Here is a 72089-nt window from a genome sequence, read left to right as displayed (position 1 = left end):
TTCCAAACCTCATAACGCCCTTCATAGGCGAAACCCGGAGCAAGACTCGCTCTCCAACCATGAATGCCACATCGATGTGCGAAGTCTATCCTAAATCACCTTCACTTTTTCCAAGACATCCTGAACCAAGTCCGTACCCAATAATCTGGCCTCACCGGGTTCGAACCAACCCACTAAGGACCGACACCGCCTACCGTACAAAGCCTTATACGGTGCCATCTGAATGCTGGACTGGCAACTGTTATTTTAAGCAAACTCCGCAAGTGGTAAGAACTGGTCCCAAGCACCCCCAAAATCTATCACACACACACAGAGCATATCCTCTGATATCTGAATAATGCGCTTGGACTACCCGTACGTCTGAGGGTAAACTGTTGTGCTCAACTCAACCCTAGTACCCAGCTCATGTTGTAAAGCTCTCCAGAACCGTGATGTAAACTGCGTACCCCGGTCAGAGATAATAGATACCGGTATGCCATGAAGCCTGACGATCTCACAGATATAGATTCGAGCTAGCTGCTCGGAAGAATAGGTAGTCATCACAAGAATGAAATGAGCCGACTTGGTCAACCTATCCACAATCACCCAAACTGCATCAAACCTCTGCTGAGTCCGTGGGAGTCTAACAATGAAATCCATAGTGATTCGTTCCCATTTCCACTCTGGAATCTCTAACTTCTGAAGCAATCCACCTGGACGTTGATGCTCATATTTTACCTGCTGGAAATTTAGACATCGAGCCACATACTCTACTATGTTCTTCTTCATTCTCCTCCACCAGTAATGCTATTTCAAGTCCTGATACATCTTTGCGATACCCGGATGAATAGAGTACCGCGAATTGTGAGCCCTGGAGAATTAACTCATGCAAACCATCCATATTGGGCACACATGGCCTGCCCTGCATCCTCAATGCACCATCATCTCCAATAGTGACATCCTTAGCATCACCGTGTTGGACCGTGTCCTTAAGGACAAGCAGATGGGGGTTATTATACTGATGCTCCCTGATACGATCATAAAGAGAAGACCGAGAGACCACACAAGTCAATACTCGATTCGGCTCAGAAATATCCAATCTCACACACTGGCTGGCTAAGGCCTGAACATCCAATGCCAATGGCCTCTCTCCTGCTGGTAGATATGCTAAACTCCCAAACTCTCTGCCCGGCGACTCAAAGCATCGGCCACCACATTGGCAGTCCCACGGTGGTACAAAATAGTGATATCATAATCCTTAAGTAGCTCCAACCACCTCCGCTGACGTAAGTTAAGATCTTTCTGCTTAAACAGATGCTACAAGATCGGTGTAAATATCACAAGGAACACCGTACAAATAATGCCGCCATATCTTCAAGGCATGAACAATAGCTGCCAACTCAAGGGCGTGGACAGGATAGTTCTTTTCGTGCACCTTTAGCTATCTGGACGCGTAGGCAATCACCCTACCGTCGTGCTTCAACACTGCGTCGAGACCAATCTGCAATGCATCACAATATACAGTATAAGACCTCGAACCTATAGGTAATACCAATATTGGGGCTGTAGTCAAAGCTGTCTTGAGCTTCTGAAAGCTCTCCTCACATTCCTCTGTCCACCTGAACGGAGCACCCTTCTGGGTCAGCCTGGTCATAGGTGCTGCAATAGATGAGAATCCCTCTACAAAGTGACGGTAATACCCTGCCAAACCAAGAAAACTCTGGATCTCTATAGCTGAGGACGGTCTGGGCCAACTCTGCATTGCTTCAATCTTCTTTGGATCCACCTGGATCCCCTCACTCGATACTATATGACCAAAAATGCCATTGAGTCTAGCCAAAACTCACACTTTGAAAATTTTGCATATAACTTCTTTTCTCTCAAGGCGTGAAGTGCAGTCCTCAGGTGCTGCTCATGATCCTCCTATCTCCGGGAGTATACCAGAATGTCGTCAATAAACAGAATGACGAATGAGTCAAGATAGGGCCGGAACACACTGTGCATCAAGTGCATAAAAGCTATTGGGGCATTGGTCAGCCCAAAAGACATCACAAGAAACTCATAGTGACCATATCTGGTCCTGAAAGTAGTCTTCGGGATATCCGACTCCCGAATCTTCAACTGATGATAACCTGAACGTAAGTCAATCTTGGAATACACTCTGGCACCCTGTAACTGATCAAATAAGTCATCAATACGAGGCAATGGATACCTGTTCTTCACTGTGACTTTGTTCAACTGGCGGTAATCAATACACATCTGCATAGAACTACCCTTCTTCTTCACAAATAAGACAGGAGCACCCCAAGGTGACACACTGGGCCGAATGAAGCCTTTATCAAGCAATTCTTGTAACTGCTCTTTCAAATTCTTCAATTCAGGAGGAGCCATACGATATGGAGGAATAGAGATGGGCTGACTGCCCGACAACAAATCAATGCCAAAATCAATATCTCTGTCGGGCGGCATGCCCAGAAGATCAGCTGGAAACACATCTGGAAAGTCCTTCACTACTGGAACTGACTCAACTGTAGGGGTATCAATACTGACATCTCTCACATAAGCTAGATACGTGTCACGCCCCTTCTCAACCATTCGTTGAGCTTTAAGAAAAGAAATAACTCTGCTAGGAGTATACTTTAAGGTACCTCTCCACTCTAATCGTGGTAAACCTGACATAGCCAGCGTCACAATTTTAGCGTGACAATCAAGAATAGCATCATGGGGCGACAACCATTCCATGCCCAAAATAATATCAAAGTCCACCATGCTGAGCAACAGTAAATCGGATCTGGTCTCAAAACCACTAAGAGTAATCAAATACGGCCGATATACACGGTCCACAATAAGAGAATCTCCCACAGGAGTAGATACATAAATAGGAAAACTCAAAGAATCCCGAGATATGCCCAAATACGGAGCAAAATAAGAGGACACATAAAACTATGTAGAGCCTGGGTCAAATAATACCGACGCATCTCTATGACAGACCGGAACAATACCTGTAATAATAAAATCAGAAGCAACTGCCTCTGTACGAGCAGGAAGTGCATAATATCTGGCCTGGCCTCCCCCTCTAGGGCGACCTCTACCTCTCCGACCTCCACCTCGAGCTGGTTGAGCAGGTGGGGTGGCAGCTGGTGCTGTAATCAGAGCCTGAGAACCCGGTGGAGCACGCTGTGGCTGAAAAGTCTGTGTAGGTGCACCCCTCCTAATCCTGGCGTAATCCCTCACCATGTGGTGAGTGTCGCCACAGTCAAAACAAGCTCCGGGAGGACGTGGCTGTTGTGACTGGCTCGGGCCAGGTCTGCTGGACTGGCCGCTAGGAACACCTCGTGCAGGAGGTACACTAGATACTGGCGGTGCATAATAAGGCTCCTGGGGTCTAGAAGGAGCTGGAACACTACTGGAGGCTGGAAGAGCTGAATGAACGGGGTGACTCACATAACCCCTACCATGGCGAGCTATTGGGGAACGAGCTCCAGAATAATAACCAGTCTCTCGAGATCTCTTGGCCTCCCTCTCCTCTCTATCCCGGGCAAACATGCCCTCTAATCTCCTGGAAATACCCATAACCTGCTGATAAGAAATATCCATCTCCAATTCCCTGGCCATACTACTCCGGATGCTAGTATGGAGACCCTCAATAAATCGTCGAACCCTCTCTCGAACTGTGGCAACTAAGGTCGCTGCATGTCGGGCCAAATCACTGAAGCGAACTACATACTTTGACACAGTCACAGCACCCTGGCGCAGCTGCTCAAACTCAGCGCGCCATGAGTCCCTGAGGCTCTGAGGGACATACTCTCTCAAAAACATGTCCGAGAACTGAGTCCCTGTAAGTGAAGCTGCCTCAGCCGGACTACTCAACTCATAAGCACGCCACCACTGATAGGCTGCTCCTCTAAGCTGGAATATGGTAAAAGAAACCCCGCTCGTCTCTGCTATGCCTATAGTACGAAGAATACGATGATACTCCTCCAAAAAACCCTGAGCATCATCTGTAGCCAATCCGCTGAAAGTAGGTGGGTGGTACTTCTTGTACCTCTTAAGTCTAAGCTGCTCCGCCTCAGAAGCTGCTGCCCTAACCTAGGGCTGAGCTGGAGGTACCGGCTGCATTGGTACAATATCTGGAACCTGGTCGAACTGAACCCGCTGCTCTGGAGTACCGGCAACGGGAGTCTGTGCTCCTCCCCCGGCCTGAAATATGGCAGGAGCAAGTGGAATCAATCCATCCTGAGCTAAGGTGCTGAACATGCTCAGAAACTGGGCTAGAGTCTCCTGGAGGGCTGGTGCAGCAACAGGTATCTCAGGTGTCTGCCCTCCAGCTTGAGCTACTGGGGGCTCCTCTGTAGCAGCTTGTGCGGGTGCTCTGGCTGCACCACGTGGACGTCCTCAGCCTCTACCCCGGCCCCGGCCTCTCGCGGCTCTAGCAGGGGGCGCGGGTGCCTGTTCATCAGATCCGCTTGTACGTGTCCTCACCATCTGTGAGAGAATAGAATACAGAAATTTAGAATCTTTGAAGTCAACAATTTTTCGCACGACAAGGAATCAAAGTAGTGAAATTTTTCTAACAGTTCCATAGTCTCTCGAAGATAAGTACAGACATCTCCGTACCGATCCGCGAGACTCTAATAAACCAGCTTGTGACTCAAGACACCTATGAACCTAGAGCTCTGAGACCAACTTATCACGACCTAATTTCCCCTCCGTGTGACGTCGTGATGGCACCTAGTCTCTACAACTAGGTAAGCCTAATATTTTTGCGAAAATATGAAATAAAAATATAAATTTAACCAACTATTCAAAAATACACAACAAATTCCAAAACCCAGAACATCGTGAATCACAAACTACAGAAGGAAAAATCTAGTGTCTCTATACATCAGAGTCTAACAAGAAAAAATACATAAGATAATTGACATGGGAAAGAGTAGAAGGCGACTCCGAGGTCTGCGGACGCAGCAGATATACCTTGAAGTCTCCAAAACGGTCCAGGCTCACTGATAGTGCGGCTGATAAGGTGCACCTAGATATGCACACGAAAAACATGTGCAGAGAGTACATGAGTACACCATAATCGGTACCCAGTAAGTACCAAGCCTAACCTCGGTCGAGTAGTGACGAAGTCGGGTCAGGACCCTACTGGTAAATATAAAATAAAATAATATAGAGTGTAATACCGCAATAAAATAAAGGCTGAAATTTAACAACAATAAAATCATAAAAAATAATAACTCAGTATACAGAAACACAACAAGGGATCTCCCGAGATACCGTCTTGTAGTCCCAAACGTAAATGAGCAGGGGGATCTACCGGAATACCGTTCCGTAGTCCCAAAGTAAATGTGCAGGGAAATCTCCCGGAATACCGTTCCGTAGTCCCAAAGTAAATATGCAAGACAGAGGGATCTCCCGGAATACCGTTCCGTAGTCCCAAAGTAATTATTCAGTACAGGGGGATCTCCCGGAATACCGTTCCGTAGTCTCAAAGTAAATATGCAGCGCGAATGGTAGAAATAAAACTACATCACAAAATTATTACAATTTAGACTAAGTACCGGTCAGGGAAGAAGCATGAAATTCACTAAGCATGCTGCACATAATTCACATAAACAATTAAGACACGCAGACATGTTTTATTAGACTAAATATGATAGCTACACATATTGGTATAACTCAATTAAGAATGAAAATAGATTTGTACTCGTTAAAATGATATAACTCAAAATAACTGGAAAATATGTTGCTGCTCGGTAAGAAAATATGATTTTACCACAACTAGCCCGTGTACGTACTCGTCACCTCACGTACACGGCGATCACATATCACAATAGTTCTAAAATCTTAAGAGAATTTCCCCCACACAAAGTTAGGCAAGCCACTTACCTCGAGTCAAGCTCAATTAATCGGTCACAATGCCTTTCCCACGAATATCTGGCTCTGAATGGCCCAAATCTAACCAAAAGAAATTACGTATCTTAAATACAACAATAATAAACTCATCTAATTTACGAAAACAACATTTAACGAAAATTCCGAAATTTAACTCAAAAATCGCGGTGGGGCCAACTTCTCGAAATTGGGTAAAAGTCATAAAATACGAAAGCTCATTCACTCACGAGTTTAACCATATCAAATTTACTAAAATCCATCACCAAAATCTCGGTCAAAACCACAAAATTTGGCCTAAGAACTTTTCTCAATTTTTCACCCCAAATCCGAATTTAAACGATGAATTCAAGCATAGATTAGTGGAATATAACCATAAGGGAGTTAAGAGTCATTACCCAAATATATTCTCCGAAAATCTCTCCAAATCCCTCCTTCTACCGAGCTCTCAATCAAATTTGTAAAGTGAACTTCAAACCCTCGAATCTGCCCCTTTTCTGCCCAGTTATTCCGCATCTACGGACCTTGGGTCGCTGCGGAATTTCCTTCACAGGTGCGGAAACGACTTAAGAGGGCTGGGTCCGCTTCTGCGGAAAAAGGGCCGAACCTGCGAGTGCGCGCCTGCAGACTATTGTCCGCTTCTGCGATCTCCTCCACGCCTGCGGGTCCTTTAGCGCATCGCAGATGCGGCATTTTCCTTCGCACCTGCGACCCTTGACCACACATCCCAATTCTGCTTCTACGCTTGCCTCTGCGCACGTGCGATCACGCACCTGCGGTCTCTCCACCACAAGTGCGAAAATGACAGATGCTTGAAGACTTCAGCAGTAACACAAATCCAACTTTTGATCCGTTAAGCACTCGAAACTCACCCGAGGCCCCCGAGACCTCAACCAAACCTACCAATCAATCCTATAACACCATACGGACTTAGTCGAACTCTCAAATCATATCAAACAACGCTAAAATCACGAATCACCCTCCGATTCAAACTTAAAGAATTTGAAACTTCAAAATTCTACAATCGATGCTGAAACCTATCAAATCACGTCTGATTGACCTTAAATTTTGCGCACAAGTCATAATCAATATTACGGACCTACTCCAACTTTCGAAATCGGAAAATGACCTCGATATCAAAAATTTCACTATCGGCCCAAAACTCCAAAAATTCGACTTTCGCCATTTCAAGCCTAAATGAGCTACGGACCTCCAAAACACAATCTGGATACGCCCCTAAACTCAAAATTACCTAACGGAGCTAACGGAACCGACGGAATTCCATTCCGGAGTCTTCTTCATACAGTTTCGACTACGGTCCAAATCTTAAGGCTTAAGCTCTCATTTAGGGACTAAGTGTCCCAAAACACTCCGAAACTCAAAATCAATCATCCCGGCAAGTCACTATAACAGAAATAGATATGGAAAAAGCAGTTAATAGGGGTTCAAGGCTCTAACTCTCAAAACGACCGGTCGGGTCGTTACATTGTCATTTAAAAGGGGCTTGATTCTCGGACCTTGTTCCCTAGATGCAACTATAAATAGTGAGCTCAACAACCATTGTAAGGATACAAATTTTCTCACAAACTTATTTTATAAACTATTCAAAGCTTATTAATATTTTATCTTCTTGTTTATTAATATTGGTACTGCTGCCTTCTAAAGCTCTGCTTCTAGAAACAGGATTTCAGATATCTTATCTTGATTTCAACGCTAAGTCTTATATTCTTGTTTGATTTATTTATCATTTTTGGGATCAAATAGATTCACTTGTCTATAAATCACGTATAAATTCAATTGTACTATTTTATGGGTAAACAGTTGTACTATAGGGATGTTAATACTTCGGTTTGAACGGTTATTTCATAAAATTTATATCATATTAATTTTTCGGTTACTGTATTTTGTATAACTAAAATTAAACTTTTCAAAACCGTCACAATCATCTCTGATTTTCTTCGGTATGGGTACGGTTCGATTGTGGCTTGCTATTCAAGATTGTTGGAATAACTTGTGACTTGCTACTCAAGATCACTAGAATATTTTATACCTTGCTACTGCTAGAATTAATTCAGTTTCAACGAAAATAGCAAACTAAAGTATATGAAAAATTCAACCACGTAATCCGTATCGTACTCCTTTTATCGTAAAACAAATCATAACCACCGCCAAACTAAATAAAAATGAGGATATATTAATTATCATAGTTAAACTATAAAATTTATATGAAGATTAAAATATATGTCATTACAATTATTGATTTAATGTAAACACCAAATGTCATTACCTTTTTTGTTTTTTTGTGAAATGATAGTTTCTTCGAATTTTGAAGCCTGTCCGAACTTATTTTAGACAAAGTGGGTCAATACTTATCTAGTACGGCTCTTAAGTCACTGTCGTTTTGGGCCTTTTTATGAAAATTTATAATTCAAAAAGTATCATTAGTAGCTATATTTAAATTTTATAATAAATTTATAAAATAGGAGTTTAATTATTTTAAACTTAAACATCAAACAAGAGACCAACAATCTCTTGCAGCGCAATTGGTTAGAGTACTTAATTAGCTAGTGGAGATCTTGAGTTCGACTCTCAATATGAACATTTTATTTTTCTGCATTTCTATATTTCACCTTAATTGTATTCGTTGCACGAACGAATACATTTGATACATGCTATATTCGTTGAGTGTTTGAATACAAGTGATATACTTTGATATTCCAACGATTGAATATACACTAAGAGTCGTTTGGTTTAATGTATTATTAAAATAATAATTATATTAAAGTTTAGCTATTATTCCCTATGTTAGGTACACTACAATTGGCATTATAATAAATATACTAGCAATAAGACATGTATTATTAATAGTGCTTTCAAAAGCGTTTTCAGAGCGAACCCTGGGCGAAGTACACCAAAAATGTCACGAGACGATAGTGGGGAGCGAAAGTCTCAAAAGGCGTATGTCCAACAATTCCGGGCGTTGAGGCGAGTTTTTGTAGTGAGACTTAAGCCCAAGAGACTTCCTCAAATCAAAATAAAATTTGTTGAATAAGTCCTTAATATAATGCCAAACTTCTCAAAAGTCAGTTTGTAATTACTCAAAAGTTTTATAAAGGAACTGAAACATTAAATTTAGAAGTCAAAAAACCTTTTTTATTGCTAGAAGCCATAATTTATGATATTTCTCAATTTTGTTATCTTGTCCATTAGTCTCCTACTATCTTCCAAAAACAACGAACAATTATTTTTTTTGCAAATACAAAGAAAACTTCATTCTTCTCCATGACAACATGTTCAGAGTTCAAATTGTAGGTTAATTATCCTTTTTGTTGCTCCATATAGAAAATTTTATCCTTTTGTATAATGGATTGCTTTGACTAGTTTTTTGTTGGGACGGAGCACATCTATATATTTTTTTACTTATTTATAGATTTTTCTTTCTAAATTTTATATAATTTTTCCTATTTAAAAGTATTTACTATAATTATATTATTTTATAAAATACTATAAATTAAATACCCATGAGGCTTACGCCTTGCTGGTGCATATTTAAAACGGCTCGTCTTACGCTCACGCCTTTTAAAACACAGATTATTAGATCATGTAAATAAAAAATACTCGTACATTGCAATTGGCATTACAGTATAACCGAATCCAATGTAGAACAATAATAAATATATTAGCAAATAAGACATGTATTATTAGATCATGTAAATAAAAAATACTCATACATTGCATTTGGCGTTATAGTATACCGAATCCAATGTAGAAAATAATAAATATATTAGCAATCGTAATATTAGATCATGTAAGTAAAAAAAATACTCTTTAAACGATATTTATGTACTTAGGTAATTGTCATCCCATATGTATTATTTCTAAGTTGTTTCTAGTGATGTTTATAGTTTTAAATTAAAAGTTATAAAAATGATGTATGTCCACATGATATTGAAGATGCTACGACAAACTAAGGATTAAATCTCGACAATATTGTTAGGTCATGGGCAAACATTACAAAAAAAGAGTAATTTTTTAAAGATATTAGACTAATCTCATGATATAATATAACATAATATAGAAGTATTTCATGACTGCTTGGCATTTTAAGGCAGAATACATCGACAACCCCTTACAGTTGTCCACACTTTTTACTTAGACACTCCATCTTAAGTCCGTTTCATTTGAACACTTTAACCGGACATTAACTGTGTCATTTAGACACAATTTGATGATGTGGCATAGTGCGTGTATTGCACCATTTTTAACGTGAGAGATTTATTTTTCTTTTTGAAATTTTTTTTCTCTTTTTTTTCCCTCCAATTCTTTCACACACCATGATATGCTTTATTTTTTATTGCCGGAATAAGTTTGTCGGACAGATTTCACACATTTATTCTTCTCTGTTTCTCTCCTCTTTTCTCAACTCAAATTCATTTTGCGGGTTGTTCGTGATTTCCACACAATTTTGACCCTTCTCCTTTCAAATATGTACGAGGTCAATATCTGCATAAATCTTTTTGAACAGCTTCTTCGGATCTGAAACACGTAGGTTCTGGCACCGACGAGCATGCTGGATTAGTGCTTTTACTCTGGGGCATAACTAAAATCATCATTACAAATCCAATCTGGAAGTTCCAGATTTGACCATTGGAAACAAATTAAACCACTAATGTTCGTTGCTGGTGGATTTATTTTCCAGCAATTTGAGATTAATCTTTCATGACAAAGATATTGTTACTAGTTAATTTCTGTGGTTTATGCGTGTTCTTAATGTCGTAGAGGGTTGGGGTGGAGATTACGAGGAAGAAGAATGATGGCAGGAGTGAATCTATGGAGAACACAACTTGGGTTGTCTTCGTTCTTTTCCTTTTTGGTAGAAGAAAACAGAAGGGAGGGGGTCATGAGGAAGAAGAGAAGGGAGGGGGTATAAATGACATAATTAATGCTCAGTTAAAGTGTTCAAATGAAACGGACTTAAAATGGAGTGTCCAAGTAAAAAATGAGGACAATTTTAAGGGAATGTCGATGTATTCTACCGCTTTTTAATAACGAAATTATTGGGATTGCAGTAATCAGACAATTGACCAACTCCAAATAATGTCAAAACTAATGACGAATATATTCTCATGATCTAAAACAAACGTTAGTACTGCAGAGGTTTCTAATAATCAAACAAGTAGTGGACACAGTTATACAAATTAAATAATGATAAAATTGGAATCTAAAGCATATAATATCGACAGTAGCGGATGAAGCTGCCAACCGCTTGGCTTCTTTCGTAATATAGGAGTAATTAATTATCTATTTGTCTTTAAATCAACTGCATATTATTACTGCGTGGGAATCTAATAATCAGACAAGGTATTAATTAATAATAATAGAACTTAATTGGAACCCAAAGCAGATGGACAATAGAGTAGTGTATAAAGCCGCCAGGCATATGGCCTTTTAATTTTGTTCTCTACTTACTTTCTTAAATAACTCTAGCCTTGTCAGTTCGTAGACCTGCGAATTCACTTGCTATTTTATACTCTATATGGCTAAACATTAATAGCCGACCTAAAAAGTGGCTATGTACCAATTTTTCCCGTATTTAGCACCCTTATTTGAAGAATAGCCGGAAGTTTATAAATTTCACAAAGCTTAATCGCCTCAGAGTCAATTTTATACTCGTGAGAATGAAGTTAAAAATAGTGGATCTAAAGATTCAAACTTTAAATATATAAGTCTGAAGTATGGGACTGCCAAGGTTACTTGATAACTAACTGTCTAAAGTTGACATAGGTCTAAAATTAGGCTCGACGGTCTCCAACTTCATATTAGTATTGCCTAAAGTTAAGAACTAACCAAACTCTCTTTCTAATTTGGGCTTCAAACTCATCACATCAGTTGTTAGATGTTGTACTTTAAACTTTTCATTGAGTTTTTATTTATTTTCTGCAACAACCTATAAGACTATTCGTTTTTTTAAATAAACAACATTCTTGCATAGGGTATCTTGTAATCAGACAATAATAAACTGAATCTAATGCACTTGGACAATACAATATTATTGCATGAAGCTGCCAAGCTTATGGCCTCTTTTGTTCTTATCTAAATCTCTCCACTCTATCATTGTCAGTTTGTAGATCTGCCATTAATGAAGGAATTTAATTGGCCAAACCATTAATGGAGTATTTGGTATGGTGCCCTATTTAGAAAAAATAATCATGGTATAAAATTATGTATTTATTTGTTATCAAGTGTCAAATGTTACCTTGGAGGCTTCGTTTGGTCCTCCGCCTTGTAAAACTACTTTTGCTGGAACTTGAGAAAAAATAAATAAATAAATAAATAAAAATAAAAATTCAGGCAGATGCGGAACTAGAATTTGAAGTTTATGAGTTCAGAATTCTAATCTGTTTAAGTTTTGGATACTAAATTAATGATTTACACATATTCAATTAATTTCTTAAGATAGATATATGGTTGGACCAAAGTTAATAGGTTCGCCCGAACCCGTAACCGAAGAACTAGCTCCGCCCTGGATTATAGGTATATTATTTTTCAGTTTTTGCATAACTAACCCTTGTGTAACTTATAAATCAATACATGTATTATTCCGAACCTAATAAAGCTCCTAAAAAGTCAAAACTACCCTTTACTGCTGATCAAACCTCGTTTAAGTTACTCAATTGTTCAAGGATATAATTGTAAACAAATAGTTTCAAATCAAACATAAGTATAATTAATTTAAACACTATATATCCAATTCTTATGCAATGAACCAGATGTCCCATTAAAATTATATATGTATTATAATCTCTACACAACTAATTCATACATCATAATCCATGCATACCTTGTATATACCTACGTGTCCTATATCACATATATTAGCTCTAATGATGTATTGTCTATAGATAGATAGATAGTAGTAAAACGGATAGATAGATAGTAGTAAAACGACTCTAAGTGTGAAACACTCAATAGCCAGGGCCAGGGCATTATATATACACAAATTATCTTCAGAAAGTGAGAAAAAATCAAAAGCCATCTCTCTCTGTTCTTGTAAAGAAGAGAGTAAGTAGGAGAGAGAAACATATCCAGATTTAATCTCAGGTAAGGCTAAAAGGTGGTATTTTTTTTTTTTTTTTGAGGTAGTATTTCTTTTCAGTAATATCTATCTTTACTTAGTTTCAGTAGTTGACAAATTGGCCCTTTGCAATAATCAAACAGGAAACTAAACTACACTACAATTAGTCTTAACTGGGGTTTTGGGTTAATTGGAGATTTGTTTCAAATAGATTATGGGTTAGTTCCCTAACATATGAAGCATTCCGTCCGGGGAAACATTTATCCTTAATTAAATGGAGTCTTGGAGCAACGGTAAAGTTGTTTCCGTTTGACCTATAGGACACGGATTCGAGCCATGAAATCAGTCATTGATGCTTGTATTAGGGTAGACTGCCTACATCTTGGGTCATGGGTGCAGCTCTTTCCCGAATCCTGTATGAATGCGGGATGCTTTGTGCACCGGGCTGCCATTTTTTTCAAATTTTTGTATTATTTTCTCTGTTACATTTTCGTATTTACTCAATGACTACAATAGATGAACCAACATTAATTTGCAGCAAACTTAATTGTTGCAGATTCAGGATATTGAAGCGCGGCAGGAGAAAAGAAATGGGAGCCGGTGGAAATATGTCATCTTCAACAACTAAAACTAAGAAAAATACTGTCCAAAGAGCTCCATCTTCAAAGCCCCCTTTTACAATTGGTGATATAAAAAAGGCCATTCCTCCTCACTGCTTTCATCGATCTCTTGTTCGCTCCTTCTCTTATCTTGTTCAAGATCTCATACTTGTCTCCATTTTTTACTACATCTCGGCCACTTACTTCCATCTCCTTCCATCCCCCTATAGTTTCATAGCATGGCCGGTTTATTGGATCGTTCAGGGTTGTGTTTGCACAGGAATATGGGTCATTGGCCATGAATGTGGCCACCACGGCTTCAGTGAATACCAATGGGTAGATGACATTGTTGGTCTTATACTCCACTCTGCACTTTTAACGCCGTACTTTGCCTGGAAACATAGTCATCGTCGTCACCACGCCAACACTTGTTCCATGGAGAATGATGAAGTCTACATACCAAGGCTTAAATCAAAACTAAGATGATACTACAAATACTTGAATAATCCAGTAGGACTAGTACTCGTACTTGCCTTCACCCTTACTTTTGCCTTGCCTTTATACTTGCTCTTCAATATCTCCGGCCAAAAATATGACCGTTTTGTATGTCACTATAATCCATATAGCCCGATATATACTGATCGCGAAAGGCTACAAATCTACATTTCAGATGCAGGCGTGATTGCAGCTACTTATGTGTTGTATCGCATTACTTTGGCACAAGGGCTAGCTTGGATTGTATGCATTTATGGGGTTCCCCTTCTTATTGTGAACGGCTTTATAGTGCTAATAACTCTTTTGCACCGCACTCACTTTTCATTGCCACATTATGATTCGTCCGAGTGGGATTATTTAAGAGGAGCTTTAGCTACAATAGATAGAGATTTTGGTATGCTAAATAAGGTCCTCCATAACGTTACAGATACTCATGTTTTGCATCATATATTCTCATATATACCGCATTACCATGCTATGGAGTCAAACAAAGCTATAAAGCCATTATTAGGGGATTACTACAAGTTAGATGATACCCCAATTTTGAAGGCACTGTGGAGAGATACAAAGGAGTGCATCTATGTGGAGAAAGATAAAGGATCTCAAGACAAAGGTATTTACTGGTATAAAAACAAGCTTTAACCAAGAACGTAACTATGTAAGCTCATGTTTGCTTTGGTTGTTAGTTTAAATTTATCCCATTGTATAACTATATCCACCTTTACATAACAAAAGTAAATGTCTATTTTATGTAACAACCTATTTGGTACGTATGGATTGTTATGTTATTCCTAACTTATTATTTAATAAATCTATTTACCCTCTGTTTTTAATACTAGAGGGTTAGAATTTAATCCCTCCGAATGTTGTTATGTTCACTCGCTAAAAGGATCCCAGAGCATATTTTCTCGTTCTTTTTTAACTTTCTTTAATTTTTAATAGATTTGGATGGGTATATATTCTCTAGTTCTTGTATTTTATATATTAACATTTGGGAGAAACTTTAGATTTATTTTTATGTGTTGCTAAATCCAACATTTACATTAACTAGATGCACTTTAAGAAACTAATCAGTTAACGAAAATATACGATTCAATCACATAAGAAAAGTTATTAGATCGTATGATTTATCCAAACCTTATATCCAAAAATTAATACTGTAAACTATAATATAATACAAAACGATACATTATACAAAATAATGATAAAACAATAACCCAAACAAAGTACTAGTTGGTTGATGTACAGTAATAATCATTATTTTCTTAAATAATAAAAAGAAAAAACGACGAAAGAAGTGCATCTTGCGCCGTTATTTGCCTATGCTTTTTGACTTTAACATAGCTCCAATTTTTACTTGGAAGATTTCACGTGTCTAAATATTTTAGGGAAAAAATTGTAGAATTTTACTCTTTTTCTTTTGATTATGGTGCAAAATTGATGGGGTCCAAACTAAGGTTGTCCAACGGGACGGGCCATCCCGTCCCGTCCCGGTCCCATCCCGCGTCCCGTCCCGTCCCGTCCCGTCCTGTTGCGTCCCACTTAATTCTAAACGGGATGGGCCCATGTTAAACGGGACACGGGATGGGCCCATGTTAAACGGGACACGGGATGGGACGGGATGGCCATTTCGTCCCGTTTGTCCCGTCCCGTTTCGTCCCTTCCCATCATGCCTGTCCCGCGTCCTATTTTTTTTGTGCATTATATACAAGAAACTTGTAATCCTACTTTTCAAGGTTTTCCTAAGACCACGGTTAGAAATGATGTTTTTAAATTTCAAACCGAATATTTTCAGTATATTCGTTGTGTATTGATTCACTTAGATTGTAAAGTGTCTATCACATCTGATATAGGTCGTAGTCCTAATGGTTGTGATTATTTAACTGTTACATGTCATTGGGTTGATCATCACTAGAACATGCGAAAACGTATTATTGGTTATAAATTTGTTGATTCAAAACACAGTGGAGCATATATTCTTATGTTAGATCAAGGTTTGATAAATATAAATATATGGAAATAACAAGTGGTGAAACTAGGGAAGAAGAAGAATACAATGAGATACTTAGCACCGGGAGCTATGACGGCATGGAACTCATGGAACATCAATCAACATTGCCAATTCTAGAACAATGTCCGAGAGAAATTATAGATAAGTTACAACGAAATTTATATAGGAGCTTACAAATATTAGTATGATAATTTGTAATTGGCTACTAAGAGGCCTAGTTTAAACAGAACTTTTCCTAGAAGATGGCTGCGTAGATTAGGTGCTCTTCAAAAGAATTATATTTGTATGTGAGATTTGAAAGTTCTATTAATAAAATAAAAAATTTTAAGCGTTGAATTATTTTTATGAATTGTCTTACACTCTTACTTAGTTACTTAATGGCTTGAAATTATATTAAATAAATTATAACTCTATTATAAATTTATAATTACTAGAATATTTCATTACAAGTCTTTTATTTTAATATTTTATAATTCTTTACTTAGTTTCCTAATTTTCGTTTAATTTTTAAGTTTATTAAATAACTCAAAAATTAGTTATTGCAAACTTTAAAAACTTAGTCATTGTCAAAAGAAAAAATAATAAAAGAAGTGCATCTTGCGCCGTTATTTGCCTATGCTTTTTGACTTTAACATAGCTCCAATTTTTACTTGGAAGATTTCACGTGTCTAAATATTTTTGGGAAAAAATTGTAGAATTTTACTCTTTTTCTTTTGATTATGGTGCAAAATTGATGAGGTCCAAACTAAGGTTGTCCAACGGGACGGGCCATCCCGTCCCGTCCCGGTCCCATCCCGTGTCCCGTCCCGTCCCGTCCTGTTGCGTCCCACTTAATTCTAAACGGGATGGGCCCATGTTAAACGGGACACGGGATGGGCCCATGTTAAACGGGACACGGGATGGGACGGGATGGCCATTTCGTCCCGTTTGTCCCGTCCCGTTTCGTCCCTTCCCATCCTGCCTGTCCCGCGTCCTATTTTTGTTTGTGAATTATATACAAGAAACTTGTAATCCTACTTTTCAAGGTTTTCCTAAGACCACGGTTAGAAATGATGTTTTTAAATTTCAAACCGAATATTTTCAGTATATTCGTTGTGTATTGATTCACTTAGATTGTAAAGTGTCTATCACATCTGATATAGGTCGTAGTCCTAATGGTTGTGATTATTTAACTGTTACATATCATTGGGTTGATCATCACTAGAACATGCAAAAACGTATTATTGGTTATAAATTTATTTATTCAAAACACAGTGGAGCATATATTCTTATGTAAGATCAATGTTTGATAAATATAAATATATGAAAACAACAAGTGGTGAAACTAGGGAAGAAGAAGAATACAATGAGATACTTAGCACCGGGAGCTATGACGGCATGGAACTCATGGAACATCAATCAACATTGCCAATTCTAGAACAATGTCCGAGAGAAATTATAGATAAGTTACAACAAAATTTATATAGGAGCTTACAAATATTAGTATGATAATTTGTAATTGGCTACTAAGAGGCCTAGTTTAAACAGAACCTTTCCTAGAAGGTGGCTGCGTAGATTAGGTGCTCTTCAAAAGAATTATATTTGTATGTGAGATTTGAAAGTTCTATTAATAAAATAAAAAACTTTAAGCGTTGAATTATTTTTATGAATTGTCTTACACTCTTACTTAGTTACTTAATGGCTTGAAATTATATTAAATAAATTATAACTCTATTATAAATTTATAATTACTAGAATATTTCATTACAAGTCTTTTGTTTTAATATTTTATAATTCTTTACTTAGTTTTCTAATTTTCGTTTAATTTTTAAGTTTATTAAATAACTCAAAAACTAGTTGTTGCAAACTTTAAAAACTTAGTCATTGTCAAAAGAATAGCAGTTTCCAAACTCAATGCTTAAATTATTTTTTTTTTAAAACTGCACTTAAGGCCCGCGAACCCGTCCCGTCCCGTCTCGTTCCATTTGTTAGCGGGACGGGATGGGCCTATCGTCCATCCCATCCCGTCTCGTCCCGTCTCGTCCCGTTTGTTAGTGGGACGGGATGGGCCTACCGTTTCGTCCCGTTTGTCCCGTCTCGTTTCGATACGTCCCACCACCGTCCCGACTAAATGTTGTCCCGTCCCGTTAATTATGTCCCGTCCCGTCCCATACCGATCCGTTGGACAACCATAGTCCAAACCCAAGTTTAGAAAAAAGAAAAGAAAGGGAATCTAATGATGGCAAGAGCAGGTCTTAGAGTTGGCAACCAATTTGCACTGTAAATTGCTTAGTGCAAATTGTAAAATGACATCCAATCTTCCGATTGGTAAATTGGGGCAGCCATCCCCTCTATAAAATGAGAGTCATCTCTCATTTTATATGCCCATCTCAGAGGAAAATATATGTGAGAGTTAGAAAGAAAGAGTGAGGTTTCACAATCAGGGTATAAGAAAATAGTATGTGAGAAAAATATAGAGTGAGCGACATTATAATGAGGTGGGAATATCAAAAGAGAGTTATTTCTTTTGAGTGTTGTAGTGGTCTTTGGAGTATTTTACTTGGACCTACAAAGTGTAAAATTTCTTGCTATTATGATATTAGTTGCTCCCCTCAGAGCTGTCACGACCCAAAATCCCAACCTGTCGTGATGGCGCCTATCTCGATACCAGGCAAGCCGACAATCTCAATAAACCACAATTTCTTTTAAGTTTGAAAATATAATATTTAAATACATTACAAAATCCCACAAATACTGATACGAACAATCCTCAAAACCTGGTGTCACTAAGTACATGAATATCTAAAATGAATACAAGTCTGAAAAATACGGGTCCATAACAGTCTGAGACCAAATATTGTAAATAAGGAGATAGGGAAGGAGAGGCAAGATCTGCGAAACACGGCAGCTACCTCTGAATCTCCAAAAAGTCAACTGTGCGAGAGAATCAACACCCGCTATGCCCGGGAATACCTGAATCTGCACACGAAGTGCAGGGTGTAGTATGAGTACAACCAACTCAGTAAGTAACAATAATAAATAAAGAACTGAAGATAGTGACGAGTTACACAGTTATAGTTCACTTTCAATAATTCCAGCAAAGAATAGACACGCTTTCAAATCTAGCAGTTTAAGTCAATTCAATTTTATACAGTTCAAGTTCATGTAATCTAGATATAAGATCTTTCAGAGAATTTCACAACAATGAAAGATAACAACTAAGTGCAACAACAAATGGAAAGCAAGTACAACCTCTCAGGGCAACAGTCACTCAACTCGTCATAACAGCTCAACCACTCGCCTCTCAGCCCTCAGCACTCACACTTAATGGGTACCCGCGCTCACTGAGGGTGTACAGACTCCAGAGGGGTTCCTATAGCCCAAGCGCTATAATCTGCACGGACTCACGTGCTGCACGGATAACTCAAGTGCCATAGTATCAATATCTGGATTCGCACGGCCAACTCATGTGCTGCACTGACAACTCACGTGCTATAGTATCAATATCTGGATCCGTACGGCCAACTCACGTGCTACACGGACAACTCACGTGCTATAGTATCAATATATGGATCCGCACGGCCAACTCATGTGCTGCACGGGCAACTCACGTGCTATAGTATCAATATCTTACAATCAGGCCCTCGGCCTCACTCAGTCATAAATCTCTCCAGTCTCTCGAGCTCTCAATAATCATGAAATCAGCCTAAACAACAATGATATGATGCATCAATAATGAACAATAGAGACTGAGATAAAATAAACAAGTAAACTGTGACTGAGTACCAAACAATAATTTAGCAGATGATTCAACATGTACACGACCTCTGTGGGTCCCAACAGTACCAATTTATGGCCTAAACATGGTTTCTAACATGTCTTACAGTCAAATTTCCACAACACATAGAGAGCATATAACTAACAACAAGTTATTCAACTTTATAGTTTTACGGGACGGACCAAGTCACAATCCCCTCGGTGCATGCCCACACGCCCGTCACCTAGCATGTGCGTCACCTCCAAAGTAATCATATGATACAAAAATCCGGGGTTTCTTACCCTCAGGACCAGATTTAAAACTATTACTTACTTCAAAACGTGAAATTCTTTACTCTACTATGCCTTTGCCTCGCAAATCGGCCTCTGAATACCTCGAATCTAGTAACAAATAATTCGTTTCAGTCAATAAAATTTATTGAAATTAATTCCATATGAAAATACCATATTTTTTATAAAAAAATCCGAATTTTAACTCCAAACATTGTTCGTGGAGCCCACGTCTCGGAACTCGACAAAAGTTACAAAATATGAACTCTCATTCCACCACGAGTCTAACCATACCAAAATTACTAAATTCTGATAACTATTCGGCCCTTAAATCCTCAAATTTATCCAAGAGGGTTTTCAAACTTTTTCAACTTAATTCACCAATTAAATGATAAAAACAACCATGGATTCGAGTAATTTAACCATTATTGAGTTAAGAACACTTACCCCGTTGTTTCCTCTGAAAATCTCCCAAACATCGCCTCAATCCGAGCTCCAAATCGTTAAAAATGGAAACACCCATTTTCTGAACTTAAACTTTCTGTCCAGACCTCTCTTCTTCGAGAACGCGATAGGTCCCTCGTGTTCGCGAAGCACAACTCGACTGTCTACAAATTTAACCCTTTGCGAACACGACTGTGGCTTCACGAACGCGAAGCTTTACAAATCTTACCCTTCGCGAACGCGAAGCTTTACCAGCTCAGACCTTCGTGAACGCGACCACCACCTCGCGAACGCGAAGAACAAAACCTCACACTCAGAAAAAACTCTTCGCGAACGCGAGGGCCCACTCGCGAATGCGAAAGAGAAAATTAGAAAAATGCAGCAACATATATCATCAATCTCACCAAGTCCAAAAATGATCCGTTAACCCCCCCTCCCGGGACCTCAACCAAACATACCATCAAGTCCTAAAATATCATACGAACTTAGTCAAACCCTCAAATCACCTCAAACAACGCTAAAATCATGAATCATACCCCAATCAAGCCTAATGAACTTTAAAAACTTTAATTTCTACAAACAACTCCGGAACCTATCAATCACGTCTGATTGACCTCAAATTTTGCACACAAGTCATAAATAATATAACGGAGGTGTTCCAATTTTCAGAATCGGATTTCAACCCCGATATCAAAAGGTCAACCCCCGGTCAATCTTTCCAAAAATTTAACTTTCGGCATTTTAAGCCAAATTTCACTACGAACCTCCAAAGAATTTTTCGTAACATGCTCCTAAGTCCAAAATCACTATACGGAGCTATTGAAATAATCCAAATTCAAAATCTCAGGTCGTTTACACAAAATCCACACCCTGGCAACTTTTTTAACTTAAAATTTTCAATTATGAGACTAAGTGTCTCATTTCACTACGAATTTTTTCCGGACCCGAACCAACTAACCCGATAAGTCATAAATTAATTGTAAGGCATAAATTGAGCAGTGAATGGGGAAACAGGGTTATAATATTCAAAACGATCGGCCGGGTTGTTACATTCTCCCCCTCTTAAACAAACATCCGTCCTCGAACGGGTTTAGAATAATACGTGGAGTCTCAAATAAGTGTGGATATTTGCTCCGCATCTTCTACTCAATCTCCCAAGTAGCTTCTCTGACTGGCTAGTCTCTCCACTGCACCTTCACTGATGCTATGCTCTTTGACCTCAGCTTTTGAACCTGTCGGTCTGAAATAGCCACCGGCTCCATATCATAAGTCAAATTACTGTCCAGATGTACTGTACTAAAATCCAGAATATGAGACGGATCCCCGTCATACTTTCGGAGCATAGATACATGGAACACTGGATGAACACCTGATAGACTGGGTGGCAAAGCAAGTTCATAAGCCACTTCTCCAATTTTCTTAAATATCTAAAAATGACCAATATACTGAGGGCTCAACTTGCCCTTCTTCCCGAACCTCAACACACCCTTCATGGGTGAAATTTTGAGTAGAACCTTCTCTCCAACCATGTGAACAACATCATGAACCTTCCTGTCAGCATAACTCTTTTGTCTAGAATGCGTCATGCGAAGCCGTTCCTTAATCACTTTGACCTTCTCTAAAGCATCCTGTACCAAGTCAGTACCCAATAGTCTAGCCTCACCCGGCTCAAACTAACCCACCAAAGAACGGCACCGTCTCCCATACAAAGCCTCATACAGAGCCATCTGAATACTCGACTGGTAGTTGTTATTGTAAGCAAACTCCGCGAGTGGCAGAAATTGATCCCAAGAACCCCTAAAATCAATGACACAAGCACGTAGCATATCCTCCAATATCTGAATAGTGCGCTCGGATTGTCCGTCCATCTGAGGGTGAAATACTGTACTCAATTGAACCTGTGTGCCCAATTCTCGCTGCACTGCTCTCCAAAACTGTGAGGTAAACTGCGTACCCCGATCTGAAATGATGGACACCGGCACACCTTGTAGGCAAACAATCTCGCGAATATAAATCCCATCCAACCGCTCCGAAGAATAATTAGTACCAACTGGAATAAAATGTGCAGATTTGGTCAACCGATCTACTATCACCCAAACAACATCAAACTTTCTCAAAGTCCATAGGAGCCCAACTACAAAGCCCATGGTAATACGCTCCCACTTCCACTCTGGAATTTCAAGTCTCTAATGCTCGTACTTTACTTGTTGACAATTTAAATACCGAGCTACAAATCCAACTATATCTTTCTTTATTCGCCTCTACCAATAGTGCTGCCTCAAATCCTGATACATCTTTGCGGCGCCTGGATGAATAGAGTACCGTAAACTGTGAGCTTATCGGAGAATCAGCTCACGCAAACCATCTACATTAGGCACACGTAGCCTGCCCTGCATCCGTAATACACCGTCATCTCCAATAGTCACTTCCTTGGCATCACCGTGTTAAACCGTGTCCTTAAGAACAAGCAGATGTGGATCATCATACTGGCGCTATCTGATGCAATCATATAAAGAAGACCGAGAAACCACACAATCCAAACCTCGTTTCTGCTCGCAAACATCCAATCTAACAAACTGGTTGGCCAAGGCCTAAACATCCAATGCTAAAGGCCTCTCTGCTACCGGTAAGTATGCTAAGCTGCCCAAACTCTCTGCCTTACGACTCAAGGCATCGGCCAATACATTGGCCTTTCCGGGATGATAGAGAATGGTGATATCATAATACTTAAGCAACTCTAACCACCTTCGATGCCGCAAATTAAGATCCTTCTTTTTTTTAAAAATGTTGTAGACTCCGATGATTGGTATATACCTCACACTGGACACCGTACAAGTAATGCCACTAAATTTTCAAGGCATGAACAATAGCTGCTAACTCAAGATCGTGGACTGGATAATTTTTCTCATGTACCTTTAACTGTCTGGACGCATAGGCAATCACCCTACCATCTTGCATCAGCACTGTGCCGAGGCCAATACGCGATGTGTCACAATACACAGTATAAGACTCTGAATCTATAGGCAACACTAATACTGGAGCTGTAGTCAAAGCTGTTTTGAGCTTCTGAAAGCTCTCTTCACACTCATCTGACCACCTGAACGGAGCACCTTTCTGGGTCAATTTAGTCATAGGCGATGCAATAGACGAGAAACCCTCCACGAAGTGACGAAAATAACCGGTCAAGCCGAGAAAACTTCGAATCTCAGTAACTGAAGATGGCCTGGGCCAATTCTGAACTGCCTCTCTTTTCTTCGAATCCACTTTAATTCCTTCACTAGACATTATATGTCCCAAAAATGCCACCAAACTAAGCCATAACTCACACTTAGAAAATTTGGCATAAAGTCTCTCCTCCATCAGCCTCTGTAATACAAAACCCAAGTGTTGTGCATGCTCTTCCAAGCTACGTGAGTACACCAGAATATCATCAATAAATACTACGACAAATTAATCAAGATATGGATAGAATACACCATTCATCAAATGCATAAATGCCGTTGGGGCATTGGTTAGCCCAAAAGACATCATAAGAAATTCGTAGTGGCCATAACGAGTTCTGAATGCCGTCTTTAGAATATCCGAATCCAGAATTTTCAACTGGTGATACCCAGACCTCAAATCAATTTTGGAGAACACCCTCGCTCCCTGAAGCTAGTCAAATTAGTTATCAATACGCGGCAATGGATATTTATTCTTGATTGTGACTTTGTTCAACTGCCTATAATCAATGCACATCCGCATAGTACCGTCTTTCTTTTTCACAAACAGAACCTGTGCACCCTAAGGTGACACACTAGGCCTAATAAATCCCTTTTCAAGGAGTTCTTAAAGTTGCTCTTTCAATTCTTTTAACTCAGCTGGTGCCATACGATACAGAGGAATAGAAATTGGCTGAGTACCCTGCACCAAGTCAATACCGAAATCAATATCCCTGTCGAGTGGCATACCCGGTAGGTCTGCAAGAAATGCATCCGAAAAGTCTTGCACGACCGGTACTGAATCAATAATAGGAGTATCTGCATCAACATCTCTCACAAAGGCCAAATATGACAAGCATCCCTTTCCAATCATATGTTGGGCCTTCAAATAAGAAATTACCCTGCTAGGAACAAGATCTAGAGAACCCCTCCATTCAACCTTTGGCAACCCCGACATCGTCAATGTCACAATTTTTGCGTGACAGTCCAGAATAGTATGACATGGAGACAACCAATCCATACCCAGGATTACATCGAAATCAACCATGCCGAGTAATAAGAGATCAACTCTAGTCTCCAGTTCCCCAATAATTACCACACACGACCAATACACACGATCCACAGTAATAATATCGCCCACCGATGTAGATACACAAACAGGTAAAACTAAGGATTCACAGGGCATATACAGATAATGAGCAAAATACTATGATACATATGAATAAGTGGAACCAGGGTCAAATAATATAGAAGCCTCCCCGTGGTATACTGAAACAATACCTGTGATCACTGCATCTGAGGCAACAACATCTGGCCTGGCAGGAAAAGCATAGAATCGAGCCTGCCCGCCACCTGATTGGCCTTCCCCTATTGGGTGATCCCTAGCTGCCTGACCCCCACCCCATGCTGGCTGGGCGGGTGGTGGAACTGCTGGTGCTAGTGTCGTCAGTCGAGGACTCTTCTGTGGGGACCCACTCAACAGCCTAGGACACTCTCTCTTGAAATAAACAAATTCTCCGCACTCGAAATAACCCCTCCTCTGAGGGAACTGCTGCTCCTAATAACTTGAGGAATTACCCGCATAAGCCTGAGCGGACGAGGCATGATGAGAACTCTGCGCTGGTAGTGCACTGAATGAAGACTGGCCTATGTGAGCATTGTAAGAACCGTGGCTAGCTAATGCACCATGATGAGCTGGACGACCCGCCTGAGCGTGTCTGTAAGAACGGCCCCTACCGCAGTAAATCTGACCCCATGAAGGAACAACGTTGTAATCAATTAGACCACGAGGCCTCTTAGCCTCTCTCTCTCTCTCTCTCTCTCCACGTTCCTGGCTACGAACCATCTCTATCTGTCGAGCAACGTCATCTACCTCATCAAAAGTAACACCAGATACTCTCTCCCTAGTCATAAGTAACCGCGGCCGATATGTGAGGCCATCAATGAACCTCCTAATACTCTCCCTATAAATGGGAACCAATCAGACTGCGTGACAAGCCAACCCTGAAAATCTTATCTCGTACTGCGTCACAGACATATCACCCTGGCGAAGCTTCTCAAACTGTCTGCGCAGCTCCTTTCTGCGGGACTGAGGCACGAACTTCTCCAAAATGACCACGGAGAACTGTTGCCAAGTAAGGGGTGCTACGCCAATAGGCCTACACCTCTCGTAAGTCTCCTACCATCTGAGTGCAGCCCCAGAAAATTAAAAAGTAGTGAATGAGACCCCATTGGTCTCCAGAATAGCCGTTGTCCTAAGCTTCCGTTGACACCTATCCAGAAAACCCTGAGCATCCTCTGACTCAGTAACTATAAATGGTGGAAGTCGAAGACTCTCAAATCTCTCAAGTATCCTCTGCTCATCATCTGCCATAACAGGAGCTACCGGGCCTGAGCAGCTGCAACCAGCTGGGCTTGTATCACCCCCGGGTATCTGAAGTCCCTGTACTACCGGGTCTGGAGTACGGGCAACAGAGGAATGAGTACCTCCCCCGGCCTGAGAAGTGGTAGGTGTGGCCTGATCCGAAACCACCTGAGCAAGACCAGTGCAAACTGTCAATATCTGGGCCAAAGTCTCGTGAAGGCCTGGAATCTCAATGGGTACAGGTGGTGCCTGAGCTAGTCCTGTCGGCTCAGACTATATCTGGAATCTGCTCCTGAGCTGGAGCACCTGGTGGTACTATAAGTGCTACACCTCTACCTCTACCTCGGCCCCGGTCTCTCGCGGCCCTAACTGGTGGCACTGGTAGCCGGTCCGATCTGGTAGTGCATGTTCTCACCATTTGTGAGAGAATAGAATAACAGAAATTTAGTTTCTGGAATCAAAAAATTCGCACGACAGAATACAAGAAAGTAAAATTTTCCTAAAGGTTCTGCAGCCTCTCGAAGATAAGTACATACATCTCCGTACCGATCCACAAGACTCTACTAAACCTGCTCATGACTCGTGAGACCTACGTTATCTAGAGCTCTAATACCAACTTGTAACGACCCAAAATCCCAACCTGTCGTGATGGTGCCTATCTCGATACTAGGCAAGCCGATAATCTCAATAAACCATAATTTCTTTTAAGTTTGAAAATATAATATTTAAATACAATACAAAATACCACAAATACTAATACGAACACTCCCCAAAACCTGGTGTCACTGAGTACATGAGCATCTAATATCAATACAAGTCTGAGAAATACGGTCCATAACAGTCTGAGACCAAATACTGTAAATAAGGAGATAGGGAAGGAGAGGCAAGGTCTGCGAAATACGGCAGCTACCTCTGAAACTCCCAAAAGTCAATTGTGTGAGAGAATCAACACCCGCTATGTCCGAGGACACCTGGATCTGCACACGAAGTGCAGGGTATAGTATGAGTACAACAAACTCAGTAAGTAACAATAATAAATAAAGAACTGAAGATAGTGATGAGCTACACAGTTATAGTTCACTTTTAGTAACTCTAGCAAAGAATAGACATGCTTTCAAATCCAGCAGTTTAAGTCAATTCAATTTTATACAGTTAGAGTTCATGTAATCCAGATATAAGATCTTTCAGAGAATTTTACAACAATGACAGATAACAACTAAGTGCAACAACAAATGGAAAGCAAGTACAGCCTCTCAGGGCAACACCCACTCAACTTGTCACAACAACTCAACCACTCGACTCTCAACCCCCAGCACTCACACTCAATGGGTACCCGCGCTCACTAGGGGTGTACAGACTCCGGAGGGGTTCCTTCTGCCCAAGCGCTTTAATCTGCATGACCAACTCACGTGCTGCACGGATAACTCACGTGCCATAGTATCAATATCTGGTTCTGCACGGCCAACTCACGTGCTGCACAGACAACTCACGTGCTATAGTATCAATATCTGGATCTGCACGGCTAACTCACGTGCTATAGTATCAATATCTGGATCTGCACGGCCAACTCACGTGCTGCACGGCCAACTCACATGCTATAGTATCAATATCTCATAATCAGGCCCTTTGTCTCACTCAGTCATAAATCTCTCCAGTCTCTCGGGCTCTCAATAATCATGAAATCAGCCCAAACAACAATAATATGATGCATCAATAATGAACAATAGAGACTGAGATAAAATAAACAAGTAAACTGTGACTGAGTACCAAACAATAATTTAGCAGATAATTCAACATGTACACGACCTATGTGGGTCCCAGCAGTACCAACATATAGCCTAAACATGGTTTCTAACATGTCTTATAGTCAAATTTCCACAACACATAGAAAGCATATAGCTAACAACAAGTTATTCAACTTTACAGTTTCACGGGACAGACCAAGTCACAATTCCCTCGGTGCACGCCCACATGCTCGTCACCTGGCATGTGCGTCACCTCCAAAGTAATCACATGATGCAAAAATCCAGGGTTTCATACCCTCAAGATCAGATTTAAAACTGTTACTTACTTCAAAACGTAAAATTCTTTACTCTGCTATGCATTTGCTGTTAAATCGGCCTACGAATGCCTCGAATCTAGTCAGAATAATTCGTTTCAGTCAATAAAATTTATTAGAATTAATTCCATATGAAAATACAATTATTTCCATAAAAATCCAAATTTTAACTCCAAAAATTGCTTGTGGGACCCACGTCTCAGAACTCGACAAAAGTTACAAAATATGAACCCACGTCTAACCATATAAAAATAACTAAATTCCGATAACAATTCGGCCCTCAAATCCTCAAATTTATCCTAGAGGGTTTTCAAACTTTTCCAATTTAATTCACCAATTAAATGATAAAAACAACCATGGATTCGGGTAATTTAACCATTATTGAGTTAAGAACACTTACCCCATTGTTTCCTCTAAAACTCTCCCAAACACTGCCTCAATCTGAGCTCCAAACTGTTAAAAATGGAAAATCCCATTTTGTGAACTTAAACTTTCTGTCCATACCTCTCTTCTTCGCGAACGTGACAGATCCCTCGCGTTCGCAAAGCACAACTCGACTGCCTACAAATTTAACCCTTCGCGAATGCGACCACGACTTTGCGAACATAAAGCTTTACCAGCTCAGACCTTCGCGAACGCGACCACCACCTCGCGAACGCGAAGAATAAAACCTCACACTCAGAAAACACTCTTCGCGAACGCGAGAGTCCACTCGCGAACGCGAAAGAGAAAATCAGAAAAATGCAGCAGCAGATATCAACAATCTCACCAAGGCCAAAAATGATCCATTAACCCCCCGAAACTCATCCGAGGGACCTCAACCAAACATACCATCAAGTCCTAAAACACCATACAAACTTAGTCGAACCCTCAAATCACCTCAAATAACACTAAAACCAAGAATCACACCCTAGTTCAAGCCTATTGAACTTTGAAATTTCTAATTTCTACAAATGGCTCCGTAACCTATCAGATCACGTCTGATTCACCTCAAATTTTGCACACAAGTCAAAAATGATATAACGGAGGTATTTCAATTTTCAGAATCGCATACCAACCCCGATATCAAAAAGTCAACCCCCCGGTCAAACTTTTCAAAAATTCAACTTTCGGCATTTCAAGCCAAATTTCACTACGGACCTCCAAAAATATTTTCGAACACGCTCCTAAGTCCAAAATCACCATACGCGTCTATTGGAATCATCAAAATTCAAATCTGAGGTCGTTTACACACAAATCCATATCCGGGCAACTAGTCTAACTTAAAATTTTCAATTATGAGACTAAGTGTCTCATTTTACTTCGAATTCCTTCCGGACCCGAACCAACTAACCCGATAAGTCATAAATCAATTGTAAGGCATAATTTGAGCTGTGAATGGGAGAACGAGGTTATAATATTCAAAACGACCGGTCGGGTCGTTACAAGAGCACAGGTTCTACTCGTTCACATAAATACTATTCACTGTCAGTAGAACTATACTCGGTGAAAAACAAAAATGTCCGGAGTAAAGTACGAGGTAGTAAAATTTAACGGAGATATTGCTTTCTCAACATGACAAAGAAGGATGAGGGATCTGCTCATCCAACAAGGATTACACAAGGTACTAGATGTTGATACCAAAAAGTCTGATACCATGAAAGCTGAGGATTGGGCTGACTTGGATGCAAAGGCTTCTAGTGCAATCAGGTTGCATTATCAGATGATATGGTTAATAACATCATTGATGAATACATCGCATGTGGCATTTGGACAAAGTTTGAAAACCTATACATGTCCAAAACGCTGACAAATAAATTGTACCTAAAGAAACAGCTATACACCCTACACATGGGTGAAGGTACAATTTTTTTGTCACATTTAAACATGTTTAACGGACTAATCACACAGCTCGCCAACCTCGGAGTGAAATGCGAGGAAGAAGATAAAGTCATCTTGCTATTGAACTCGTTGCCGTCTTCGTATGATAATTTGGCAACAATCATACTGCATGGTAAGACTACCATTGGGTTAAAAGACATCACATCGGCTCTTCTACTTAATAAGAAGATGAGAAAGAAGCTTAAAAATCAAGGATATGCTCTCATCACAGAAGGTAGAGGCATGAGTTATCAAAGGAGTTGGAGCAACTATGGTAGATTTGGAGCTCGTGGGAAGTCTAAGAACTAGGGGTGGACGTTCGGTACTTCGGTACTGTATTTATGAATTACGGTTCGGTACTTCGGTATTCAATATATCAATTATGCATATCAAATATAGCACCAAAGTAGTTCGGTACGGTTTGGTATTTTCTTGTTCTGTTCGGTACGATTTCGGTATCGCAGTGTCCTTATTTAACGTGATAAGTAGTGGCACTGGCCACTGGTGATTTGGTGAAGGAGTGACAATTTGCATACCAGATTCGGTAAATAAACACCTCAAATATATACAAAGCACACAAAATTAGAATAGCATATGTCTATTGGAGGTTATTCTTATTCACACGCAAGCATCATTTTCTATGATAAAACTAAGGAAGCAAGACAAAACTATGTACTAGGAATGAGATACAAATCTTTGCACCATTGTTCTGTTTGGTAACTTCAGATTCATATTGCTTCTCAGAATGATTGAGAGTATGAAGAAAGTTGCAAAACTCGATGCTTTCTGTTGGTTACAAAATTGTTATTGGAGCTAGAAGTGCTTCTTGGCATATTATGTCTTGCATTGAGCAGAAAGAAGAGTCAAAAGTAAAAGAGAACAATGTGAAGTTGATTAAGGGATATAGGCATAAGGTAGAAGATGAGCTATCCAAGAAGATTTTCCATGATATTCTAGAAATCATGGACAAACATTATCTCATTCTATCTTCTGGTATAGGACAAACAACTATCTTTTATTACAAAATGTAAGACTAATATTTAACAATACATTCTAACTGTTCGGTATTTCGATATACCGAAATATCGAAACTTCAATACCGAGGACCGTACTGAATTACCGAATAACCAAAAAATTGATACCAGATTATATCGAAATACCGAATAAACCAATACCGAATTAATTCGGTCCGGTTCGGAATTTAGTTTTTCGAATTTTATGCCCACTCCTACTAAGAAACGATATAAATCAAAAGCCAGAAATTGCTTTAATTGTGATCAACCAGGTCATTTCAAAAGAGATTGCCCAAATCCAAGGAAGGGAAAATGTGAAAGCAGTGGCCAGAAGAATGACGACAACACAACCGCCATGGTGCAAAACAATAATAATGTTGTCATCTTTATAAATGAGGAAGAGGAATGCATGCACTTGTCAGGTCCATAGTCGGAATGGGTGATTGATACAACAGTATCTTACCATGCCACACCGGTAAGAGAAATATTTTGCAGATATGTAGCATGTAATTTTGGAACTGTGAGAATGGGTAACATGAGTTACACAAAGATTGCAGGGATCGGTGACATTTGTGTCAAGACAAATGTCGGATGCACATTGGTTCTAAGGGACGTGCGACATGTACCTGATTTGCGGATGAACTTGATCTCGGGAATTGCTTTAGACCGAGATGGATATGAGAACTATTTTGCAAATTAAAAATGGAGACTCACCAAGGGATCATTGGTGATTGCAAAGGGAGTTGCTCGTGGCACGTTGTATAGGACAAATACAGAAATATGCCAAGGTGAATTGAACGCGGCACAAGATGAGATTTCTGTAGATTTGTAGCACAAAAGAATGGGTCATATGAGCGAAAAGGGATTGCAGATTCTTACCAGAAAATCACTCATTTCTTATGCCAAAAGTAAAACGGTAAAACCTTGTGACTACTATTTATTTGGTAAGCATCATAGAGTCTCATTTCAGACATCGTCTGAACGAAAATTGAATATACTTGATTTGGTATATTCTGATGTTTGTGGTCCAATGGAAATTAAATCAATGGGCAGTAATAAATATTTTGTTACTTTTATTGATTATGCTTCACGAAAATTATGGGTTTATATTTTGAAACCAAAGATCAGGTGTTTCAAATTTTTCAGAAGTTTCATGCTCTGGTGGAAAGGGAGACATGCCAAAAGCTAAAGCGTCTCCGAAGTGACAATGGAGGTGAGTACACTTCAAGGTAATTTGAAGAGTACTGTTCGAGCCATGGAATCAGACATGAAAAGACAGTTCCTGGAACCCTAAAACACAATGGCGTAGCCAAAAGTATGAACCGCACCATTGTGGAGAAGGTGAGAAGCATGATCGAAATCACTAAATTGCCTAAGTCATTCTGGGGTGAAGGAGTTCAGACAGCCTGTTACCTGATCAATAGGAGTCCATCAGTTCCGTTGGCGTTTGACATCCCAGAGAGAGTTTGGACCAACAAGGAGGTGTCCTACTCGCATCTGAAGGTGTTCGGTTGCACAACTTTTGCACATGTACCAAAGGAGCAGAGAACAAAGCTGGATAATAAATCTAATCCGTGTATATTCATCGGATATGGAGATGAAGAGTTCGGGTACAGATTGTGGGATCCTATAAAGAAGAAGTTCATTAGAAGCAGAGATGTAATCTTCCGAAAAAGTGAAGTTGGAGCAGTAGATGATCAATTAGAGAAGGCAAAGAATGGTATAATCCATAACCTTGTTACCATTCCTTCTTCTTGTGACTATCCCACAAGTGCAGAAAGTACAACCGACGAGGTTGCAGAGCAGGGGGAGCAACCCGGTGAGGTTATTGAGTAGGGGGCAACTTGATGATGGTGTCGAGCAAGTGGAGCTCCCCACTCAGAAAGAAGAACAACCTCAACCTCTGAGGAGATCAGAGAGGCCAAGGGTAGAGTCATGCAGGTAACCTTCCACAAAGTATGTCCTCATCAGTGATGAAGGGGAGCTAGAAAATCTTAAGGAGGTGTTGTCCCATCCAGAAAAGAACAAGTGGATGAAAGCCATGCAAGAAGATATGGAATCTCTATAGAAAAATGGCACGTACAAGCTGGTTGAACTTCCAAATGTGTAAAATACCACTCAAATGCAAATGATTCTTTAAACTCAAGAAAGATGAAAATGGAAAGCTGGTCAGATACAAAGCTCGATTGGTGGTAAAAGTCTTCGAGCAGAAGAAAGGTATTGATTTTGACAAAATTTTCTCACCTGTTGTCAAAATGACTTCTATTCGAACAATCTTGAGCTTAGCAGCTAGCCTAAATCTTGAAGTGGAATAGTTGGACGTGAAAACTATATTTCTTCACTAAGATTTGGAAGAAGAGATCTATATGGAGCAGCCAAAAGGATTTGAAGTAGCTGAAAGAAAACACATGATGTGCAAACTGAATAAGAGTCTTTATGGGTTGAAGCAGGAACCAAGGCAGTGGTACAAAAAGTTTGACTCATTCATGAAAAGTCAAACTTACACAAAGATATATTCTGATCCATGTGTATACTTCAAAAGATTTTCTGACAACAACTTTATTATTTTGTTGTTGTATGTGGATGACATGTTAATCATAGGAATAAATAAGGGGCTGATCGCAAAGTTGAAGAGAGATTTATCCAAGTCATTTGATATGAAGGACTTGAGCCCAACACAACAAATTCTGGGTATGAAGATAGTTCAAGAGAGAACAAGCAGAAAGTTGTGGCTGTCTCAGGAGAAGTACATTGAACGTGTACTGGAACGCTTCAACATAAAGAATGTTAAGCCAGTCAGCACACCTCTTGCTAGTCATCTGAAGTTAAGCAAGAAGATATGTCCTACAACAATGGAGGAAAAGGAAAGCATGACCAAAATTCCTTATTCCTCTGCCGTCGGAAGTTTGATGTATTCAATAGTATGCACTAGACCTGATATTGCTTACGCAGTTGGTGTTGTCAGCAGGTTTCATGAAAATCCTGTAAAAGAATAATGGGAAGCAGTCAAGTGGATACTCAGGTACCTGAGAGATACCACGAGAGATTGTTTGTGCTTTGAAGGATCTGATCCAATGTTGAAGGGCTATACATATGATGATATGACAGGTGACATTGATAACAGAAAATCCACTACTGATATTTGTTTACATTTTCAGGGGGAGCTATATCATGGCAGTCAAGGTTGCAGAAGTGTGTCGCACTCTCTACAACTGAAGCGAAGTATATTGCCGCTACTGAAGCTGGCAAGGAGATGATATGGTTGAAACAGTTCCTTCAAGATCTTGGATTGCATCAGAAGGAATATGTCGTCTATTGTGACAGTCAAAGTGGAATAGACCTTAGCAAGAACTCCATGTACCATGCAAGAACCAAACATATCGACGTGAGATATCACTAGATTCGAGAAATGGTAGAGAATGAATCTCTAAAAGTCTTGAAGATTTCTACAAGTGAGAATCCCGTAGATATGCTGATCAAGGTGGTACCAAGAGACAAATTCGAATTGTGCAAAGAACTTGTTAGCATGCACTCAAGCTAGAAGTCTGGTGTTACCTCCTTCAGGTGAATGGATCTGGAGGGGGAGATTAATGGAGTCCAAACCCATGTGTAGAAAAAAAAAGGAATCTAATGATGGCAAGAGCAAGTCTTAGAGTTGGCAACCAATTTGCACTGCAAATTGCATAGTGCAAGTTGTAAAGTGAGATCCAATCTTCCGATTGGTTAATTGGGGCAGCCATCCTCTCTATAAAAGGAGAGCTTCACCTCTCATATTATACACCAATCTCAGAGGAAAATATATCTGAGAGTTAGAAAAAAAGAGTGAGGTTTCACAGACAGGGTATAAGCAAATAGTCTGTGAGAAAAATAGAGAGTGAGCGATATTGTAGTGAGGTGAGAATATCAAAAGAGAATTATTTCTTTTGAGTTTTGTAGTGGTATTTAGAGTATTTTACTCGGATCTACAAAGTGTAAAATTCCTTACTATAGTGATATTAGTTGCTCCTCTCAGGTCCGTGGTTTTTTCCCTTATTCAAAAGAGTTTTCTACGTAAAAATCTTTGTGTTCTTGTTGTTCTTTTTATTCTTGTTGATTACCGTATCTCGGTGCTACGTTATTATTCCGTTTTTATTACCATAAATATTATTTCTGTAGGGAGATTTATTCCCAACAAAAATTACCCTACGTTATACTTCAAGCTTCAAGCTGGAATTCCATTAATGTAAAAAATAAATATAATACAATTTTCTAATATAATGGAGCATAATTTGAGATATTTTGTATAGTAAGGTAAAAACATTAAATCTATGTATTATACATGAATGCAACTGCTACAACAAACACTATCTACCAGTACTGCTATTGATTATATCTATTAACAGCAACTATAACAACAACAACAACAACAATAACAACAACAACAATAACCCAGTATAATCCTACTAGTGGGATCTGAGGAGGGTAGTGTGTACGCAGACCTTACCCCTACCATGAGGTAGAGAGGCTGTTTCCAATAGACCCTCGGCATCCTTCCCTCCAAGAACTCCCCACCTTGCTCTTGGGGTGACTCGAACTCACAACCTCTTGGTTGGAAGTGGAGGTTGCGTACCATCAGAGCAGCCCCTCTTGTCTGATAAATCTATTTACAACTCAAGCATAATACATATATTAACAAAAAATTAGAATCATTAAAGGTGTGGTGGAGTGATAATTACTTCTTCATTTTTAATTAAAGCTTTAGTGTTCGAGCTCGGAATGGGTCACCTTTGTTAGGAAGGTCTAATTCAAACCTAACTACAAGAAGAAACAAAGATAACCAGCTACTCTGATCTTATGCCTGTTAAAGCTGCCTTGGATTTCCTAAGCTTCCTTTCTTCGGAAAGCAGCTCGGCAAACCTGACAAAATATTGTTAGGTCAAATCAATTATTCCAAGCAAATTAAATAAATTTTTTATATTGCTTTTACTATATAATATATCTAAAATATGTATAGTGATATTCAGTAGACTATTTTGAATATACCTTTTCAGAGCTTCTTCATTTGAGCCACCATGTTGACATGGTTCAAGTAGACCTGCCTGCAAATTAATCCTTGAAACTGTTTTTTTCAACAGATTTTTCCAACTAATTTCTTCATGTTAACCTTCGTTGATATGTCAGCAGAGGAATCTGTCCCATTCAATGTGTCATCCTATCATGTTCATCAATTACAAATATAGTGTTAATTAAGTTGGATGTTGATCTTAATTTACAGTCAAACCTCTTTATAACACCCGTGTTTGTTTCGATATTTTTCGCATGCTATAGTAAAGTGTTATTATAAAGAATATATGTTATAACATTACATAAAAATTCAGTTTCGAGAAAAAATTTACTTTTATAATGAATGACTGATAGGATGCTATTATAGAGAAGTCTGACTGTATAAGGTCATGTCTTTCTTATATTCTCTTACTATCTTTAATAACATGTATTTACAGTCACACAAATGTTATATTGCTTTTTAAGACAACAAGTTTCAAAAGTTTTATTGTCAAACTTTGTACATAGGTTCACATAAAACGAAACGGACGAATACTTGAATGCGAAGGTAATTATTTTCGGAATGAAGTGCTTGGAGGAGGGCAGAAATATGGAAATCAACCATATCGTCACTGGCATGAGTAAGAAGGTCCAGGATTGGAGATGAACCGCCGTAGAGGAGCCATTTGCAAATACCCCATTTTGCTGCTGTTTTAGCATTGTATTTTGGTTTCATTTTTGCAGATGATCCAGCACCTAATGAGATCATTAAAAATCGACCATAATCTTCTGATTTTGCAGGAAAGAAATCTGGATTTCCGTGGAGGATTTGTTTGGTCACTTGGCTTGTTGCTACAAGTGCCTATGTATACAGAAGTGATCAAGAGTTAGTAATTACATGAACTAATGAGAAATTAAGAAGATAAAGAGGGTAGATATTAGATGTGCGAACAAAGTCTCACATTGGTAGTTGAAAATATTGGAAGCATACATATATAGTATGTAGGAATCTCTTAATGGTGTGAGGTATTTTGGGAAAAACCGTGCGGGCTTAACTCAAAGCGGATAATATCACGCCATATTAAAAGTGTCGCTGTGTTGTTTTAGCCCAACAATAGATATATATTAGGAATAAAGATAATGATAAGATTGTTTACCCGAGAAATCAGATAACGTTAAATTTGTATATGGTTCTAAGGATACGTGATACCCTTTGATACAAATCATATAGAGAGATAGAAATACGAGTATTCTTGACTATGAGAATGGGAATAATGAACAGAAAGAATAAGTAAGATGAAGTAAAACAAGCACAAGGAGATATCTTTATATATGAGAAATGATCTTTTGTTGCCGTGTATTCCGTCTCCATAGCTTACAAGGATCCCCTCATTTATAATAATGGGTTATTACTTTATTTATAACAAAAAATAATAAAATAAAGCATATATTGGAGGACCCATGATGATTTGTCTCTTCCTCGATTCCCGCCAAGATTCTCTCTCTTGGTGCGGTTGTAACGGCTCTTGTCTGTGAGCTCGATACTGGCTCGAACTCGTTACTGGATCGAGCCCTCGGTTTTGGCTTGAGTTCGGCCTTCGGGGTGGGCGTGGCACATTTCCGACCTCGAAGCAATGCCTTGCAGATCGATTTGGTCACGGGCTCGATAAGATTATTGAGCCGACTCCTCGAGCAGCCTTCGGACTCGAGGCTCGTTTATACTATCTTCGGAGCTCACTCCCAAAATTCCACTCCGGTTTCTTGCAACTCGAACTCGATCGAACGTACGAAGGTCAAAATCTATTTCGACTGTATACAGATAGTCCCCTCGTTTCTCATGAAGGATGCGGAGAGAATCGATATGATTTTCGACGGTTCGATCGGGTTATAAGCTGACATTTTCACAGGGATCAATTATGGCGTATGTGATAGTTGTCCCATCGATTTAGTCTTTCAAGGTATTTAATGCTTGTCAGATGGAGGCATGAGAGGCAGCAGATACTGCCGACACTCGAGCACATTGGGTTGCTGAACTTGCTAAATGTAGGTCTCGGAGTGAGACCTTCGAGAAGATACACGCTCGAGGTTTCGACCTTACTGAAGAGATAAAAAAAGGCTAAAGAGCTCGAAGCTGAAGCTGAAGCCTTGGCTTCTGATTGCGATGATGATGATGACGACGATAGCAAGAACGGATCCGAGGACGGGGGAGAGTCTGATATAGAAGCAAACGCTCCTGAGGATGACCAGGAATCTTAGTTCTTAATTTTTTACATTTGTAATCAATCACGTAGATAATTTTATATATAGACAATTTTGTTGACTTGCTTCTATTTCGTGAAGACTTTATACGTGCCTTACAAATGTTTTCAAAAAGATTAAAATGACTTAATCAAATTTGAAGTGATGTAGCTCTTAGGCCTATTAGTCGAGTCAATGATCCGAACTCGAAGTAATGTAGCCCGTTGGCGTAATGGTCGAGTGAATGATTCGAACTTGAAGTAATGTAGCCCGTAGGTGTAATGGTCGAGTGAATGATTCGAACTCGAAGTAATGTATCCTGTAGGCATAATGGTCGAGTGAATGATTCGAACTTGAAGTAATGTAGCCAATAGGCATAATGGTCAAGTGAATGATTCGAACTCGAAGTAATGTAGCCTGCAGGCATAATGGTCGAGTGACTGTTTGCTCGAACTCGAAGTAATGTTGCCCGTAGGCGTAATGGTCTAGTGAATGATTCGAACTTGAAGTAATGTAGCCCGTAGGCATAATGGCCGAGTGAGTGTTTGCTCGAACTCGAAATGAAAGTAGCCCGTGGCCTTAGTAGTCGAGTGAATGATTCGAACTCGAAGTAATATAGCCCGTAGGCATAATGGTTGAGTGAGTGTTTGCTCGAACTCGAAATGAAAGTAGCCCGTGGGCTTAGTAGTCCAGTGAATGATTCAAACTCGAAGTAATATAGCCCGTAGGCGTAATGGTCGAGTGAGTGTTTGCTCGAACTCGAAATAAAAGTAGCCCGTGGGCTTAGTAGTCGAGTGAATGATTCGAACTCAAAGTAATATAGCCCGTAAGCGTAATAATCGAGTGAGTGTTTGCTCAAACTCAAAATGAAAGATGCACGTGGGTTTAGTAGTCGAGTGAATGATTCGAACTCGAAGTAATATAGCCCGTAGGCATAATGGTCGAGCGAGTGTTTGCTCGAACTCGAAATGAAAGTAGCCCGTGGGCTTAGTAGTCGAGTGAATGATTCGAACTTGAAGTAATATAGCACGTAGGCGTAATGGTCGAGTGAGTGTTTGCTCGAACTCGAAATGAAAGTAGCCCGTGGGCTTAGTAGTCGAGTGAATGATTCGAACTCGAAGTAATATAGCTCATAGGCGTAATGGTCGAGTGAGTGTTTGCTCAAACTTGAAATGAAGGTAGCTCGTGGGCTTAGTAGTCGAGTGAATGCTTCGAACTCAAATTTATCTTAATTCTGTTTGCGTAATAAATCTTAAAATATAGGAATTTTTCTTGGGTATAAGATGTCGGTAAAGAGGAGAACTTTCTTTGCAAGTCACTACATATGTGTTCATGTCTCGCGCCTGGGTTCGGGCCAATCTACATGAGCAGGGTTCGTATTGACCATTTGGCTCTTACAATTTTTGCTATTGGAACCCTGTTGTAGCGGAATAACTTTCTTGCGTCTGAACTTGATGTATTTGAGGATCTAATGCCCCCCCTAGTATTCGAGGTCGATTGTAAAGAGGCCTCAGATACTGTTGTAAGAGCAGCATGATCATTGGTTGCCTCGTTAAAAACCTTGTCGGAAAAAAAACCATTTGGGATAAAACCGGTCCAAGGGAAAAAGAGTGCAATGCGTGCTTTCAGATCTATGGCTTCGTATCGAAGGATCCATCTTAGCTCCTGATCGGACTTCTGCAGGGATGAATTTTGAAATGTAAATGAATAATGGAGGGGTCGTACCTTAGCAGTAGTATCGTTTTAGATGTGACACATTCCAACTGCTTGATAGTTGTTTGCCGTTTATAATACCGAGCTTGTATGACCCCTTTCCGACGTTCTCGAGAACCTGATATGGACCTTCCCAGTTCGGTCCTAGTTTTCCTTCGTCTGGATTTCGGGTATTGAGGGTGACTTTCCTTAGCACTAAGTCCGGGGCTTGAAATGGCGGAGCTTGGTTCTTCGATTATAATATCTTTCGATTCGTTGCTTTTGGGCGGCCAACTGGACGAGAGCAGCTTTTCATTTTTCATCCGATAATTTGAGGCTGGTGTTCATAGCTTCGTTATTTGATTCTTCTATTGTGTATCAAAATCTGGCACTGGGTTTGTCGATTTCGACTGTTATCAATGCTTCGGATGCATATACTAAGGAGAACGGGGTTGCCCCCGTACTGGATTTGGACGTTGTTCGATATGCCCAAAGGACTTCGGGTAGGATTTCTCTCCATATACCTTTAGCGTCGTTCAGCCTCTTCTTTTGGTTCTGAATGATGGTTTTGTTTGTTGATTCAGCCTATTCGTTCCCACTTGGGTGGTACGGTGTTGATAATACCCTTCTTATTTTGTGATCTTCAAAGAATTTTGTCACTTTGCTGCCCACAAATTGTTTCCCATTGTCACATACTATTTCAGCGGGTATCCCGAATCGGCATATGATATGATCCCAGATAACGTCTATAACTTCTTTCTCTCTTATTTTCTCGAACGCCTGCACTTCAACCTATTTAGAGAAGTAGTCAGTCATAAATAAAATAAATTTGGCTTTACCTAGGGTCGATGGCAGAGGGCCGACGATATCCATTCTCCATTTCATGAACGGCCATGGGGATAAGACTGAGTGAAGTTGTTCTCCGGGTTGATGGATCATTGGCGCAAACCTTTGACATTTGTCATATTTTCGAACAAATTCCTTCGCATCTTAGCCCATATCGATCCAATAATACCCTGCTCTGATTATTTTTCGAACTAATGTATCGGCACCAGAGTGATTCCCACAAGTGCCCTCGTGCACTTCCCATAGGATGTAATCGGTACCTCCCGGACCCAAGTAACCAATGGTCCATCGAATGTCCTTCGATATAGCATTCCATCCGAATCCAACGTAAATCGAGCAACTTTAGTCTGTAGGGCCCTAGAGTCTTTAGGGTCCGATGGGAGCTTTCCGCTCTTTAAGTATTCAATATATTTATTTGTCCAATCCCAGGTTAAGCTTATTAAATTTATCTCGGCGTGACCTTCTTCGATTACAAATCTTGAGAGTTGAACGACAGTCCCCGAGCTCAAGTCATCTTCCTCGACCGACGATCCCAAATTTGCAAATGCATCAACCTCATTGTTTTGTTCTCATGGAACATGCCGTAAAGTCCATTGTTTGAAATGGTGCAAAGTGACAAGTAGTTTGTCTAAATACCTTTGCATTCTACCTTCTCGAACATCGAATATTTTGTTTACTTGACTCACCACCAGCAAAGAGTCACATTTGGCTTCAATGACTTATGCTCCCAAGTTTTTAGCTAGCTCGAGACCTGCAATCATGGCCTCATACTCGGCCTCATTGTTAGTCGACTTGGTAGTTTTAATAGATTGCCTAATAGTGTTACCCGTGGGTGGCTTTAAAACTATGCCTAGCCCAGACCCCTTCACGTTCGAAGCCCCGTCCGTAAAAAGAGTCCATATCCCCGATAATGTGCCTGATTTCAACAGTTCTTTTTCAATTTCGGGTACGAAGGTTGGCGTGAAATCGGCCATGAAGTCTGCTAAAATTTGAGACTTGATGGCCGTACGGGGTTGATATTCGATATCGTACCCACTGAGTTCGACGACCCATTTAGCTAATCGGCCTGATAGCTCGGGCTTGTGTAAAATATTATGAAGCGGGTAAGTGGTTAATACGCATATGGGGTAACATTGAAAGTACGGTCTTAACTTTCTAGAGGCGCTTACCAGTGCGAGTGCCAGTTTTTCTAAGTGCGGATATCTAGTTTCTGCTTCTCCTAAGGTCTGACTTATATAATAAATAGGAAATTGCGTACCTTGCTCTTCCTGAACTAGGACAACGCTTACTGCGATATTCGATACTGTCAAGTACAAGCAGAGTTTTTCGTCTGTGTTTGAAGTGTGAAGTAGTGGTGGGCTCGATAGATATCGTTTTAGTTCCTCTAATGCATGTTGGCATTCCGGGGTCCAAGCGAAACCATTCTTCTTTTTGAGTAGAGAGAAAAATTTGTGACTTCGATCTGATGATCTCGAAATGAATCGGCCTAGGGCTACAATCCGTCCCGTTAGCCTTTGTATAGATTTCACGTTGTTCACGATAGTGATGTCTTCAATGGCTTTGATTTTATCGGGGTTAATCTCGATTCCTCAATTTGACACCATGAAGACAAGGAACTTGCCCGAACCGACCCCAAAAGTACATTTTTCGGGGTTGAGCTTCATGTTGTATTTCCTCAAAATCTCGAATATTTCCTGCAAATGGGTCAAATGGTCCTTTGCGTGCAGGGACTTAACTAGTGTGTCATCAATGTAAACTTCCATTGATTTACCTATTTGTTCTTCGAACATTTTATTTACTAGGAGTTGGTAAGTAGCCCCTGCATTTTTTAGCCCGAAGGGAATCACATTATAACAATATGTTCCATATTTGGTGATAAATGAAGTTTTTTCCTGGTCCTCTGGGCTCATCCGGATTTGATTATACCCGGAATAGGCATCGAGAAAAGTGAGAATCTCGTAGCCGGTCGTGGCATCGATCATGCGATCGATGTTGGGCAGCGGGAAAGAATCTTTGGGGCATGCTTTGTTTAAATCCTTATAGTCCACACACATTCTAAGTTTGTTTCCTTTTTTAGGCACTACAACTATATTGGCTAACCATTCGGGATATTTTACCTCCCGAATAGACCCTATCTTGAGAAGTTTGGTTAACTCGTCTTTTATGAATACGTGTTTTACCTTGGACTGGGGTCTTCTCTTTTGCTTTACCGGTCTGAACTTAGGGTCCAAGCTTAGCCGTGTGTCGTTGTGTCCGGTGGGATCCGTGTTATATCTAAATGAGATCAGGCAAAACAATCAATGTTATCGATAAGAAGTTGAACGAGTTTCTTCCTAAGTTTGGGGCTCAACCCCGTTCTCAGGTATACCTTTTGTCCAGGCCAGTGCTCGATTAGTATGACTTGCTCTAATTTCTCAATTGTTTATTTGGTGGCGTCGGAGTCATCGGGGATCACGAAGGATCGAGGGGCCCTTCGATCGTCATCTTCTTCGATCATCTGGTTATATGGTTGGGTCGAAATCGATGTCTGTGATTTCTATTTGGTGTCTCATTCTTCTTCTGAACCCGATCCCTTTACTGACGAAGGCAAGGATATTGGTTTCGCTTCCTCGACGGCGAACATTTATTTTGCGGTTGGTTGTTCTCCGTATATTGTTTTGACTCCTCTCGATGTAGGGAATTTGAGGGCCTGGTGTAGGGTCGAAGGTACAGCTCTCATGTTGTGGATCCATGGCCTCCCGAAAAGGGCGTTGTATCTCATGTCGCCTTCGATCACATGAAACTTTATTTCCTGGATGGTTCCGGCCACATTTATTGGTAAGATTATCTCACCTTTGGTGGTTTCACATGCCATATTGAATCCGTTTAGAACTAGAGTTGCGGGTACGGTATGATCCTGCAGGCCGAGCTGTTCTACGACCTTTAATCTGATGATGTTGGCCGAGCTACCTGGATCGATCAACACACGCTTAACTTTAGTTTTATTCATGAGTATGAATATTAGCAGTGCATCGTTATGAGGTTGAATGACTCCTTCTGCATCTTTATCATCGAAGGACAAAGTCCCTATGGGTACGTAATCTTGAGTTCGAGATCGCTTTTCCCTCACAATCGATGTTTTAGTGCTTTTAAGCACTGGTCCCTGAGGGGTATCGACGCCGCTGATGATCATGTGAATGACGTGCTGCGGTTCTTCTTGCTCGTTTTGCTTGCCGAAATCCCTGTTTTTAAAATGTTTCTTTGCCCTATCGCTCAGAAATTCCCAAAGGTGGCCTTTGTTAAATAATCGGGCTACTTCCTCCCTTAGTTGCCTGCAATCTTCCGTTCTGTGGCCATGGGTGCCATGATATTCGCACATTTGATTGGGATTCCTTTGGGTAGGATCGGTCTGCATGGGTCGAGGCCATTTAGTGTCTTTGATGCGTCTGATAGCCGACACGATGGCGGATGTATCAATGCTGAAGTTATACTCTGATAACCGAGGTGCTTCTATAGGATCGGCATATTTATCAAAGCCGCTCTTGCTCATAGGTCCCCGAGAATTTTTCCCTCGATCAATCCTTCAATTGTTCCGAACGGTATTGCATGTTGAACTGTTGTTCATCCGATCTGTGACGTATGGTTGATATCGGTCTTTGTTCGACCTTTGTTCTCTGTCGATCTCCCTTTGGTTTTTAGTAGCTGTCCTGTTTTGATGTATGGGTCCAGACAGAGTTCCCAACTGGTCATCTTCGACCCTAATTTTTGATTGATATCAGTTGTGTATATCTTCCCAAGTTATTGCTGGATACTCGATCAAATTTTGCTTCAGAAGACGTGATGCTATCAAACTTTGCTCGTTCAACCCTTGGGTGAAAGCTTGGACGGCCCAATCGTCTATGACCAGTGGAAATTCCATGTGTTCCATTTGAAATCAGGATATGAATTCCCTCAGCATTTCATTACCCCTTTGCTTTACTTTGAAGAGGTTTGATTTCCTTGTTGCAACCTTTATGGCACCAGCATGTGCCTTTACGAACGAATCTGCTAACATGGCAAAAGAATCGATGAAATTTGGCGGTAGATTGTGATACCAGATCATTGCTCCCTTCGAGAGGGTCTCCCCAAACGTTTTCAACAACATGGATTCAATCTCATCGTCCTCCAAATCGGTACCCTTGATGACACATGTGTAAGAGGTGACGTGTTCGTTAGGATCGGTCGTACCGTTATACTTGTGAATTTCGGGCATACGGAATTTTTTGGGGATTGGTTTTGGGGCCGCACTCGAGGGAAAAGGCTTATGTATGAATGTTTTCGAATCCAGCCCTTTTATCATTGGTGGAGCCCCCGGGATTTGATCGACCCTGGCATTGTATGTTTCCACTCTCTTGTCGTTGGCTTCGACTCGTTTTGTGAGTTCCTCGAGCAATTTAGTAATTTCGGGTGTGGTCCTCGATTCTTGCTCGTTTGATTTCACTATGGCGGGCTCCGTTCTAGGGGTGATTTCTCGAAGCGGATTGGGATCCAACCTTCTTTGTATATGAGTTTGGCTCTGAAACTGAGCTATTGCTACTTGTTGGGTTTGTAACATCTCGAAGATCATACATAAGTTGGCTCCGATTTCCCCCACGTTCTGGGTGTCTCGAGCTACGGATCGAGTACCGCCCTGAATGCTTTTTTCCGGTTCGGAACGCTGATTCGCCTCCAGAGCTATTAGTGAATTGACATCCAACGGTACTTCGGCTCGAATTTTGGGTACTTCGATTCGAGCCTCAGTGCCATCATCAAGTGGCCTTCCGCCCCCGGGGTACCAGGTTGCTGGTTTCATCTTGAAGACCGGCTTCGTGGTCGATAGGTAAAGCCATTGCTGATTCAAAGTTGTAAACTGGTGTGTACAGCAGATTTATATCAAAAAATCACCGTTATCCTTAGCCCCATAGTGGGCGCCAAACTATTTACCCGAGAAATCAGATAACGTTAAATTTGTGTATGGTTCTAAGGATACGTGATACCCTTTGATACAAATCGTATAGAGAGATAGAAATACGAGTATTCTTGACTATGAGAATGGGAATAATGAACAGAAAAAATGAGTAAGATGAAGTAAAACAAGCACAAGGAGATATCTTTGTATATGAGAAATGATCTTTTGTTGCCGTGTATTCCGTCTCCATAGCTTACAAGGATCCCCTCATTTATAATAGAGGGTTATTACTTTATTTATAACAAAAAATAATAAAATAAAGCATATAGTGGAGGACCCATGATAATTTATCTCTTTCTCGATTCCCGGCAAGATTCTCTCTCTTGGTGCGGTTGTAAGGACTCTTTGTGTGAGCTCGATACTCGCTCGAACTCGTTACTGGGTCGAGCCCTCAGTTTTGGCTAGAGTTCGGCCTTCGGAGTGGGCGTGGCGTATTTCCGACATCGAAGCAATGCCTTGCGGATCAATTTAGTCACGGGCTTGATAAGATTATCTAGCCGACTCCTCGAGCAACCTTCGGACTCGAGGCTCGTTTGTACTGTCTTCGGAGCTCACTTTCAAAATCCCACTCCGGTTTTTTGTCACTCGAACTCGATCGAACGTAGGAAGACCGAAATCTATTTCGGCCGTATACAAAGATAATTAATTACTGGATTGTTGGGTGAAAATCCACGATCTACTAGATTGAATTCTTGAAAGTTGCCATCTTTGTCTTGGTTCTTGAAATAGTGAGCTGGAAGATAAGTTGGAGCTGCAGATGTGCTGTTGCATATATCTGATATCCGAGCGTCCATTAATGAATTTCCTTTTGCCTGCATGATGCATGAAATATACATTAGGTCACAAGTTCGAGCCGTAAATTACACTCCCTTAGGTCGTGGCTCTTCTTTGAATTTTATATGAACTCGAGATGCATCGTTCACCGCGCTACCCTTTTATGCATATATGTTGAATGCGTGATTAATAAATAAGTCATACAAATTGAGATCAAGGATGAGCTAGCTAAAAACTAAAGATTATTAATTTTAGCATTCTTTTCAAGAATACAAGTTTGTAAAGAATTAAGGATGTTATTAATTAACATAAAAGGACCAACCTCAAATGTAGAGAAGACAGTTGGCTGCAAATTCTTGATATCAAAAGTTGGAATAACAATGTTGGTTAAAGTTTCGTGCAATCGAGTCTCCCCTAGTTTCTCCTTTATAACTTTGTGAAGATATTTCCCGTTGTACTTTGGTCTCACTAAAGATTTCAATATCCTTTTTATTGATCCTAGCAATCCTTTGAAATAAAACAACTTCAACGTTATATCACAAAATCAAATAGTAAATAAACTAATGAAAAATATATATTGCTTGATTGAAAAGTGATCGATTTTACCCGTTGTGTGGAAATATCTTGGGGCCATGTTCAAGATAGAAGGGCATAATATCTTTAGCACCAAAAAGAGGACGTCCCTCTTTGTCTGGTGTAGTTAACATAGACGTCACTAATCCACCAGTGCTCGTCCCTGCAATTACATCGAAGTAATCTGCGAGCCTTGCATCCTTTCCGTCCAATTCCTATTGTCCAAATTTTTAACTCGTAAGTTTAAACTATAATAGAGCATTAATTTGCCAAACTTGTTAATTTATTACTACTTACTATTCCATAGAAATATCACATTAATGCTGATTACAAAATGCACGATTTTATAAGTTAGAACAAGATTGTGAATATATACTAGTAGTACTAGACATTGAGTACAAAGGATTTTATTTAGGATCACAAAAAAGTGTATGCTTATCATAGAATTTAAATAAACGTACGTATTAGACATGATATTTTGTCAAAAAGTTATATTTGTAAAATTTCTTTTTTTTTTTTATGTAAAGAAAAATATTATTAATCTCCAAACCAACCAAATATACACATTCCTTCTGAACTGTACAGGCTAGAGGTAAATTCCTTCTAGCCGCAAAATTTCCCTATCTATCTTCCCTATCTTTATTTGCTAAACAATTCCTCTATCCATTTCCTTCTATCTCTCTCCTCTTTCCTAATATTTTGCATATTCAATCTAACTTTGCATTCTTATTGGATATGTTTAAAAATCACCATTGGACGTGGTACTTTGTTATTCCATATTGCATCATTTCTGACCTGTCATATTTTGTACATCAACGCTGCCACAACTGCTATAATAAGTTTTCTGCACATTTTACCTTTAACATTTCTTGTTAGTCTTCTCCACAAGCCATCAATATCTGGTTCATTTATCCCCAATCCTAGCCATTCCAGCAGAATTCTCAGGCACTCTTTCGAAAATGACATTCGAAGAACAGGTGTTGAATTGTTTCTTTACTTCCACCACACATTTCGCTCCTTGTTTATGTACATACTCCAATTTTTTTCCAGTCTTTCTCTTGTCAACAACCTTTAATGGACTGCTAACCAACTGATAATACTATGTTTTGGAATATTAACAGAGTTCCAAATCCATCTAGCCCAGGGCCACTCATTCAGCTCCCTTTCCTCCATTGGTATCCTTTTTGTATAGAATACCTTCCACCTATTTGTTGCTAGTCATTCCCCCTATATCCTCCCTTGAACTTTTCCATTATAGTTCATATTCTCTTCTAATACCAACTACAATCAGTTGGTGGCATATATTGTTTCCAGCTGGTCCCTTTGATGTATATGTGATCCACCCATTTCACCCATAATTTATCAGCCTTTTGAGCAATGTTCCACACATATTTTGCAATTGTTGCCTCATTCTATACCATACAATCCATTACTCCTAGTCCTCCTTTGTGCTTCGGCCTATATACTATATCCCATGCAATCAATGGAGCTTTATTAGTCTGTTCTCTCCCATCCCACAAGAAGTTTTTACATATTGCAGTCAGCTTCTTCAGAACAGACTTAGGTAGGATAAATATTGATGACCAGTATATATGAACATGTAGCAGAGCAGAATTGATTAGTTGAACTCTACCAGCATATGACAAGTTCCTCGAACTCCAGGCCTTTATTATAGTGGTCATCTTATCTATTAGGATTTCACAATCCATGATTGATAACTTCTTTGCTGAAATTGGAACCTCTAAGTATCTAAATGGCAATGACCCTTTCTGATATCCAGTTGCCTCACATAAATCTTTAAAAAACTTGCTTCCATAGCCATCTAGACCTGGTGATTTATCTCCATTGATTGCCCAAACGGTTATTTTAACCTCTCTTTCTGTAAACTTTTCCTCTAACATGTTCCTTTGTATTTCCATAATTACTGGTCCTTGCTGAATCAGTATGCTATTAACATGCTCCTTTTCCTTATTCTTAGTGCCCAACAAAGTAGTGTAGAAATAAATAAAGGAATTTGCAATGGCATCCACCTTAGTTTGATTGACTCCATGTGCATCTGTTATAGAGAAGATTCTGTTCATATTCCTTCTAGCCTTCATCATACTATGAAAATATTTAGTGTTTAGGTCCCCTTTTTCCAGTCACTGTGCCTTACTTTTCTTTCTCAAATACTGAAGTCCTGCTTCATTCAACCTCTTAGTCTTCCTGATTAGGCTTGCTTCTTCCTCTTGTAGCTCCTGATTAAGAGGTGTTTGCTGATTTCTTTGTTGACATTGCAGTAATTCTTCTTGTGTTTGATCTGCTTTCTTTTCTATATGACCGAACTTCTCTTTATTTAGCTGCCTTAATTTTCCCTTCAGGTTGTTTAGTTTTCCCACCAACTCATACATTTTGGTCCAGTTTTGTTTGTCTTCCAGTCCTTCTTTACTATCTCTTTGTAATCTTGTGCCATGCTCCACATGTTAAAGTATCTGAACATATGCTGCTTCTTTTGATCTACTGCCCATCTAATTATTGCAGGACAGTGATCAAATATCCCTTCATTCCTATAGTATACCTCTGAATCTGGTAAAGCCAATATCCATTCATTATTGACCAATACCCTATCGAACCTACTATATACTCTGTCATTACCTCCCTGTTTGTTGTTCCACGTAAAGAAGGCCCTTGAAGACTTCATATCCTGTAATGTACATTCTTCCACACATTGCTTGAATCTCTTATTTTTGCCATTGTAACTGGACTCCCAATCCTTTCTTCTTTATGTAGGACACGGTTGAAATCCCCCATGACTGCTCAAGGTTCATCCATATGCTCATGAATCTCCTTGATATCCTCCCATAATTTTCTTCTTAGTGCAGCATCATTGAATACATTGACCATTGTTACTGAAAATTTCCTTCTTGTTCCTCTATGATGTACTTTACAATATATTAATTATTCTGTGACTTTGTATATGCTTATATCAAATACCAAAGGCTTCCATAAGAGCCATATTTTTCCTCCTTTATGTTGACTTAGATTCGTACTATAGGACCATCCATTACATAAGTTAAGAGCAACTTTCTGATCCTTAGCTCTCTTAACCTTAGTTTCCAAGAGGCCAAATAATCCAACCTGAGAATTATGCATAAACAGATGAATTTCCTTCTGCCTATCTGGATTATTTATCCCCCTGGTATTCCAAAAGCTAATTTTATCCATGTGTTGGTGGGCTCCCCCCACCCTTGTCAACTACAACCCCCTTTTGTCCTACATTATCATTCTTTATTGTTTCCGTCTTCTGCCTTGCCTAACTTGTACTTGACCCTTCTTCATTTTGCTACTTTCCTAGTGTAGCAAACACATTACCTATCTTAAATGATGCTTCTTGCACCACCACTACTTTCCTCACATACTTCCCAACTTTATACCCATAATTTTGAGCTGGATTCCTTCCCATTTCTAGCTGCTTATTGTCCCCCTGTTTTTCTTTTTGTTGCTGCTTTGCTCCCATTTGTTTTGCTTGATCTTTTTGTATCTATTTCCCTTCTTTCTGATGAACTATCTCCTTTTGTACTTTCAGTTCTTGTTGCTTCTCATTCTTCTCTCTTTCCTCCTGTAGAAATTTCGCACACTCATAAATGTCATGTCCATAATTCTTGCATTTGTCACACATAACAGGTTTTCATTCATAATGGACTGCCTGCTCTATTATTTTTCAGACTCATTTTCAAATCTAATACTTGACGGGTATTGTTGGTTCAATTTCACTTCAACTAACATTCTTGCATATGTTAGTTTTTTTTTTTGTAGTAGTAGCAGCATCTTCCTTTAGAGGCTTACCAATCAACCCAGCTATTTTTGTAAGAGCCACTTGTCCCCAATATTTGATATCTAACCCTATCAATCTCATCCAAATAGGAATGTTCTCTATTTTCTCCTTTGTGATCTCCATATATGGCTTCTATGGTTTCACAATTACTGGTTTTCTATCAAACAATTGAACACCTTCTTCCACTGCTTTGCTTCTACTTTCAACACTATGAAAACTCGCCAGGAATACCCCTTTGTTTAGTTGTGCTACTTTGTCAATCCCCAATGCTCCCCAAATTCTCTTGAAATATCCATCAATTACTACTTGTGATGGATTAGACCCTAAAATATAGCACACAACCGCTGTTGTCCAGTAATACACCTCATCCTTAATGTCCGCCATTGTAATTTTCATATTCAGTTCAGTATTTTCCTTAATTAGGTCTAGACCTTCCTCTATCGGAATTGAACCCACAACATTGCTCCATCATTTAGTTTGATTCTAGGGTTCTAGTTGAACCTGTATTTTTGTTCACCATTGCTTCCTCTTCGACAAGATCTGCCCATGACGCCCTATTCACCACTGGGATTTTATCGTTCCTCTTGTTCCCTCACTGTGGTGTGGTTGGATTTGAAATCTGATTGATATCCAAAGGTATGATTCCTTGGATCGCATTGATACTTTTCACTTTATTCGCATCTCCCGATTGTGGCACTCCCATACGCACTGAATTTGTTGTCTGACCTCTACCTCTAGTCCTCGATTTTCTCGCCATTTTCAGTTGTCGCCGAGAGAGAATCGCATTCTAGAGAGAATGTTTTCCTTTTCTTTCTTCTCTCCAAGATATTCGACACTTACCAACTTAAAATTTCTTTTTATTTGGTTCATATTGCGGTCTGGAAATAAGATAATTTTGACATCTTTTTTTTACAACACATGCATAAATATTACGCCTATGTACAAAGAAATATGAACTATAGATTCTTTTCAAACTGAATATAAAATTAAAATTCTAGATTTATTGCGAGGTGAATAAATTCTTGATACTACATAAATAATAGTAAAAATTACATGGGGCGCCCTATTTGGTTGGCCCTTTTTAACTTATGCCCGTTTTATTTTTCCGTTTGCATCCGTACAAATTTTTTTATTAAAAGCGTTTTAAAAAGATGATTTTGCCCTTCTTTAATAAAAGACTATTGACAAACTACAGGACAAAAACTTAAGCATGTTTAGGCTGAAGTTTTAGCAAATAAACTAAAAAACTTCAGCTTGTTTAGACTGAAGTTTCGGATAAAACTCTACACAAAACTGTAGACTGCGTTACAAAACTTCAGCATGTTTTGGTATGAAATTTTAGCAAATGAACTAAATAACTGCAGCATGCATTAGCAAAAACTCTTTAAAAAATTACTTACTGCAAGACAAAAACTTAAGCATGTTTAGTCTGAAATTTTAGCAAATGAACTAAAATATTTCAGTATGTTTAGTCTGAAGTTTTAGCAAATGAACTAAATAACCTTAGCATGTTTTATCTGAAGTTTTAGCAAATGAACTAAATAACTTCAGCATGCATTAGTAAAAACTCATTAAAAATTACATACTACAAGATAAAAACTTAAGCATGTTTTCTCTGAAGTTTTAGCAAATGAACTAAAAAACTTAAGCATGTTTAGTTTGAAATTTTAGCAAATGAACTAAATAACTTAAGCATGTTTAGTGTGAAGTTTTAGCAAATAAACTAAATAACTTAAGCATGTTTAGTCTGAAGTTTTAGCAAATGAATTAAATAACTTAAGCATGTTTAGCTTGAAGTTTTAGCAAATGAACTAAATAACTTAAGCATGTTTAGTCTGAAATTTTAGCAAATGAACTAAATAACTTCAGCATGTTTAGTCTGAAATTTTAGCAAATGAACTAAATAACTTCAGCATGTTTAGACAGAAGTTTCGGATAAAATTCATGATAAAACTGTAGACTGCAGGATAAATAATTTCAGCATGTATTAGCATGAAGGTTTAGCTTCAATGTGAAACAACTTCATGCTATATTAGCATGAAGTTTTAGCTTCAACATGAAACAACTTCATGCTACATTAGCATGAAGTTTTAGCTTCAAGGTGAAACAACTTCATGCAAGTGTGATTCTGAAGATGAATCCGAACAAGTTTCTGATTTTCTTATAAAGTTGCTGAGAGGAGAGGAGGAAATCGTTTTATATCATTTGTCAGGGGTGTAATTGTCATATTATTATGGATCTTATGTGAGATGGCTACCAAATCAATAATTTTAAAAAGTAGGGTACAAAATAAAAGGTGGCACAAATATAGGGTATAGCTGCAAATCCCACTAAATAATAGTAATTAACAAACAATATTCTGTCAAGCTCCAAATTATTGACAATTTATTACATTTAACCTTTTTATTTCTCAACTTTTACCATCTGAATTTTTAATTAATAAATTACCGAAACAATTTATCAACTTAAAACAATAACAAACCTACCCTTCATTTAAAACCAATAATAATCTTTTTAAATGAATTTCACAGATTATTAAGACAATACATGAAACATATATTAACATCTTGTAAAAGAATAAACTGCATACATAAGCAAAGCGCACGCATATATATAACAAGCCTCGTATGGAGAATGTAAGCAAGTTGCGGTGAAGTGGTAAATACTCCTTCATCTTTAATTACATGTCTTGAATTTGAACTTTGGGTATAGACTTGCCTTTGTTAGGGAGCATTCTACTCCAAAGTGGGACTTTTCGATGCAAATTTAGATTTAGTCGGGTCCCAATACGGATATCGAACACCCGCTAAGAAACAAAATAAAAAGAATGCATGCAAGTTCAAGTTGGATGATTCTCACGGTCTCACCTGAAGTTGAGATTCAAGGTATTCAAGAACGGTGGCAGGTATGATTCCCCTAATGCCTCCACCATCGATGCTGAGAATAGTGACAAGCTTTTCTTCAGTTTGAGACTGAAGACCTTCAGGTGAAGCCAATGTTGTTATTTTCATCTTTCCTATTGATCAATGCTAAAAAAACTTTGTATGACAAAAAAATGTTGTTTTTTTCTTCTTTGGTTCTCAGCAAGTGATACCTTTTATAGGTGTATTTGATCAGAAAATAGAAAGTTTTACAATATATATTCCCATCATGGAAAGGAACTAATTGGTACCATATTAGAAACAAAAATAGAATATTTACTACATTAATTTAGGAAATTATATATGAATTAAGATTTGTCTATTAGAAAAAGGTTTTAATAATTAACATAAATAAGAATGTTTTCCGTTCACATGAATTGAGTAGGAATTTTCCTGGGAGAGTTCTTTTTTTTCTCGGAAAGTTGTTTCCGATCATTAATGGGATATTATTTTTGGAAACTACGTGCACATGAGGATATTTTCTTGGAAAGTACTGTAGTTAAATTTACCAAGATGTTATGGGATTGGGAGTCTCTGGACTGTGAGTGAAACAAAGGGAAGGAGCAAAGATTTCAAATAGGATGCCACGTGCAGACAACAGTTACATGAAAAATATTACGACAAAATAACGCGGTGAGATGGATATAATTCCTTCCTCAACCGTAGCTCTAAGCTAAAGCTGACTTCACAATTTATCTCTATAAAGCTCTTCTTTTCCAACAACAAGAAAACAGAAAGTTAGGAATGAATTAAAGAGAGAATAGATTTAGTGTGCTAGATAGAATGGAAGATCGGGAATTAAGATGGAGGGGGTAGTAGTTAGTATAGCGTACTTCTTTTCTATGCCGGTAGCTTTAGTTTTTTTTCTCTCCTCTTTTTGGCATATTCTTGGACTCCTATTTTATATTTGTTGTTGCTCCTGTTTCGTCGCGTTGCTTTCTCGTTCTTCCTGTTTCTTTTCCATAACTTTTTTTTTATTTTTATATTGCATTTCTTAACTGATGTGACTGTGAGCCGAGGGTCTATTGAAAATAACTTCCCTACCTGCAAGAGGTAAGGGATAAGGTCTGCATATACACTCTTTTCCCCATACCCCACTTTGTGGAATTACATTGAGTTATTGTAAAGAGTGGAAGATGAATATTGATTCAAGTAACAGCTATAAAAATTAAATGTATTGCTAATAGTACCGACCTCTATACATTTAAATGGGACAAAGAGACTACCATGCATCGATTATAATCTCCTGAAGAGTTATTTGGGAAGAAATTAAGAGGAAAAACATTAAGGGGCTGTGGAGTTTCAAGATTATTTAAAAACTCATAATCAAGCTTTAGTCATATAATAACGAACTAAGAATGATGGTTAACTGATCTAACAAGAGAGTAGTAAACTCCAGTAGGCCTTTTAGCCAACAAAGAAGAGTGAGTTCCCTTCTCCGCAACTTTGCCTTTGTCCAACACAGCAATTGTATCACAATTTTGTATAGTACTTAGCCTATGTGCCACAACAACGCCTGTTCGCCCAACCATCACTCGCTCAAGCGCACCTTGTACTACTTTCTCTGATTTACTGTCCAATGCGCTTGTCGCCTCGTCCAATAATAACAGTAACACCCCTGGATTTTTCAATATTGCATGAGCTATCGCGATTCTCTGTTTTTACCCTCTTGATAATTGCAGTCCCCTGTCCCCGCACCATGTGTCATATCCATCTTTTAATGGTGATATGAAATCATGAACATTTGCTGCCTTCGCAGCCTCTATAATTTCTGTGACTTCCACTTCTTCTGATTCTCCATAGGCTATGTCTTGTCTTATAGTTCCGGTAAACAATATAGGTTCTTGGCTTACAAGCGCTATGCGCTTCCTCAAAGACCTCAGGTGGTACGATCTTATGTCGCGTCCGTCTATTTTTACTAAGCCATTTAAAGGATCATAAAATCTTTGTATCAGACGAATTAGACTTTCCTGATCCACTTTGTCCTACAAATGCTGTTGATTTTCCTGCTTCGATTTTTATTGTAAATCCACGTCGCACATCTGAATATGGCCCGCTATTTTCACGGGGTTGTAACCTTCTGAATCCTCTGTGGCTTGATTAAAGAATATCGATCTAACACCGCGAAGACTGACCCAAACAGTATCGGCACCTTTGGCCCGCGATAGAAACACAATGTGAGGAGACGTTGGACCGCGATTAAAACAAATGCAATTCTCCACGCGATAAATAGGCCAATTATGCAAACGATGGTCATTGCCGAGATTGTTTGAAGGAGTAATAACAAATTTTAGCGAGGCATTTGCATCTATATCCATTTTTGGGGTCACTATTGAACTTATACCCGCTTTGCACAAAAAATTGCAGGTCTATCCACTTTTCGGGTAACTTCAGACATACGGGCCGGAAGTAACAAAAACTTATGTCTAAAATTTGAACTTTAGAATTTTTTGCCTGAAGTGTGACCTTATCAAAGTAAAACTTCAGATATTTTCACCTGCAATTTGGCCTGACTCGCAAAGACAATCGGGAAAACATCAGTTTATAGTGCAAACTTCAGACAAATTAGTCTGAAGTTCTTCAGTTTATAGTGCAAACTTCATACCCGCTGAATAACTTTAGACTTGGAATTAACTGAAGAACACAACCAAATTAAATAAAGGACCAAGAAAAAATTCTTGTTTATAAATATAAAAACCACCGGTGTAAGAGACTCCAGTCCAAGGCAGCCAATAATTCTCCACTATGAAATTGGAGACACTGAAATAAGATGCATCCAAGAAGTTAATCTCACCACGATAACAAGCCATGTAACCCTCTTACTGGTATCCGATCCTGGACACGTGTTCTTATTGTTTACCCTTAAAAAACGGATAGCAATTGAATTTATATGTGGTTTTAAAGATATGTGGATTAATTCAATACAAGTGATTAATGACGTTAGATTAAGCAAATGAAAGACGTAATAAATGACCAAATCAATGATAAGGGTAATTTCGGGCTCGGTTGATGGCTCGATGAAGAACCTGCCCTCGATTCCAAGCTTGTACTTATGACGAACTTAAGAACAAGAATAAGAACTTTGAACAACATAGAGAATAACTTAAGAACATATGCGTGTTACAATGTGTCCCATGAATAATAAGCTTCCCCTTTATATAGTAGGGGAGTTTTACCCTAAGTATAATTCTAAGAAAGGTAAAACTCTTTTGTTTCGCTAATTACTGATATTTTGCCGATACGGCCGAGATTCACGTCGTAATATCCGGTTGGTCACAGACATCACGGCCCTTCGTTATCCGTGTGCAGTTGTTGGGTAATGCTCTCCGAAGTCTTGATCCTCGAACCGGACCTGGAGGACACGGTCCCGATACCCCCGAGGGCAGGTGTTTTGCCCGAGCACCAGTACGAGGGGCTCCTCACTTTGACTCTGGTTCATTACGATTGCGTTTATACTCTATTTGACTCGCCGGGAAATCGAGTCATTCATTGGGCTCGGTTTTACCCGTATACAGATAGTCCCCTCGTTTCTCAAAGAGCAGGCTCGCCGAAATGATGGGAAACGACATATGACTCTAGTTCCTTCCTTTGTACGTTACAATGAGGGAGTCGAAACGCCCCATCAATCACTTTGTTCTGACTTCGGACATGTGTCGTCTCACCAACAGTTGCCTCTGAATGCGAAGTGTCACGATCCAATTTTACCTATAGGTCGTGATGGCCCCCAACACTATATCTAGGCAAGCGAACTAATAAATTAAATATATATCGATAAAATTTAAATCTAAGAAAATAATAAGACGCCAAATTCTACCAATGTGTGTGCCAAGACCTAGTGTCACAAGTGTATGAGCATCTAGTAGATTATACAAAACTCCAAATACTGTCTGAAATGAAAATAGACAAAATTAAAAAAATACAAGAAGAGGCATTGGTAGCTATAGGACGGCTCAGAAAGGCAGCTCGCCACTATGCCCCTGGATAACGAGGATGTGCGATGATAGGTCCTCCGCTAGTATCTGTCTCAGATCCTGCGCAAAAAGTACAGCAAGTGTAGCATGAGTACGTAAACAACGTGTTCCCAGTAAGTATCAAGCCTAATCTCGAAGTGGTAAAGACGAGATAGCCGACTTTGACACTCACTAAGAGTCAACAATAATAAATGGAATAAATTATAATTATTCAAATCAACATGAGAGTTAACAATAATTTTATTCAATTAGCAGAGATAATTAAAAAAATCCTTCAAATGCAATAATTTCCAATCTATTAATTAAATCCTTCAATTTCAATAAAAAATCCAATTTATCAAATAGCTTTACAAGCTGCAATTCAATTTCAATAAATTTTTAATTTATCAAATAGCTTTACAAGCTGCAATACACTGTCCAAGTATCGTGTAATTATTATTATTATTAAGCACGATTTCTGCCGAGGTCGTACGGCCCGATCCAGAGTTTCGTGTACACTATCGAGGGATGTGCAGCACGATCTATAGATGCATCTATCCTGTCGAGGCATTCGGCCCGCTCCACAAGAAATGAGTACATTTTCTTATGTACCTCCGGAATGAGAGTATATTTATTATAAGATAAATTCAGGAGGAAGAACAATTTCTCTTAACAATTAATTAATTTAAACAGAAAATTTAAGCATATGAGATTTTCATCCTTTAATATCTTCCCTAACAATTCACAATATATATATATATATATCAAATAATTTAATAATTTACACAAGTAATTCATGCTTTTGAGTCCTAAACTACCCGGACTTTAGCATTAATAGTAGCTACGCAAGGACTCTCGTCACCTCGTGCGTACGTAGCCCCCACAATTAGTAACAATTATTTAATTTAATCACCTATGGGGTAATTTTTCCCTCACAAGATTAGACAAGAGACTTACCTCAATTTGCTCCAATTTAATCCACTAGAAGGTCTTTTCCAAGATTATTCAACTCTGTCTGGCTCGAATCTAGCCAAAATAATTCGATACAATCACTAGAATTTATAGGAATCAATTCTATAAGAAAATACTACATTTTCAATAAAAATCTTAAAATTAATTAAAAATTAGTCTGTGGGACCCACATCTCGAAAATCCAGCGAAAGTTACGAAATATGAACGCTCACTCAACCACGAGTCTACCCATACCAAAATCACTAAATTCCGCTAACAATTCGACCCTCAAATCCTCAAATCTATCCAAGAGGGTTTTCAAACGTTTCAAACTCAATTCACCAATTAAATGATAAAAACAGTGATGGATTCGGGTAATTTAACCAATATTGAGTTAAGGACAGTTACCCCGTTGTTTTCTCTGAAAATCTCCCAAAATTCGCCCAAATCCGAGCTCCAAATCGTTAAAAATAAAAAATGGGAAGAAGTCCCATTTTCAGAACTTAAACTCTCTACCCAGTGATTCCTTCTACGCGATTGCGATGCACTGACTCACGTGATCGCATAGCACAAATTTTACTGCCCAGAAGATAACCTTACGCGATCGCATAAAAGACCCACGCGATCGTGATGCACTGACTCCGCAACCCTACCCGATCGAGAATCTCTTCACGCGATCGCGAATCATTAAGTGCGTGGCCCAGCTCCTCCCCATTTTCCCCTACGCGATCGCAAATACCGACACGCGATCGCGATGCACATGCTGGTCTAACCTAGGCGATCTCGGACGTGCCCACGCGATCGCATAGAACAAATTTCCAGCTACCAAAATTAAGCCTACGCGATCGCAACTCCATTCACGCGATCGCGTAAAACAAATCCACCTCTGCCCAAATTACTCTATGCGATCGCAGACCAACGCACGCGATCGCGTATAAGGAATTCAGAAGAAAAATACCAGCAGCTATCAACAGTCTCCCAAAGGCCAAAAGTGATCTGTTAGCCGTCTGAAACTCACCCGAGCCCCTCAAGACCTCAACCAATTATACCAACAAGTCCCAAAACATCATACAAACTTAGTCGAACCCTCAAATCACACCAAACAACGCTAAAACCACGAATCATCCTCCAATTCAAGCTTAATGAAACTTAAGATTTTTCAACTTCTACATTCGATGTTGAAACCTATCAAATCAAGTCCGATTGACCTTAAATTTTGGACACAAGTCATAAATGATATAACGTAGCTATGAAAATTTTCAGAACTAGTTTTCACTCCGATATCAAAAAGTCAACTCCCCGGTCAAACTTCCAAACTTAAATTCCTATTTTAGCCATTTCAAGCCTAATTTAACTACGGACTTCCAAATAAAATTCCGAACACGCTCCTAAGTCCAAAATCACCATACGGAGCTGTTGAAATCGTCAAAATTCTATTCTGGGATCATTTTCTCAAAATGTTGACTGAAGTTAAACTTGGCCTTTTAAAGCCAACTTAAGGAACCAATTGTTCCGATTTCAACCCAAACACTTCCTAATCCCGAACCAACTATCCCCGCGAGTCATAAATCATTAAAAATACATATGGGAAGTTTTATTTTAGGGAACGAGGTTCTATAAGTCAAAATGACCGGTTGGTCATTATACGAAGCGTCCACTCTTTTCCTATAAAAGCCTCATTCCTTTGTCATTTTTCTACTTTTCGACTAAATCGCTACCTTCGAGCTTTCCAGCCATAATCAAAACCTTCTTCAAACCTTCATATATTCATCCTTGTTCTTCAATATCCATAGAAATCTCCAAATGTCTGCCCAGATTTTCTTCAAATCTTCATACTCTGTTCTTCAAAACCCGTTTTTCCAAAACTTTGCATTCTTTTCCCAAATTTTCAAACATTCCCCTAGATGACAATGGACAAAACATCAAAAATCGTTCCTAAAAAAAATGTCTCTTCATCTTCCCAACCAGCGGTTGCTGGTGCTGAAGCGGTCGCCCCTGAGGTGGTTGTCCTCGAAACGCTTCCCCCGTTCTGGCTGCTAACGAATCGGCCGCCGAGCCTCCCTTGTCGGCGTTCATTCTGGGGGGCTGCTCAATTGCAAATGAATTTAAAGTCGAGAGGCCCTCACGCAAACATGACCAGGGTGAAGGAGTCTCATAGTTCGTAAGGACTACAATTGGGAAGGCAAGAACGTAGTAGTGCCCAAGTCGAGAGGTCGTCACCATCCACGTGGAGGGGTAGTTAAGTGTTTATACTTATCCCTTCACACTGGGCCCAATAGACCCAATCGTTCTAGTTTTTTTCAAGAGGTATGAGGTGTGCCTCGGGCAGATCACATATTATCTCGGCTGGTATACTGAACCGACATATTATGTGGTCCCAAATAAAGTCGATGACTTCTTTTTCCCGGACCTTCTCGAACTCTCTATCTTCGACCCACTTAGAGAAATAGTCAGTCATAAATAGTATAAATTTAGCCTTAACGTGTTCCCATAATAGGGGACCGACAATGTCCATTCCCCATTTCATGAAAGGCCAAGTCAAAAGGACCGAATGTAGTAATTCCTCGGGTTGATGGATCATTGGTGCATGTCTGTGACAGATGTCGCTTCTCCGTACAAAGTCTTTCGCATCTTTCTCCATGTCGATCCAGTAATAGTAGGATCTGATTATCTTACGAACTAAAGACTCTGTTCCCGAATGGTTTCCGCAGGTGCCTTCGTGAACTTCCCTCAAAACATATTCGGTGTCTCCAGGCCCCAAGCATATGGCGAGAGGGCAATCAAATGTTCTTCTGAACAGGGTACCTTCGGATAGACTAAACCTGGCCACCTTTGTGCGCAGAGCTCTCTATTCTTCAGGATCCAAGGGAAGCTTCTCGGTCTTCAGGTAATCTATATACTAGTTTCTCTAGTCCCATGTTAAGCTTGTTGAGTTTATTTCAGCAAAGCCTTCCTCCACTACCGATTTCATGAGCTGTACGACTGTTCCTGATCCTGGAGCACGTGTTGTAGGGTCAATTCCTTGAATAGATACAGCGTTACCTATAATTTATCCAAGTATCTTTGCATTCATTCCTCTTTCACTTCGAATGTCCCATTGACTTGATTTACCACAAGGAGGCAATCACACTTAGCTTCGACCGCTTCGGCCCTCAAGCTTTTAGCCAATTCGACATCTGCAATCATGGCCTCATACTCAACCTCATTATTAGTCAATTTCACAGTTCTAATAAACTTTCTAACTATGTTACCCATAGGCGGCTTCAACATGATGCCGAGTTCGGACCACATTGCGTTCGAGGCACCAACCGTAAAGAGGGTTCAGATTCCCTAGGAGGTCCCGAAGGTTACCAATAGATCCTTTTCGACTTTGGGTATTAAGGCCAGTGTGAAGTCGATCACAAAGTCTGCCAAAATTTGAGATTTGATGTCGGTTCGGGGTCGATATTTGATATCGTACCTGCTAATTTCTATGACACATTTGGACAGTCGTCCCGAGAGCTCGGGTTTGTGAATTATATTCCTTAATGGGTAAGTAGTTACGACATATATGGGATGACATTGAAAATATGGATTTAACTTCCTGGAGGCACTTAGCAAAGCGAGCACCAATTTCTCTAGGTGAGGGTACCTTGTTTTGGCCTCGCCTAGAGTCCTGCTAACATAATATATTGGAAATTGAATACCTTCCTCTTCCCAAACTAAGACTCCAATTATCGTTATCTCGGATACCGCTAAGTATAGGTACAACTACTCATCTGCCTTCGGAGTATGAAGCAAAGTTGGACTCGAAAGGTACCATTTGAGTTCTTCCAAAGCTTGCTGGCACTCCGGGGTCCACCAAAAGTTATTCTTCATCTTATTCAATAATGAGAAGAACCTATGGCTCTTATCGGAGGACCTTGATATGAACCGACCCAGGGCGACTATGTGCAAGGTTAGCCTTTGAACGACCTTGACATTGTCCACCACAGTGATGTCTTCTATAGCTTTGATTTTGTCGAGATTGATCTCGATCCCCCGATTTGACACCATGAATCCAAAGAACCTCCCGGACCCGACTCCGAATGCACATTTCTCCGGGTTTAGCTTCATATTGTATTTCTTCAGTATGTTGAAGGTTTCCTGCAGATATTCCAAATGGTCCATTGCTCGCAGGGACTTAACTAACATGTCGTCAATGTAAACCTCCATTGATTTTCCTATTTGTTCTTCGAACATCCAGTTTATTAGGCCTTGGTAAGTGGCACCGGTGCTTTTTAATCCGAACGACATTACGTTATAACAATAGGTGCCGAATTTAGTGATGAAGGAAGTTTTTTCTTGATTGCCTAGGTCCATCCAGATTTGGTTGTACCCGGAATAGGCATCGAAAAAGCTGAGTATCTCGTGGCCAGCCATCACATCGATCATGCAATCGATGTTAGGCAAAGGAAAAGAGTCCTTAAGGCATGCCTTGTTCAAGTCTTTGTAATCTACGCACATTCTTAATTTATTTCACTCTTTAGGCACTACCACTATGTTAGCTAACCAATCTGGGTACTTAACTTCCCAAATGTAACCTATTTTAAGGAGTTTGGATACCTCGTCTTTGATGAATGCATGCTTGACTTCAGAGTGAGGTCTCCTCTTCTGCTTAACCGGGTGGAACTTTGGATCCAAGCTTAGCTTGTGAGTAGTTATTTCTGGCGGGATTCCTGTCATATCAAGATGGGACCAAGAGAAACAATCTATGTTAGCTATATGGAATTCAATAAGTTTTTTCCTGAGCTCGGGAGTTAGCCTCGTGCCCAGGTATACCTTCTGATCGAGAAAGTTTTCGATCAATATGACTTGCTCAAGCACCTCGATTGTTAACTTGGAGGCATCAGAATCGTCAGGGGCGATGAACGAACTTGGAACTCCGTAATCATTATCCTCGCCTGCTTTTTGCTTCTCTAGTTTGGTCGGGGCTGGTGTCGGTGTAAGTGATTTCTATTTAGATTCTTCCTTCCTAATCGACTTTGGATTCTTTGATGTCGAGAGTGCGGACATCGGGATTACCTCATTGACCGCTAACATTTATTTTGCAGCTGGCTGTTCTCTGTAAACTGTTTTGATCCCTCCCGGTGTGGGGAACTTCAATGCCTAGTGTAGTGTCGAGGGTATTACCCTCATGTTGTGAATCCATGGGCTTCCGAATAGGGTGTTGTACCTCATATCCACCTCAATGACGTAGAACTTTGTTTCCTGAATGGTTCTAACGATGATTACTGGCAGGGTTATCTCCCCTTTAGTAGTTTCACATGTCATGTTGAATCCGTTTAAGACCCGGACTGCAGGTACTATTTGGTCTTGTAGATCCAGCTGCTCTACGACCCTCGATCTGATGATATTGGCCAAGCTACCTAGATCAATCAACACACGTTTAAATCAAGATTTATTTATGATTATAGAAATTACTAGGGCATCGTTATGCGGTTGCACGATGCCTTCAGCGCCTTCATCATTGAAAGAGATGATCCCCTCCGAAATGTAATCTCGGGTTCATTTTTCCCTTGTAATGGACTTCAGCATTGGCCCCTGGGGGATGTCGATTACACCAATGATCATGTTGATGATATGTTGAGGTTCTTCTTGCTCGATCTACTTGTTAGAGTCTCTATTCCTGAAGTGATTTTTGCCTCGATTAATCAGAAACTCTTGGAGGTGTCCGTTATGGAATAACCGGGCCACTTCTTCTCTTAGCTGTCGGCAGTCTTCGGTCTTGTGGCTGTGAGTGCCATGATATTTAGACATCAGGTTGGGGTCTCTTTGGGAAGGATCAGAGTGCAATGGCCGAGGCCACTTGGTATCTTTGATGCGTTCAATGGCTGACACGATGCTGGCGACATCGATGTTGAATTTGTATTCTGATAACCTCAGTGGCTCCCTGGCCCTAATTGGCCTGTCGAAACCGTTTTTGCTCATGAGTCCCCGGCTATTATGGCCTCAATCGCTTCTTTTTTCATTCCTCATAGGGTTACGTCCGGATCTACTGCCCATTCGATCTCCGCTATACTGTTGATACCGATCTCTTCTTGGTCTTGGTTTATGATCGACGACTCTTTTATACCTGTCATTAGTTCTGATAGGATAGACGGACCCAGAAGGGGCCCGGACTGATCGTCCTCGAATATGATTTTCGATTGGTACCTGTTATGGACGCCAACCCAAGTTACCACCGGGTACTCTATCAAATTTGTTTTTTTAGCTGCTGTGAAGCCTATGGGCTTTTGGGGTTGTGTGCTTGAGTGAATGCTTGAACGACACAATCGTTCGCAACTGGGGGTAGGTCCACCTTTTCCATCTGAAACCTCGATACGAATTTCTTGAGCATTTCATTATCTCTTTGTTCCACTTAAAAGAGATCCGATTTTCTGGTCTCGACTTTGATGGCCCCGGCATGAGCTTTTACAAAGGCATCCGCAAGCATAGCAAACGAATCAATAGAATTAGGGGGCACATTGTGATACCATATCATTACTCCTTTAGATAAGGTTTCTCTGAACTTTTTCAGCAGAACCGACTCGATTTCGTCATCTTCTAAGCCATTCCCCTTGATTTCACACGTGTACGAGGTCACGTGTTTATTTGGATCCGCGATCCTATTATACTTTGGAATCTATGGCATACGGAACTTCTTTGGGATCGGTTTCGGAGTTGCGCTCGGAGGGAAAGGTTTTTGAATGAATTTCTTGGAATCCAGGCCTTTCAATATCGGGGGCGCTCCTAGGATTTGATCAACTCTGGAGTTAGAGGTCTTCATTTTTTTGTCGTTGTCTTCGATTTTCTTTTCTCCTAATTCCACCTGCTTTGTTAGTTCCTCAAGCATATTTATTACCTCGAGGTTGGTCCCGGGTTCAACTTCACCCGGCCTTTCCGTGGCTGGTTTATTTCTGTGAGTGTTTTCTCAGGATGGTTCAGGCTCAACTCTACTGGAGGCGCGCCTTTGGTTTTGCAACCGGGCTATCGCTGCCTGTTGAGCATGTAACATTTCAAAGATCACATGCAAATTGATCCCATCACCCTCGCCGTCGTAAGTACTCCCGGCTATCGACCGGGCTCCCCCTCAAAGGCTATTTTCGGGGTCTGTAGGCAAGTTTGCGTCGATAGCCACAGGGTACTTCTCCTTTATCCCTTGCCTTGCTTTTTTGCTTGGACAGTCTCTGTTCTTAAGTAAGGGTTCCCCTCTCTAAAAAAAGAATATGTTAATCATTACCGATACCATGTAGAGTTGTTTTTCCTTGCTCCAAAGGAGATTGGTATTGGTAGAGTTGCATTCAACCCCGCCTTTTTGTTTTTTGGTTGGTAATCACATCGGCCATAAAGTTGTCTATCACCTCGGACATGTGAGTTAGCATCGATGGGGTACACGACTGGAACTCCGTTTTGGTCAACATGAGGCACCTCGTTGCAAGGCACACTACATTGTTGTTCTCACCATGGTGGTCAGAGTTAGTATCAACGTTCAAATGAGCAGACTGAGAGTTCGACATTTTTTAATTTGACCTGAAATTAAAATCTCAAAGAACAAGTGTAAAATAGAGTGTGTTATGGAAATTTGTATCAAATTACCACTATTATCCCTTGCCCTACAGTGGGCGCAAACTGTTTACCCTAAAAAATGGATAACAATTGAATTTTTATGTGGTTTTAAGGATATGCGAATTAATTCAAAACAAGTGATTAATGACGTTAGATTAAGCAATTGAAAGACGTAATAAATGACCAAACCAATGATAAGGGTGATTCCGGGCTCGGTTGATAGCTCGACGAAGAACCTTCGCTCGATTCCAAGCTTGTACTTATAAAGAACTTAAGAACAAAAATAAGAACTTTGAACACAAAGAGAATTGAAATAAATTGCCTTGATATGCGTGTTACAATGTATCCCATGAATAATAAGCGTCCCCCTTTATATAGTAAGAGAGTTTAACCCTAAGTACAATTCTAAGAAAGGTAAAAATATTTTGTTTCGCTAGTTATTAATTTTCTGCCGATGCGGATCGAGATTCACGTTGTGATATCCGATTGGTCGTAAGCATCACGACCATTTGTTAATTGTGTGCAAATATTGGGTAATGCTCTCCGAAGTCTTTATCCTCGAACCGGACCCAGAGGACCCGATCCCGATATCCTCCGAGGGCAGGTGTTTTACCCGAGCCTCGGTAGGAGGGGATCCTCGCTTTGACTCTGATTCATTACGGTTACGTTTCTGCTCTGTTTGACTCATCGGGAAATCGAGTCACGCAGTGGGCTTTGTGTAACCCGAATACACTTATATTCAACATAATACAACATACTTAACGCAAAACTCATACCCTAGTGCTAAATCACTGTGTATTACATAGTCAATCAATAATACTTACACAAAGTCTCATATGTTTGAGAGAGAAAAGAGGAAGAGGAGGAAAAGAAAGGAGGAAGAAAGGAGCGCAGAAGTCGTAGGAAGAAGAATAGGAGGCGACGACTGATCTGAAGTTGTAAAAATTAGGGCATATGTTAAATAATTTTTAAAATATAGGTATATGTTAAATGGGGCACGCCCCATGTAATTTTTACAATTTTAGCCATCCATATTCCAGAATAATGCCAAATGGTTAATGGCCAATTTTAATACTCATAGACTTTTGGGAAGACCACGCATTAAAAATAACTTGATTGTGCTTAAATTGACTAAACAATAAATGAAAGCACCATCCCGGGGGTCCCTTAGGGGTGCAAGTAAGAAGAAATTTATTATCTATTGAGAGGCAAGTGATTGGTGTATGCTCTAATACGCTATTAGTATACTACTATACGGGGGAAAAAAAAAGAAATAGCTTAATTCACAATTGGTATTTGAAAAATAGTTATAGTTCGAAATTTAGCCATTTTTTCATGAAAAGATAAAATCTGAACAAAAACACCCTAAAAATTCGGAAAAATTCCAGTATAATATGCTAGAGTTCGAATTTTTTACATATGAGATTTCACATAATGTGCTGGAATTTCATAATGTGCTAGAGTTCCAACATAATATGCTGAAAGTTTATACGCAGGAGTTCCATAATCCAGTATAATATACTGAAACTTTCCGTATTTCAACAAAAATAATGGCTATTTTTCAATGACTTTGCAAATGTTAGCTATTTTTCAATTACCAATCGAAAATTAGCTAGTCCGTATTATTTTCACCTGCTATACTCGAGTTATTTTGACAAGAGTGGGTTGCTCTAGTAGTGAGCACCCTCCACTTCCAACCAAAAGGTTGTGAGTTCGAGTCACCCCAAGAGCAAGGAGGGGAATTCTTAGAGGAAGGGAGCCGATGGTCTATCGGAAACAACCTCTATCCTAGGGTAGGTGTCACGACCCAATTTCACCTATAGGTCGTGATGGCGCCCAACACTACAGCTAGGCAAGCCAACTAATAAGTCAATCGTACATTGGTTAAACTTTTATTCCAAGTAAATAATAAAATACCAACTTCTACCAATGTGTGTGCCAAGACCCGGAGTCACAAGTGCATGAGCATCTAGTAGATTATGCAAAACTCCATATACTGTCTGAAATGAAATAGACAGAATATAAATATAAGAAGAGACACTGGTAGCTGCAGAATGGTTCAGAAAGGCAGCTCACCACTATGCCTCGGGATTACGTGGGTATGTGATGATAGGTCCTCCACTAGTACCTGTCTCAGATCCTGCACAAAAAGTGCAGCAAGTGTAGTATGAGTACGTAAACAACGTGTACCCAGTAAGTATCAAGCCTAATCTCGAAGTGGTAGAGACGAGATGGCCGACTTTGACACTCACTATGGGTCAATAATAATTGAAATAAAATTAGGAGATTCAAATCAGCATGATTTACAGAATTTACAAATAATTTATTTAATCAGCGAAAATAATCAAATTCCTTCAAATGTAACAATTCTCAATATATTAATTAAATTCCTTCAATTCAAATAAATTCTAATTTATCAATTAAATCTCATTTACAGGAGTAACAATTAATTCCTAAACAAGCAAGAATAATAATTCATTAAATTTCAAGGATTTTCCAATTTATTACTTAGCTTCACAAGCTGAAATAAATTATTAAAGTATCGTGTAATTATTATTATTAAGCATGATTTCTGCCGAGGACGTACGGCCCGATCCAGAGTGTCATGTACACTACCGAGGGATGTACGGCGCGATCCATAGATATATCTATCCTGCCGAGGCGTTCGGCCCGCTCCATAAGAAAGGAGGACATTTTCTTATGTGCCTCCGGAAGGAGAGTATATTCATTATAAGATGAATTTGAGAGGAGAATAATTTATTTTAACAATTAATTAATTTAAACAGACAATCAAGCCTATGAGATTTCCATCCTTTAATATCTTTATCTAATAATTCACAATATATTCATATAGATATCAATTGATATAAATAAATCAAAGAATACAATTTACACAAGTAAGGCATGCTTTGAGTCCTAAACTACCCAGACTTTAGCATTAATAGTAGCTACGCACGGACTCTCGTCACCTCGTGCGTACGTAGCCCACCCACAATTAGCAACAATTATTTAATTTTAATCACCTGTGAGATAATTTCCCCTTCAAAAGATTAGACAAGAGACTTACCTCGTCTTGCTCCAATTTAATCCACAATTTTGCTTTTTCCACGATTATCCAACTCTGTCTGGCTCGAATCTAGCCAAAATAATTCGATACAATCACTAAAAATTATAGGAAATAAATTCTATAAGGAAATATTACATTTTTAATAAAAATCCCGAAATTAATTAAAAATTTGCCTGTGGGGCCCACATCTCGGAATCGTGCGAAAGTTATGAAATCTGACAACCCATTTAACTACGAGTCCAACCATACCAATTTCACTCAAATCCGACTCCAAATCGATACCGAAATCTCAAAATTTCGTTTCTATGAGATTTTAAAACTTTTCCAAATCTCAAATCTCAAAACACTAATTAAATTGTGAAAAACAATGATACACTTATATACGTAGACCAAATCCGAGTTAGAATCACTTACCCTAATATTTTTCCCTTGAAAATCTGCCAAAAGTCATCTCTGCTCAAGCTCAAGTTCGTCAAAAATGGCAAATGGGACGAATGCCCTCTTTTTATAAAACTGCCCAGCAGCCTTCGGAACTGGTCCTCGAACTGGGCCTCGATCGCGGCATCGAACATGTGCCTTCGATCAGGGCATCAAAATTGGGCCTCGATCCTAGCCCTCGAGCCATACCTTCGATCATGCCCTCGAGCCTTGCCTTTGATCACAGCTTCGATCACAGGCTCGAGCCTGGACCTCGGTCATGGCCTCGATCAGGGTATCGAGGTTGGGCCTTCGATCATAGCCTCAATCATGACATCGAGCTTGAGCCTTCAATTGTGACCCTCGATATTGGGTCTCGATCCTGGCCCTCGAGCCTTGCCCTCGATCATGGCCCTCGAGCTGGACCTTCGATCATGGCCCTCGAGTTGGACCTTCGATCATGGCTTCGATACACTAGCTCGAGCCTGTACCTCATCAACCCTGGGCTCGATACCTGGGCTTGATATCTGGCTCGATATCTGGGCTCGATCACAGCCCAGAATGTCCAACATAAGAGGAAAAATTACAGCAGCTTTTTAACTCAAATTGTTGATCCGTTAACCATCCGAAACTCACCAGAGGCCCTCGGGACCTCAATCAAATATACCAACAAGTCCTAAAACATCATACGAACTTAGTCGAACCTCTAAATCACATCAAACAACGCTAAAACCATGAATCATACCCCAATTCAAGCTTAATTAAACTAAGAGTTTTCAACTTCTACATTCAATGTCGGAACCTATCAAATCAACTCCGATTGACCTCAAATTTTACACACAAGTCATAAATTACATAACGGAGCTATGAAAATTTTCGGAACTGGATTCCTACTCCGGTATCAAAAATTCAACTCCCCGATCAAACTTTCAAACTTTAAATTCTTATTTTAGCCATTTCAAGCCTAATTTCACTACGGACTTCCAAATAAAATTCCGATCAGGCTCCTAAGTCCAAAATTACCATACAGAGCTGTTGGAATCATCAAAATTCTATTTCGGGGTAATTTTCTAAAAATGTTGACCGAAGTCAAACTTGGTACTTTAAGGCCACCTTAAGGAACCAAGTGTTCTGGTTTCACCGCAAACACTTCCAAATTCCCGAACCAACCATCCCCGCAAGTCATAAATCATTACAAGCACCTACAAGAAGGTTTACTTTAGGGAACGGGGTTCTAAAAGTTAAAATGACTGATTGGGTCATTATATTCTCTACCTCTTAAACAAACGTTCGTCCTCGAATGGGTTTAGAATTATACCTGAAGTGCTGAATAAGTCTGGATAACTGCTCCGCATGTTTTCCTTGGTCTCCCAAGTCGCTTCCTCGACTGGTTGGCCCCTCCACTGGAAATTTACTGCAGAAATTCTCTTGGATCTCAAATGGCGAACCTGTTTATCAACAATGGCAATTGGCTCCTCTTCATAACCCAAGCTATTATCTAGCTGAACTGTGCTAAAGTCTAACACATGTGATAGGTCGGCATGATACTTCCGTAGCATAGATACGTGAAAAACCGGATGAACTCTCGATAGGCTGGGAGGCAATGCAAGTTCATAAGCAACCTCCCCAACTCGTTTCAACACCTCAAATGGGCCTATAAACCTTGGGCTCAACTTGCCCTTCTTCCCGAATCTCATAATTCCCTTCATCAGCAAAACCTTCAAGAGAACTTTTTCACCTACCATAAATGATATATCACGCGCTTTCTGATCCGCGTAACTCTTTTGTCTGGACTGTGCTGTACGAAGTCGCTCCTGAATCAACTTTACCTTTTCCAAGGCACCCCTTACCAAATCAGTACCATATAACTTAGCCTCACCTGGCTCAAACCATCCGATAGGTGAACGACATCGCCGACCATATAAAGCCTCAAATGGAGCCATCTCGATGCTGGATTGGTAACTGTTATTATAAGCAAACTCAGCCAAAGGCAGGAAACGATCCCACTGACCTCCAAAGTCAATCACACATGCCCTGAGCATATGCTCCAAAATCTGAATTGTCCTCTCTGACTGTCCATCGGTCTGCGGATGAAAGGCTGTGCTGAGCCCTACACAGGTCCCCAACTTACTCTGTACTGCTCTCCAGAAATGTGAAGTAAGCTGAGGACCTCTATCTGATATGATGGAAATTGGCACACCGTGCAACCAAACTATCTCCTGAATATAAATCTGAGCCAACCTCTCTGAAGTACACGTAGTCACAACAGGAATA

General features: G+C 39.7%; 2 pseudogenes; one reads left to right on the top strand and one right to left on the bottom strand.

The window, feature by feature from the left end:
• Positions 1 to 12747: 12747 nt before the first annotated feature.
• Positions 12748 to 14864, top strand: LOC107797104 (delta(12)-fatty-acid desaturase FAD2-like; annotated as a pseudogene).
• A 20974-nt stretch (positions 14865 to 35838) lies between these two features.
• LOC107785396 (patatin-like protein 2) lies at positions 35839 to 53987 on the bottom strand (annotated as a pseudogene).
• Between the last annotated feature and the right edge of the window lie 18102 nt (positions 53988 to 72089).

The sequence above is a fragment of the Nicotiana tabacum genome, chromosome 20 (assembly GCF_000715075.1).
Source record: "Nicotiana tabacum cultivar K326 chromosome 20, ASM71507v2, whole genome shotgun sequence".
NCBI lineage: Eukaryota > Viridiplantae > Streptophyta > Magnoliopsida > Solanales > Solanaceae > Nicotiana > Nicotiana tabacum.
The sequence above is the reverse complement of the archived record's forward strand: the minus strand, read 5'-3'. Positions and strand labels throughout refer to the sequence as shown.